The 72,089-nt window shown below is 34.2% G+C and overlaps 4 protein-coding genes and 1 pseudogene across 4 annotated transcripts; 2 read left to right on the forward strand and 3 right to left on the reverse strand.

The window, feature by feature from the left end:
- Positions 1-5,607: 5,607 nt before the first annotated feature.
- On the reverse strand, positions 5,608-8,349 carry LOC141676724 (mitochondrial ATP-independent inner membrane protease subunit 1a-like). The gene is made up of 5 exons (XM_074482428.1): positions 8,183-8,349; positions 7,862-8,086; positions 7,564-7,674; positions 6,848-6,917; positions 5,608-5,811 (listed from the first exon to the last, which is right to left on the reverse strand). The coding sequence occupies exons 1-4, from the start codon at positions 8,297-8,299 to the stop codon at positions 6,867-6,869; spliced, it is 504 nt and encodes a 167-aa protein (XP_074338529.1). The 5' UTR covers positions 8,300-8,349; the 3' UTR covers positions 5,608-5,811; positions 6,848-6,866.
- Positions 8,350-10,389: 2,040 nt separating this feature from the next.
- LOC141679635 (uncharacterized) lies at positions 10,390-16,174 on the reverse strand (annotated as a pseudogene).
- Positions 16,175-23,936: 7,762 nt separating this feature from the next.
- LOC141679637 (uncharacterized) lies at positions 23,937-24,683 on the reverse strand. The gene has a single exon (XM_074486084.1). The coding sequence runs from the start codon at positions 24,681-24,683 to the stop codon at positions 23,937-23,939; it is 747 nt and encodes a 248-aa protein (XP_074342185.1).
- A 523-nt stretch (positions 24,684-25,206) lies between these two features.
- LOC141677748 (putative starch synthase 4, chloroplastic/amyloplastic) lies at positions 25,207-27,135 on the forward strand. Its single transcript, XM_074483795.1, has 4 exons — positions 25,207-25,386; positions 25,503-25,564; positions 25,685-25,760; positions 26,482-27,135. The coding sequence occupies exons 1-4, from the start codon at positions 25,222-25,224 to the stop codon at positions 26,656-26,658; spliced, it is 480 nt and encodes a 159-aa protein (XP_074339896.1). The 5' UTR covers positions 25,207-25,221; the 3' UTR covers positions 26,659-27,135.
- Positions 27,136-28,140: 1,005 nt separating this feature from the next.
- LOC141678382 (chlorophyll a-b binding protein, chloroplastic-like) lies at positions 28,141-29,144 on the forward strand. Its single transcript, XM_074484681.1, has one exon. The coding sequence runs from the start codon at positions 28,209-28,211 to the stop codon at positions 29,001-29,003; it is 795 nt and encodes a 264-aa protein (XP_074340782.1). The 5' UTR covers positions 28,141-28,208; the 3' UTR covers positions 29,004-29,144.
- Positions 29,145-72,089: the final 42,945 nt, after the last annotated feature.

A 72,089-nucleotide genomic window follows, 5' to 3' on the forward strand; every position in this document is an offset into this window, starting at 1 on the left:
GTGCTACAAACTTATTATTACATAAGCTACTCACTCGATGGATAATAAGTTAATCATCCGTCGGGACTATAATGAGTTATCCGTCGGGACTATAATTCTTATCTGTCGAGTGCTACATAATTTCACCAAGTAAAATCTACTTAGATGTTTTGTTTATGAAATCATCAATTACACAACATATGCACAACAAATTATAAGTCATATATGAATGAAAAAAAAATAAAAATTATACACTTAAAGTTATAACATGAATCATAAAAAGTGAAACTGAAAGGTGGTGGTACCAAAAAATAAGTGAAACCAAGGTACCACTTAAAAAAAGGTTTCGATTATTAATAAAGGTTATTAAAGATATTCCAATTTTTTTTTAAGTGGATCTAAATTTTACATGTAAATAATATGTAACACCTTTCGTTCACATACATTTTAGGAATAATTATCATATTATCAATCATACATTCAAATAACTTTCGATAGCATATTTAATGTGCCATGAATATTGTACATTCACAGATCGTGATGAATGACTTGTTATGTGCCCTTAAGAGTTTGAATTTTGGTGCATTTAATATATATATATATATTGTTGGTTGTAATATCCCGTAATTTTTAAAATTAGATTAATAATAGAATAATAGAATAAAAAAGATTAAAATTTGATTAAGATTAGGATTTAAAATTAAATTAGACTAATGGGCCTAAAATTTGGATCAGATTCTAATATGGATAACTTGTAGTTTAAGACAGAGGATTTTGTTTCGTTATAAATACACCTTATTCGTCTTCTTCGTCTTTATTCATAAAATTAGTAGGGCTCTTCTCAGCATAAATCAGCAGTCTTGTAAAATTCATGGAAAATTCATCATAAGTCAGAATTCGCCGATTCTGGACTTTTCAGAAAGATATTTTCGTTCTCTACAATTTTTGTGTTTCGTGTTTTTCAAAGAAAAAACAACGTTTAGAGGGTCAAATGGACTAAATTCAGATCTGGTCAGAATTTGAGTTAAGTTTTCGATCGATCTTGCGAGTGTTTTCAAAATTGTGTGTTGTGCGTGTATATTTGATTATAAAAATTTGGGCCAAGTGATGATATATTTGAAAATATTATGTGTTAAAATATACGTATTGTTGTGCATGTGTGGTGTACCAACGATAATTTTAGATCTTTGATTTATGCCATGGTTTGTGAAAATATCGAATAAGAACTTGGGACCGTAGTCACCAGATTGTATTGAAAATTTTCTGAAAATTTAGGACCGTTATCACCGGGTTGTAGTGGTCGTGGCATGAGTTATTGATTTGAATTATTGTTGTTTATGTGGTATGTGTATTGTCTATATCGAATAAGAATAAGAATATGAAAGTTATCGAAAGTGTGTGCTTCGTATATCATATAGAATATCGTATTTTGTTATATGTGTATGTGTTAGTTGGCCTACTAGTTGGATCGATTATTTTCTTGCTGGGCTGTTTAGCTCATTACATACAATTTCAGGTTTCGTCGATTTCGAGTTGGATAGCATTGGAGTTCGAGAACCATAGGTTTGACGTAGATTGACTTTTGGACTTCCGATTTTAGCTGCGTTTTTGTAATAGACTTCTTTGTAATTGAATTTTGGATAAATAGATTGTATTTTGTATTTGTTTTGGTTTAGAATTTAATAGTCTGTAAGTGCGGACTATTACATTGGTGCTTTTAACAGGTATTTTGTGTCTTTAGATATATATTTTTCATTGTCTTGAAGAGGTATTTTTGTGCAATATATTATGTATTCAACAAGTATTTTTGTGCTTTCAAGTAAATGATTAGTGCCTTCAAGAGTCATGGTCTTTGAACAGGATGGTAGTTGGACTGGGTTCGAAGATCGAAGAATTGGATCAATCAACAAGTAGTTTGCTTAAGCATATATTTTAGATAAGTAATCGTATTTTTATTTTATATATTTGGGTGTTCTCTCTTCAGATCTTAAGACGTTATTTTCTAAGTTTCCGCGGCCATCATGCATGACTTTCAATTAGATGATAACTTTCTTTCTTATTTTGTATCTCGATATAATTTATGTTTGAGGGTGTATCTACTATTTACGTTATTATGTAATTTTGTAAAGTAAAATGTTCTAGGGTCCAAATATTGTTACAAAAATTTTTACCATTTTTTTTATAAATGATATTTTTTCTCATAATAATATGGGACCATTGTGCACAATAATTACATTTTGATACCCATGTTGCCACGTTATTTTGTAATTATTTTGTTACAAATTTTGGGTATATCAATCGAAACCAAGTCTTTACATCCACATATACATCTTCTTACCACTGCATCATATTGTTACTTGGGTTTTTTTATCATATTCATAATATGTGAGTGTCGTAAATAACGATAATTTTTTTAACTTTAAACATAATTACTAAAATATTTATAGAGTTAGTTTTAAGCAATTGAATTTGAAATATAAAGTTAAGTATAGTACATAAACGGATCATTACCTCATTTATTAAACAATTTTTTTTTTGAAAAAGTATGTCTCGTGTATTTTTAATATTTATTCTTTAATAAAAAGTCAAATTGTACATATAATTACTTTTTTAATATGTTTAAAATGAAAACATTTATATAAGTAATATATATGTGTACGACATTAGATATGTTAGAGTCATAAATAGTAAGTATATTTCGGTTTATTTCGAATTCGAAATAAGAACCTAATCCATTTTTTAAAAAATACTCAAAATATGACTACATGATCTCACCGATAATACAAAGTCACTATCTAGGTTTAAATTAAAGTACGAGTTCGACGAGAAAATTTTTAACAATAAGGAGAAGTTTTATGATATCTTATGTTTATAAAAATTGATATTTTTGAGATATTAATATGATCAAGTTAATTGATAATATGTATCAAAATTACTACCTTCGAAATTAGAACTTTACCCATTTGAAAAAAAATATTCAAATTTTGACTATATGACCCAACTGAAAAATACATTGTCATTGTCTAGGTTTAGTAAATTTAAGCTCGACGAGAATATCTTATCAATCATGATAAATTTTGTAATCTCTTATATTAATAAAAATTAATATTTTTGAGGTTTTTATACGATCAAGTTATTTGATATTATGTATCAAAATTACTAACTTACTGGTTATGCTTTATTGTTTTTAAGACTTGACCCAATATTTAAATATATTCGGAATTTGACGTGCGATGTCACAAGATCCGTTAAAACTACGAAAATATACTAAATCGATTTTATTAATGTTTCACTTTAAAAAAGGAATTAGTTTTATAATATTATTCAATGAAGGGGAATTTGTAAAGAGATGATTTCAAAGTCCTACTTTTTTCATTATCTTTAGAAATAATTAAACTATAACTATAAATTAAAATTTAAAATTTTCATTAATATGTTATTTAAAAATGGTAAGATATTTGATGCTTATTCATAAAAAAATATAGTTTATCTATTGTATTATTTAATTAAATATATAGTTATATTCAAATATTTGTGAAACAAATCTTAAATTTTAAATTGTTCAGTTTGATATGGCTATTATAAGTAATCATATACATGGAGTCCCTATTTTTTTTTTGAAGTACTGGAGTCCAAAATCCTAACTTTATATTACAGTCCAATTTAAATATCTAATGGTTCAGGTTTTATATTTTTAATAATTTAAATACTAAAATAATAAACTACTTGATATAAAGGTATTTGAATATGCATGTGTTCTATGAACACATATGTTCTACAAATTACTCATATTATATAAAATAATATGTTTTGTAATGTTTAACTTGTCAAATATATGAAATTTGCAAGATTTTCATTAAAATAGTGATGTTTGTAAAATATGATTCACATTATACTATGTTTTACAAAAAAAATCGTACTATTTTACTTGCAAAATAAATGTGAACTCCCGAACTCAATAAAAAATAAGGACTCAATAGACTTTAACTCACACATGCGCCCCCACACACATACATATATATATAAATTAAAAAGTTACATTAATTTAATCTTTTGAAAAAAATATTTAAGATGAATAATAACAGTTTTACAAAAATAATATTTAATGCTGAAAAATATTGTACAATTCTTTTTGAATTATTTAAAAAAAGATTAAAACTATAATGCATTGTACTCCCTCCGTCCCTCTCAATTCTTTATACTTGAGAAGGATAGTTTTGCACGCATTTTAAGACTGCTAGTAGTTCCATAATTTTTTATTTTTCCTAAAAAACCCGTCTGAATAAAAATTTAATATTTAAATTTTTATTGAGAAAACAAAAATTTTAAAAATAAGTTATGGAACCAGATTTTATATATGCCTTAAAATGTGTACCGAGTGAAAAACATGTAAAAAAATGAGTGGGACGGAGGTAATACCATTTAATTTAATCTATATTATGCTATCTAAAGAAGAAAAATTAATATTAATCGATAATTTAAAAGAATTATTAAGTTCAACTAATATTTTTAAAAACTATCGAATTAAAAAATATTTAATTTTAAAAAAATAATATACAATATTATCAAGTTATTATAAAAAGAAAGATTAAAATCATAAAAAAAAACTTGAAAATGATTTGAATGAAGATATTAGTACAAATTTATCTTCTGATTCTTGAAAAAAAACTTGTGGATATCAGTGATTAGTCTTTACGTATGATACTCTATTGAGTAAAAACAGATATTGATTAATTGTCAATGCTACTACGACTATAATAAATAAATGACTAAAATTTATTTTTAGATAATTACAATTTTGAATAATTTTAAATGCATATTATTTGAATAATTTTTTGGCTAACGATTAGTCATATACATAACTAAGATATCTAGCATATAAATAAACGAGACCATCATAATTTACTCGAAAATATAACAAATAATAATTTACATACATACACACATATGTGATTTTATCTTTATTAAACTATGTGTTTAACATATTAATTTTTAGTTTACTTTTTTTTATAAATATCTGACAACATTTGATGAATTAAGTTCAAATTTTTTCATTTTAATACATGACACAAAGAAGAAAATATATAATTTATTAATCAGATATATTAGAAATATTGTGTACGTTGTTAATGTCTTACACTCTTACATGAAAATCATACACATTTATAAACACTATTTACCTATAAGAAAAAGATCAATAATTTTACTAATATAATTGTATGGTGTAAAAAAATTTAGAATTATGCTAGTTTATAAATAATAAACAAACAAATTTGATAGTTTTGGCATTTCTTTTTTAAGATCTTATATTTTACCTAACAAAATAGCTTGTGTTTAAGTCCTGCAATCTCAATTTTTAGTGAATTTCTGACTCCGATCCAAATGTGCAGAAAGAATGAAATAATTGAAAACAAACTGGTGACCTGGTCGGGCATAACCACATACCTTCACTTGCATTGTGGAGACCAGTGATTCAAATTTAAACTACAAGTGATATATAGTAATTACTAGAATTGGTGACATTACACGAAACAAAGTTGATTTAAACTCGTATAACAAAAAATTTAAACAGGAATCTGTGTATCTGATATTACCAACTAGGGTAATAAACCAATCTACAACTGCAAAGAAAGAAGAATAAGCAATTGCTTTTTTCACTGAATGCACCCAATAGACTGTGACACTCTTGAACTTAATCAACTAATTGATCTTTAAGAAGTATATCTAAATAATGCTAAGTTACAAAATTGTTCCAAACTATAAAAGTCTAGAATATTAGTAAATTATAAGCTCCAAGTATTCCCGTTCCATCAGAGACCAGCATGCTAATCCCTGTTAATCCAGAGATCACAAATACAAGAAAATCAAAGTAATAAGAGTTACGGAAAAGTGTTTGTAGGCTTATTTTATAATAAAATGGTGTGGTCACGTGACATAGGTAATTGAATAAGAGAGATTGCTGAAATGAGCAGATAATAATTTAACTGAACATATTCAATGATTTTGGATGAGGTTAGCATCTAATGTACAATGGGGACTGCCTATTGCCAGCTCCAATAAGATAGAAGTATAAGATAGAAGTATACTGCTGGGACCCAAATTTTTACAACGTGATGCATCCTGGAATACTGGTGATTTAAAATGAGTGCACTGCAAGGTAATTTATAATATAACTGGAGTACAAACAAGCTTCACAGAATCTAGTCCTGCCGAACCTACACAATTTACACATTGTTATATGAAATGTGCATGACCCCTTGTAGCTTCCGAAGATCATTTGATATATATGAAATATTTGCAATTTACCTTTTAATTCTTTAACATTCTGATGATCTGACCTAATATAGCATGTGAATTTATCTCCAAGTGATGTGATTAACTGACTATGAAAATAGGATATATGAAAGAAAAGTTGCACATGGGAGCTAAAGGTTACTAGATAATGCAATATCCGACTTGCGGTTATATTTGAGTATAAATTAGTACACATCAAACGACATCCAGGTAGTTCATCAATAATAAAAATATTTGCATTTTGAAAAGGACTTCCCAATTCCTTATGCTTCCCGTGGTTTATCTCTTAAAACTTATCTTGCAATTTGTTGTCAGGGACAAACTTCCCAACAAATAAAATAATTCAAGAACAGTACAGTTGGTTCAATGTTGATGTTAAGATTATTTCACTAAACATGAAAGTACCTACAACAAAAATCCATCTTTCTATCTGTTCATATAAATTCTTACATTTAACCAAAAGAACAAATGAAATTAGAACATATGATTTTATTTCATGCTAATCCTCATTTTCCTGACAAGTGAAGTGATACAAGATCATTCATTTTAACACAGTGAAGTGCCATGGACGTACCTTGAAAGATTTAATGGCATCATACTATTCTCTTTTTTACTGCTGATCCAAAAGATTCAAAAGGCAATACCTGCGTTGAAAAGTTTAGTTTAGAGACAACGGATTGCAATCAAAAAACAGAAGATGAGAATTTACAAAGACCTATAGACCATGAATAATGTAAGAGAATCTGTACAAATAAGTGGCGCACAGAGCAAAAATACAAGTTATCAAATAAAGTGCAAGTCAAATCATTTTACAAAGTTAAGTTCATGGGTCACCCATGACTCAAGTGCTAAGCTTTACTTCAGCTGAACAGTTTAGGCACGACTGGCAGTACCGCGTCGATTGGGAGACACAACTACACAAAAAATTTATACCAAATGACAGTGTTTGCTTCAAATATTTCTTTTTTGCTCTTGACAAGCTTTCTGTTTAAAGAGCGAGTTAATATATATAGCAGGAGGCAATTCACTTAATTACAAAATTACAATTAGATCTTACCCAAAATTATCTTAGTATGATACCTAGACTATATCACTGCAGGATGAAGTATGAAAACTCTAGAAGGTTATACGCTTGCTTGACAAGCTCCTAATGAAAGATATGGCAGCAAACAAAAGTTCAAAGAAAGAGGAAAACACACAAAATATCCAAATATTTCAAAGATATAACCAACATCTAATGTCCGATACTACAAAATCAAAATACTTAAACCAACATAAAAAGAAACTCACTTTCCAAAAAATCCTCCCTACAATCATCCCATAAGGAACAGGGCCAAAGTCCTTTGAATCTCTGGACATATACTTGTTATCTCCCTCAATCCACACATGACCTTTAGGCACCTACACAAAAAAAACCAAGATTTCACAAATCAAAAAATAAAAAAATCGCATACACAAACATACACTATAAAACCCCAATAAACCCAAATCAAGAAACACAACCATAAACACAAAAACTCAGCAAAATCACAAAAATCCCACATACACTAAAAACCCGAAAATTAAGAAAAAAAAACACTGATCATACAACAACAGTCTTGAATGAATCATCACTCTCAGGATTGATGCTGTATGTAACATTATCACCTTCCATACCCACAATACGTTTAGTAACAATCTTTCTAGGATCTTCAGGTGATCTTATCAAAACGACGTCGTTTAGACACACTTTACCAAACCTAGGAGAGATTTTCTCAGCCAATACAAAATCACCACTGATATTGAAAGTGGGAAGCATACTAGGACCAAAAACCTACAATACCCACAAAAGGAATTTGAATAATAATAGATACATAAAGAATTGTATTCAAGAATTTGTGTAAAAGATGTAGATACAGAGTATACTTACATAAGCAGGGGTGAAAAGATAGGTGTTTGTTACATGAAGAGCACAGAAAAATTTGCCAACTAGTAATGTTTTGTCAAGTGCTTCCTTAACTATGTTGCTCCATAACTTGGTGTTCATGTTTGGTTTTGTGTGTTTCTTGCTAACATCAACATAGATATTTTCTTGCACAGTGTTTAAGGATGTTTTATAATTTTGTTAATCAATATTACTAATTTTTTTTTATATGATAATTTACTTAACTAATTTAATCATACAATAATTTTATAAAGTGTTCCGAAATAAAAAAAAATATAATGAAAATATTTGAAAGTAAATTTTTTTAAATTATTATCAAATAAAGAATAATAATTACAATGATATCATTGGAAATATTTGAATAGAAGTTTTGATACAACTAAAATCTGTAGGAATCTTAAGCATACCAGCTGCAGATGCATTTACATAGCTTGAAGCATTCGGCATATGAAAAGGGATTTGGAGAAATACGGTGCAATAGACTAGTACTAGGCCATGTACTTTAGTTTCTTTAATAATTTAATTACATAACCTACTATGGAGATTCTGAATTAATGTGGGAGTCAGTCGACGAAGATTAGACAACACCACCTCTCAGGAAAATCAAGATTAAGGTTGATGCCAGTATCAACGAAAATGAGCATCGTATGAAATTGATTGTGTTGCAGTCGACAATAGAGGATGTCATTTTGCTGGCTCTGAGTTGAGTAGATTGAGATTTCTGACTCCATCGCAAGCTGAAGCACTTGGTTTTGAGGAGGCCTCAAGTTGGGATGAAAACAATGTCTGGCACAATGTCACAACTGAGTATGCTTCCTTGCTACTCATTCAAACCATTCTGAACAAAAAAAAATTATGGTTTCTCCTGTAGGCTCAATAATATCAGATTGCAAAGTATTGCTTCACGAGCTACAGTTGCTGATTGTGCAGTTTGAGCATACAACTACAAAAATTACTCTGCAGTTGCCGGCCCTTAATAGGTTTTTCTAAAGAAAGAACCTTTTTGTGCAGGAATTTGAACCTGAAACTAGTTAAGATGATGTAGCGACATACAGGGGCGGACCCAAGATTATAATTTGACCGGGGCTAAATTTTTTTTTTTTTTTGTAACAATTACATTAATGGTAAAGTTATACCTATGAGGACACATCACACATTAGAGCATTAGGGGATAATACCCAGCTTGTTAAACCTAGACCTAGCCGGAGGGTGATCAAGGTATAATCTAGGCTTTTTTTATGGATTCAAAAAAATTAAGAACCAACAAATCCTTAACTGAAAGTTTAGTTTAATGAGTCCATGTTATGACAAGGGGTAATCATAATTTAGACAGAAAAATAGTAACAATATCATAATTTTTCTTGGCCGGGCTACTACCCACCCAAACCCCTACTGCTGTCCGCCCCTGGCGACATAATCAGACCTTTCTGTGCATTAGAATATAGAAGATTGAGACCAATTTACACCACACATACTAATTACAATTACTACAGTACAAGTGTAAAAAAGTTTTAATATACTATACTCTCACTTTCCGGGACAAAATTAGTGTCAAAGGCCCAGGCATTGTTGTTTACGGGATCTGCAAGGTGGTCAGCTAAGTTCTCTTTGGATTCTTTGTGCAAGCTATTGTCACAGGAAAGGGACCACTAGAGAACTTAGCTGACCACCTTGCAGACCCCGTAAACAACAATGCCTGGGCCTTTGCCACCAACTTTGTCCCTGGAAAGTGAGAGATGACCTTTATTCATTGGTAAAGTAGTTCTGAGTAGAGTTTGTGTTGTAAATCGATCTCAATTTTAATGCAAAATGTCTAAATGACAGGTGACTATTATATGTTGGACTATATGGTTTAGGTAATCTACCTTTAGAATATCTGTGCTAGTACTTTTTTGCTCATTTGTTTCTCTTGTTCTTTCCATTTCTTGTGTGAAGTGTTTTGACCGATGGCGATAGTACGTCAGTTTAGTTCAGATATGGTAATAGGATTCTAGACTGGAGTAACAGGTAAAAATTTGGTGCTCTGATATTATTCTGAAATATTATATACAGCTTATTTCGAGTTGAGTTCTGAAATGGTTATTTGTTTGGTTTCTATTAGGTTAGACATGTTTTGCTAATCATGTAATGGTTGCGTTATAAGTAAGTTTAGTTGTAAAGTTAATTATCAACTCAAGTTTAAGTTCTAAACACAATTATGTACCCTATAAAAAGACCAAGTCATTTCCCTGGCTGATCCTTTTATATAAGTTTAATTTTCCATAGTTTGCAACTTTAGTATTACTATAGTACCACCAGATTCTTAATACTTGAAATTATGAATCTTTCTTTTTTGGCAAATTCTGGCGACGTGAGGCTGTGAAAAAGCTGGCCCGAAATCATGCCATCTTGGGCAAGTTGTCTTTGTTAACACTGTTAACTTGACAACCTAAAGCTCCAAACTCTAAATATGTTCAGAGTACTTGAAACCATCTCTTTGTTACATATATTTACATTTTACCATAAAATTGAATATTTGTACCATTCCATATGTCCTCCATAATCTACTTGTTGATATGTTGAAATCTTCAGAAATATTACCCAACGTTGCTATAAATCTACATTTCTCTGTGAAGCTGACTGCAAGAGAAAAAATAACAAAAATACCTCTTTTTTTAGAGTTTGTGACAAGAATGCCTGTTTTGAAAATTTTGGCCAAGATCCCAATATTGAGGGACTCCAGCATCAGAAAATAGCTTCCCAGCAGCTGCTTCTAACCTGCACTTGTGGACCAAAAACCTATAAAAACTCGATTTAGCAACACTTCCCTCCCACATTTTGACACATTTGTTCACAACAGCTTCATCCTCATCCTCATCTACCACAACAGTAATGTCATCTGATATCACAGCACATCCACCAGTTTTCCTAGGCATTCACATCAACCTTAAAGCAGGCCTGGGAGTGTGAAAGATCATTTATTCTATAGACATACACTAGAGCCTCTAGTGTGTTAGGGTCATCAAAAAGTTTACTTATCTTCTTTTCACTGCATTCATCGGGGGTGAGCCTACATGCCATATTCCTATCAACACGAGCTTGTTTACGCTCAGCAGCATCAGCACTTGTGATTTCCATTTCAAGTCGAGTAGGATCTTGGGTTGCTTCTGAACCAGGCACTTTCCTCAGATTGCTTATTTCAACTTTTGGTTTTGGAGGTTCAATTAACCCCTGCCTGATCATCTCTTGCTTATCTTTTTCCCTAGCAAGCCATCTCCGCGTACGGAGCTTCTTCTGTTCTTTCTTTGTTAGTTTTAAGGGTTGAGGAGGTGGACGAGCAGCTTCAGCAGGTGGCTCAGTGGGCCGTGGATGTTCCACATAAATGGTAATTTTCTCCATCCTCCATTTATTTTCCGCTATTTTACCATCATATATATCATCGTAGTTACAAGCTAGCAAAAGAAGTGCATCCCACCACTCAACATCAGGAATTGGCTCCTTTGGTTTCTCTTTCACAATCACTCTCTCCGACACCTCAATCAGGATGGGATTGATATCCGGCTCTACTTTCGCCTTTGCAACCTGTGCTTGCTTGGCCTTCAACTCTTTCGCTCATGCTTTTCCAAATTGGCTCTTCAACTTAGTAATCTCTGCATCTCTAGACCATTTAACCTCCTCTACAAATCGAAAATTCATTCTCTTGGGCCTCAGAAGCTTATGCTTATCAATATCCATGTCCTGATCAAAATGAGGTTTTTTGGATCCACTCCTAATTTAGGCTTTAAAATTTTAAATGAATCTTTGGCATAGTGGTAACGTATTCTTGAAGTCTAGGAAAGCAATGTTTAACCTGTTCGGAGGTTCTACTACCAGCAAAGTATGCAGAATACACTTGCAGGTCAGAGATTCTATTTGCTCCTCCTTTTTTCCATTTACAGAACATATCTAATCAATTATAAATTCATCTTTGTAAATGCTGATGTGCTGACTGCTACTGATTTATACTGCTATTTGTTAGATTTATACTTCAAATATTGTTTAGTTTATTATATTTAATTATTAGATGTTTTACAAATTTAGTAATAGATTAACTATTTGAGAAAAGTATTATTCTAGAATCATTTAGTAGTGGGGTAGTGAAGTTCTGGAATAACTTATGAACACGTAATTTATCCACTAAATGGTGTTTAGTTTAGTGTGTTTTGTAAGGCCTGTTTATGGGCTATTTTGGCTACTTTCTTTATATATGATAGATATGAAAAAAGCACTACAAGTTCTTTAAAATGTAGGTGTTTACTTTTCTCTAATTTTTTCCAACACTATTACAAGTGAATTTGGTTGGACCAGAAAATATTATACATGTACTGTACATGTAAGTTGCATAATCTCTGATACATACAAGCTCGGTAGAACTTATCTGGCTGTTGACAGTGATATCTGTGAAGATTTTTAACAGAGAAATTTTAAAATCTATGAGCGTAATGGAAGGTTATAAATTTTCATAGATAATTTGATAGATGATGCAAAAAGGGAAAATGATTTTTTTCGTCACCCAACTTATCGTGTTTTTAGAAGTTTATCATTTAACTATTATTTTATTTTCTTATACTCATTAATGTTGGGTTCGTATTTGTTTTTAGTGACTAAAGTTAGGTTCGGATTTGATTATTAGCATTATGTCAATTTTTGGTAGTATTATTAAAATATAGTGGTAGTTGTAATATTTTAATGATTTGATATATATCTATATCTTTATATATAGTACTCCATATATCCCCAAGACGTTTACCTTGTTGACGAGAGTTTGACAAGTATTTTAAGGCTCCTAAAAGATGTAGTTTCATGAATTATTTTTAATTTTTTTCTAAACAATAATTTAACGTTTAAATTTTTATATACAAAAAAATCTTTAAAATAAGTTATAAAACTATGTTTGTAAGATAAATATCTTGTGAGAGTTGTTTGATTTAATATCAAATTCACATTATTATAGCATTATTATATTTTTGTGTTTATATATATACTTTTTTCACAATTCTATTAGAATGGATGAGTTTATAGTTTTGATTTTGGATCCATAAGAGTTTGTGACTGGTGATTTCATTGGGTTTTTGAAAGTGTCGTTTGGTAAAATATTGATATGTAATTTTTTATTTTTTTATAAGTACTTTATGATCAGTTTGCTAATTTGATTATATTAAATTTTTTATTTTTTTATTTCCCAATAATTTTAGTACGGATTGTGATGCCTCTGCCTAATAAGTTTGGTTTTGAGTTTAGTACCCCACCTAAAAAGTAATAGACGTATATGAACTGACTTTATGCGTCTGTTTACAATGTATATACATCTGTTCTGACCAAATGTTTAAAATAACAATATGCGTCTTTCCTATAACATATGTAAATAATTCAGACATTATACGACTCCTCAATATGCATCTAGCAAACTCAGACACATTTAAGCTTTCTTATAATACACATATGACACTTATTGTATTAGTTATCACTATATTTTAATAATGCTACAGAAAATTGACACAATACTAATAATCAAATCTGAACCTAACGTTAGTGACTAAAAAAAATCCGAACCTAACATAGTGAGTAAAACAAAAAAAATATAGTTGAGTGGTAAGTTTCTAAACACACAATAAGTTGGGTGACGAAAAAATTCATTTTCCCATGAAAAATGATCTTTCTACAATCACTAACAATTAAGAACTCATAATCATTGAAAAATTATCATAGAAAGTAGTTAAACTGTTGAAAAAATTGCGAGGAAACTAAAAACTTTAAGGCTGAAACCTTCAGGGAGTGGCTGATTCTTGGCCTTCAGCTCAGCAAAAGCTACTGCAAGGCCCGATGGAAATGGCGAAAAATGAGTTGCTTGTAACTAAGACATTGAAGCTAGTTTTTAGTCTCAGCTAGACTTGAAGGAAAAGAAAGATTAAGTGAAATAACAATTTTCATTCCTAACCCTTTGTTTCCAACATTCATCATCATATATTACAAATGCAAGGAAAATACTAGCAACAATCCTAACCTTACATCTGTCATAATGCTAGTAATAGTCTTAACCCTACATATGTCATAATGCTTGTAATAATCTCAATACATTCTTCCGAATTTACCCCTGTAGTAATCCTTCACCCAATTGGGTTCCCTGGTCTCCCTTCTAGATTTTCTAAGCTCATTCAATGTCAAAAGCTCATCCACTTCACGTTCATTTTCAGCAGCTTCTTAATCTAATTCAGAATTAACATCAGATATATGTTCTTCAGCTTGTTGATGTTCTGCATTTTTAATCGTAACAATACCTTCCTCTTCAACAGACACCTTGTCCTCAAGGTGCAAATTAGGGAGAAAAGAAGAAATATCTTTGTCACACCCATGTAGCTTCTTCTAGTGGAAGTCCTTCCCACTGGATTAGGGATTGTGGTACCCAAGAATGCTGAATCAATTTCATACGTGTTGATAAAATGGTGACAGGATGAAAAAGAGGTTAATTATTGTAGCTGTTGGATGGCAGAGAAGTCATGCATTCAGTCGACAAGCCATTAAATTCCTTTAGCAGAGAGATATGGAACACTGGATGTATTTTAGAGAATTCAGGGAGTTGGAGTTTATACGATACATTACCAATTTTTGAGAGGATTGGGAAAGGACCAAAATAACGTTTGCTTAACTTGTGGAAAGGCCGAGAAACTACACTGTTTTGACGATATGGCTGGAGTTTGACTAAAACTAAATCCCCGATACCAAAACTTTTATCAGTTTGATGTTTATCAGTTGTTGTCTTCATTTTTTGTTGTGCACTTTCAAGTTGCTTCTTTAAAATTTGGAGTTTAACATCTTTGGTGTGCAGAGAGACATCAACAACATCAATTTGAGATGTTCCCGGAATATATTGAGCTAATGCGGGTGGTGGTTTGCCATATACCACTTCAAATGGAGATTGCCCAATAGTAGAGTGAAAAGAAGTATTGTAACACCATTCTGCAAGCCCAAGAAACTTATGCCATGAATTAGTTTCCTCCGATACAAAACAACGCAAGTAATGTTGAAGACATTTATTCACTATCTCGGTCTGCCCATCTGTTTGAGGGTGGTACGAAGACGACATCTTTAAAGAAGTACCTTGAAGATTAAACAATTCTTGCCAGAATTTTGACAAAAATATAGCATCACGATCACTGACAATTGATTTAGGAATGCTATGTAGCTTTCCCACAATGTCCATAAACAACTGAGCTACCTTTGAAGCAGTATAATGTGCTGGTAGAGCTCCAAAATGGGCTGCTTTCGAGAACCGGTCAACTACAACAAAAATTGTAGTAAAACCTTGAGAAACGGGAAGATGGGTAATAAAATCCATACTAATATCCTCCCAAACATTTTTTGGTATCTCCAGAGGTTGTAAGAGACCATAAGGTGATGTATTGATAGCTTTAACTTGTTGACATATGACGCAAGATTTGACAAACGCAGCTACATCCTTCCGCAAGTTGTGCCAAAAAAAAATTTGCACTAGGTCTCATGTAAATTTTGTGTACACCGCCATGACCACCTACTGGAGATTGATGAAATTCTTGAAGAATGACTGATTTTAAGGATGATCCTTGAGGAATATAAATTTTACCTTTATAGAAAAATAGCCCATCAACTTTTGTCCATTCTATAGGAGGGATCGAATCTTTCAAAATTTGTAGTTCGGGTGCTACTGCCTGATCTCTCTTTATGTCTTCTACAATAATAAATTTCGAAACAGAAATGGCCATAAGAGAGCTAGAGGGCTGGTTATGATCAGGTTTTCGTGATAACCCATCTGCAGCTGCATTAGACCTACCCGGCTTGTACAATATCTCATAATTATAACCAAGCAATTTGGTTTAATAGTACTGTTGTTCAGGTGTTTGTATCACCTGTTGCATCAGATTTTTCAAGCTTTGCTGGTTGGTATAGATGTAGAATTTGGAACCTAATAGATAGTGCCTCCATTTCGCAATCGCAGATGTGATGGCAAAGAGTTCTCGAACATAAGTGGAGGCCTTTTGCATGCGTGGACAGAGTTTCTTGCTAAAATAAGAGATGGGGTGACCCTCTTGTAGCAATACAGCACCAACTGAAAATATTGATGCATCTGTCTCAATTGAAAATGGTTTTGAGAAATATGGTAATAACAATACAGGGATTCTAACTAAAGATTCTTTAAGCTGATTCAATGCACAATTCGCTTTTTCGTTCTTCGTTCCACTCAAAAGCATCTCTTTTAAGAAGATCAGTTAAAGGAGAAGCAATTGAAGCATAACCTTTAACGAACTTACGGTAATATCCAGATAATCCAAGAAAGCCTCTTAGTTGCTTCAAATTAGTTGGTGCATGCCATGACGTAACAGCTTCAATCTTAGAATGATCAGGATGTACTCCCTCTGGTGTAATAACATTTCCAAGATATTCCATGGTAGTAGCAGCAAATTTGCACTTAGAAAGTTTCGCAAATAAGGAATTGTTTTGCAAACAATCAAACACCATTATCAAATGTTGTTTATGAGACTCCCAATCCTTGCTGTAAATTAGTATGTCGTCAAAGAAAATGGTTACAAATTGTCTCGAGAATGGTCTGAATATTGTATGCATGGTGGCTTGAAATGTAGACGGAGCATTTGATAAACCAAACGGCAATACCAAATATTCAAAATGTCCACAATGGGTGCGAAAAGCAGTCTTGCTAATATCCTCTTCAACCATTCTGATTTGGTGAAAACCTGCACGTAGATCAATTTTACTAAAGTATACGGCTCCTCCCAACTCATCAAGCAACTCATCAACAGTGGGAATCGGAAATCTGTCTTTCAATGTTATCGCATTTAATGCCCTATAATCAGTACACAAATGCCATGTGCCATCTTTTTTTCTAACCAAAAGGATCGGAGAGCTATAAGGACTAATGCTTGGCCTTACTAACCCCAATTCAAGCATGTGTTGCACTTGCTTTTCAATTTCAGTTTTCTGAAAATGTGTGAACCTATTTGGGCGAACATTGACAGGTTTAGCATTTAGTTCTAAAGTTATGTGGTGATCAAATGGTCTCTTTGGTGGAAGGGTTTTTGGTTCATCAAATATACTGGAATATGATTCGAGTATTTTGGTTATATCGAGATGTGAATGTAAGGATGATACTGATGATACTGATGTGGATGAAAGTGAGGTATTTTCAGAATTAAGAGAATGCAAAGTGGATTGTGCAGTGGTAGTAGGCTGGGGTAAAAATTGTATCATGAAAAATTGAGATACCTCATTATTTTGAATTAACTTGGCGAGATTGGAAGCCGAAAGAGGTTCAATAAGACTACGAGAATGATTTCCTTGCAAACACACTTCCTTCCCATTCAATATAAATTTCAAATAAGACTTGTGAAAATTAATTCTAATTTCCCCAACGACTCTTGCCATGCCACTCCTAAAACAAGGTCAGCTCCGTGTAGATCAATCACATAGAAATCACTCTTAAATTGGTGCCCTTGGATGGTAAACTTCACATCTGCGCACTGACCAACACATTTCAAATTTTGCCCATTACCAACTATAACAAAAAGTTGAGTTGACGGTGTGATTGTGAGACCCATAAACTTTGCAACTCGAGTTTGTATAAAATTGTGACTACTCCCTCCATCCACCAGAATCTGTACAAACTTGTTATCAATTTTGCCATCCATTCTCAAACATTTAGACTTTGAATTCCCAATTAACGCATATAAACTGCCTTGTTCAGTTTCATTACCAATTTCATCAGCTAACTCATCAACATTATTAGCATCATTCAACGTGAGTATTTCTTCACAGCCTTCTGAAACGACCCCATCAAGTAATAATAACGACATCTGACTCTTGCATATGTGGCCTTTATGCCACTTCTCCTCACAATTATAACATTGACCCTTCTCATTTTTAGCTTGCCTCTCTACATAAGTCAGTCATTTAATTGGCAATTTGTTATAAGGCGGAGCAACACTCAGTGCATTTTGGGCCTTGTCAGAAAAAAATGGTGTGATATGATTTTGGAAAAATATTGAGATGGGTTTAGGGTTCTGTACATGTGAGGATTGAAAATTCTTTTGCTGGTTGTTAGATAATTTTCATAACTAAAATTTCCCTCATACAATTTAGAGAGACCTATAGCTTGCTGTAAATTGTAAGGTTGGCTAGCTATAACTTCACATTGAATATCATGTCTCAACCCACCAATATAACAACCTTTCAAAAATGACTCGGGCAACCCATGAATTCTATTTGTAAGGTACTGAAATTTTACCTTGTAATCAGTAATAGTTCCTGTCTGTTTCAATTTTTTAAGCTGTGTGTTAGGATCTTCATATGGTGAAGGTCCGAATTGAATACGAATTTGCATCTCAAATTCTGGCCAAGTATGCACAAGATGGTTAGTCTCCATCCACTGATACCATATAGAAGCAGCTCCATCAAGATGTAGAGTAGCCAAAGAAAGTTTATGAGTTTCCGGAGTTCGATGATACTCAAAAAACTTATTAACTTTATATAACCATTCTGTTGGCTCTCCACTTCCAAATCGAGGGAATGTTAACTTGGTTTTTGGGACAAATTCATTATATCTGTAATTGTGTTGCTCATCCCGACCTTGAAGGCCATTGACTTGATTCTGCCCTTGTTGAAGTTGATTGGTAAAGACTTCTGTAAATTAGGTGAGATTTTGGCCATGGTAGCCCTCTCAATGAAAACACCAGTGAAGCTAGTTTTTAGTCTCAGTTAAACTTAAAGGAAAAGAAAGATTAAGTGAAATAACAATTTTCATTCCTAACCCTTTGTTTCCAACATTCATCATCATATATTACAAACGCAAGGAAAATACTAGCAACAATCCTAACCTTACATCTGTCATAATGCTAGTAACAGTATTAACCCTACATATGTCATAATGTTTGTAATAATCTCAATGCTTTCTTCCGGATTTACCCCTGTAGTAATCCTTCAGCCAATTGGGTTCCCTGGTCTCCCTTCTAGACTTTCTAAGCTCATTCAATGTCAAAAGCTCATCCACTTCACGTTCATTTTTAGCAGCTTCTTCTTGTAATTCAGAATTAACATCAGATACATGTTCTTCAAGCTTGTTGATGTTCTGCATTTTTAATCGTAACCAGCATGCTTGACACTTCTGATCCTTACAGACCGTTAGATCATATCAATTGGTTTATGATCATATCAATCAGCTCGGCTCTGTTCGTTTGCAGCTCTATATTGGAGTGCCTAAAACCTGTTAGGGATGACTGGTTATTGTTGATAGATCAAAATATCCACTTCCATAAAATATCATTTAATTAAAGATGGTACCATAATAATTGTTAATTTAACCTCAATAATAAATGTTAGGAGAACAGGTCATAAGCATCATGATTGTTACTGCTTGGTTTGACCTGAAATTCTTACGAGTTTTTGCTTTTATTCTGTTTATTGTCAAATAATGATGATATGAATCCTGAAGGTTTTTGCATTTTGTCCATTGAACAGGGAGGAAAAGGCTTGCATTCAACTTTCAATTCACATTCTAAAAAGTTTGTTGGAATTCTGAATGGAATTGATACTGACACATGGAATCCAGCAACTGATATATATCTTAAAGTTCAGTACAGCGTCAATGATCTTCAGGGTAAACGCGATAATAAGGAAGCTTTAAGAAGACAACTTCACCTTTCCTCTGCTGATGTCTGCAGACCATTGGTAAATTTAGGCTGTTTTCTTGTTCAAGAACTACATTACTTATATTTTTCATTATATGCGATCTCTTTATATTGGGAATATAGTGTTGTGGTAAGCAAAAGTAATTATATCTTGTTCAATTGCAAGCTCTCATCACAGCTGCACTGAATTTCAAAATTGTTTACAGTGCTTAATTATTTGGTTAAATAGAAGTTCCAAATTTCTCTTGTTATCTTCTAAAAATTGCAAAACATGATAAACAATTTCATGGGATTCGATTGCCTAGTAAAATTAAATGAGTGTTGTGTTTATTTTGTTCGTTACTTGGAGAGTCGACGTTAACAAAGTTGTTAAGAATTTTGTCCTTGTGAAGACAACAAAATACATATCAGAACTTTGAGCAGAATTTTCACTAAATAGCTTACAGATTTAAATCGGAAATTTGTTGATTTGTTGCTGTCAGCGAGTTATTTATTTTACTCTGCGTGCAGACTTTTAATTAATGTAATCAATTTTTGCTGTGCAGGTTGGTTGTGTAACCAGATTGGTTCCCCAAAAGGGTGTGCATCTTATAAGACATGCAATTTATCGGACAGTGGAGCTGGGATGACAGTTTGTACTTCTTGGTTCAAGCCCAGTTCCTCATTGTTGGATATGGAATAAAATTACAGGCTAATGTGTAAGAGAAGTAAGATGTAGAAAGATGATAATTTTATTGATAACTAAGGCCTTATTTATACTACATAGCAGCAACATTATTGTAGCAAATTGTGCTAACAGTTACAATGAAATATGGTAATAACTTGATGCCTACTAATTAGCATAAAGAGATATTCATGTTTCTTAATTACATCAGGAAGAAATCAGCTCCTGATTATTAGCTTCAAGAGTCATTTCAGCTAACACTCCTCCTTGGCTCTGGAGCTGCAAACGCCAAGCTTGTGTCTCAATAACTCATATCTATTATTTGGAAGTGCTTTTGTTAGGATGTCGGCTCTTTGAACTTCTGAACTGCAATGAATTAGTTTCACTTCACCTTCCTTCTGGACTTCTCTAAGAAAATAAAACTTGATCTTGAAATGCTTGGTTTTATCATGAAACACTGGTTTGTCGGCAATTGCAATTGCAGCTTGGTTGTCCACAAATATTGGTGTGCCTTCTTGTTGTTCCATGTGCAGATCCATCATAATCTTTCTCAACCATAAGGCTTGATTTACTGCAGCAGTAGCGGCTACGAATTCTGCCTCAGCCGTGGATTGAGCAATTATTTCTTGTTTTTTTGAACTCCAAAAGAACATTCCCGAACCAAAGCTAAAACAATAACCTGTGGTGCTTTTCATATCATCTTCACATCCACCCAAATCGCTATCAGCATAACCATGGAGTTTAAAATTCTCAACTTTACTGAACTTTACTCCATAATCAGTTGTACCTTTAACATATCGCAAAATTCTTTTTCCTGCTTGAAAATGAATTTGACTAGCACAATGCATATACCTTGAAAGGATACTTACCGCATTCATGATATCCGGCCTAGTTGTGGTTAGATACATCAAGCATCCAATTAAACTTCTGTAGAGTTCTTCATCAACTTTAGGAGCACCATCTTTTTCGCAAAACTTCTCTTTGTTATTCATTGGGGTTGAAGTAACCTTGCACTCCTCCATGTGAAACTTCATGAGAATTTCTTTGGCATATTTCTTCTGACAAATGAATATCTCATTATTATTTTGCTGCACCTCCATGCCAAGAAAGAAAGTCATTTGTCCAAGATCAGTCATCCCAAACACATTTTTCATTTCATCTTTAAACTTCTCAATCGGGTTCAAGCTGCTACCTGTTACAAGTAAATCATCAACGTATAATGACACAATGAGAATTTCACCATCAGCCTTTTTGACATAAAGTGTGGCTTCACTTAGACTTTTTGTAAAGCCTAAGTTTAACATATGAGTATCAATCCTGCTGTACCAGGTCCTTGGCGCTTGTCTACAGCCATACAAAGCTTTTATTAGCCGGTATACCTTATCCTCTTGTCCTTAACAAACAAAACCTTCAGGCTGTTCGACAAAGATTTCCTCCTCCAGAAAACCATTCAAAAATGCTGATTTGACGTCCATTTGATGTAATATCCAGCCATTTTGCGCAACAAGAGCCAGCAACATTCTTATAGTTTCCATCCTCACAACTGGTGCAAAAGTTTCAGAAAAATCTACCCCATATATCTGAGCATACCCTTTGACAACAAGTCTTGCCTTATACTTGTTTACTGTACCATCAGGATTCAACTTGGTTCTATAAATCCACTTGACTCCTATAGCTTTCTTGTGTTTAGGCTTGTCCACCAACTCCCATGTCTGATTTTTTTCGATCATTTTGATCTCCTCCTGCATTGCAACTATCCACTTCTGATCCTTTGCAGCTTCTTCATACCCAGTTGGTTCCAATAAAGCCACATTGCATTTTTCATAAATCTCGGAGAGTGGTCTGGTTCCTCTAACAGGTCGTCATCTACATCATCATTTTTCTCTTGACTCATATCCTGCTCGTCTTTTTCCCAATTCCATTTTTCAGCCTCAAGGAAATGAACATCTCCGCTAATTATGATTTTGTTGTTTTGTGGTTGGTAGATCCGATAGGCATTTGAGGTGTAGCCTATAAAAATTGTTGATTCTGATTTCTTATCCAATTTGTCTCTCTTGACCTGAGGGATATGAGAGAAACAAATACAACCAAATGTTTTCAAATTATTCAACTTGGGTTTGTATTCATACCACACTTCAAATGGAGTCACCCTTCTTAAAGCTTTTGTTGGCAGTCTGTTCAGTAAGAAGACAACCGTATTTGCAGCCTCGGCCCAAAATTTCTTTGGCAGCCCTTTGTCATGGAGTAAATACCTCGCCATCTCCATAATTGTCCGATTTTTTCTCTCCACAACACCGTTCTGTTGAGGAGTGTATGGTGCTGTCAACTGATGCTCAATGCCTGCATCTCTACAAAACTTGTTAAATTTTTCAGATGTGTATTCAGTGTTGTTATCAGATTTGATCATCATGATTTTGCACTTGCTTTGATTCTCAACCAAAGTTTTAAAAGCACCAAAAATTTCAGCAACTTCAGATTTCTGTTTCATAAAATAAATCCAGCACATTCTTGAATAATCATCAATAAATGCAAGATAGTACTTACTGCCATTTAATGATAGTGTGCTCATGGGTCCAACAACATCAGTATGCACCAACTGTAACTTTTCTTTGGCCCTCCGAGCATTATTTTATTGGAAAGGAAGTCTATTTTGCTTTCCATACCGACAAGCAACACAATTTGGTGGCTCCTTCTCTAACACAGGCAACCCTCTCACCATATCGTTCTTCTCCATAAAAAGTATAACAGCATGATGGAAGTGCCCTAACCTTTTATGCCATAACATTGTGTCAGCGTCTTCTTTGTGTATAGCAGCTTGCTCTTCTTTCATCAGATCTAAGGCAAAACTTTTGCCTCTCATTTGAACTTTGAAAATATCTTCATCTTTTGAATTTTTAATGACGCAATGGTTATCTTCAAACAACACTTTGTAGCCTTTTTTTATCAACTGAGAAACACTCAAAAGGTTTTGATTGATTTCGGGAACGTACAAGACATTGGAAATAAATTTTGAACCTGTATGAGAGTGGATTTCTACTGTTCCTTTGCCTTTTGCTGCGATATATGCTCCATTTCCAACTCTGACTTTAGAAACAACAGCCTCATCAAGATCTCTAAAGAGTTCACGATCATATGTCATGTGGTTTGTACAACCACTATCTATAAGCCAACTTTCTGCTGAGCTGTTGGTGGAAAAACATGATGCTACAAACAATTGTTCTTCATCTTCATACTGATTTTCAGCGGCTTTGACTTCTTGCTGAGACTTGCATATTCTTTCCATATGTCCAAGCTAACCACATTTGTGACACTTTACATCTGGTCTCCACCAACACTTATTTGGAGGATGATTAGTTTTTTTGCAGTAGGAGCAGGGTGGAAAGACTCAAGTGTCATTGTTTTTGTTGCTCTCAAATTCTCCAGGCTTGTTATTTTTGTTCTGCCACATTCTGTTTTTTCCTCCATTGTTGCTCTGAAATTTAGCTTGGTAGGCACCTTCCACTGATCCTTCTTTCCTCATGAGTCTCCTTTGTTCCTGTGCCTTCAGTGCATTTAACAATTCTGCCAAGGTAATGCTTGACAAATCTTTGGAGTTTTCCAGCGATGAAATCGTAATTTCAAATTTCTCAGGAAGTGTAACAAGTAATTTTTGAACAATTCTAGAATCTGGAAAATCAGTTCCAAGGAGTTTAACTTTGTTAGCAATTCCAAGAAGTCTATCAAAATATACCTTAATTGTTTCGGTTTCTTTCATTCTTTGCATCTCAAATTCTCTGACTAGATTCAACCCCTGCATTCCTTTGATTCTATCATCTCCTTCGTACTCGCTTTTGAGGAAATTCCAGATTTCAAATGCAGTCTTCATGGTCATAATTCTTGTGAATATATCTGATGAGACAGCGGCAAACAGGGTAGCTTTTGCCTTTACCTTTTTGGTCTTCCTTTCCTTATGATGTCTAATCTGAGCCATGGTTGGATTATTTGGTAAGGCAGGAAGTTCGTAATCCTCTTCAACCGGTTCCCATAGATCATTTGCCTCCAGGTAAGCTTCCATTCTCGCTGCCCAAATATGGAAGTTTTCACCATCGAAAGCAGGAGGTGCAATGCTGGTGAATGTATGATCCGAATCCATTTTGAATCAAAGATTTTTGGTTTTTGTGTTTGTGTGTGTCTGTTTGTGTGTTGTGTATTTGGAGGTGTGTTTGAGTGTTTTTGTGTTTCTATTTGTATTTTTGTGGTGTGTGTTTGTGTTTAGGATGTGTGTCTGAGGTTTTTCTTACATCTCACAAGTCCATTAAGACTAGAGCTCTGATACCAATATGTTGGATATGGAATAAAATTACAGGCTAATGTGTAAGAGAAGTAAGATGTAGAAAGCTGGAGATGATAATTTTATTGATAACTAAGGCCTTACTTATACTGCATAGCAGCAACATTATTGCAACAAATTGTGCTAACAGTTACAATGAAATATGGTAATAACTTGATGCCTACTAATTAGCATAAAGAGATATTCATGTTCCTTAATTATATCATAAAGAAATCAGCTCTTGATTATCAGCTTCAAGAGTCATTTCAGCTAACACTCATATTCAGGTAATTGTCAGTTCGCTGTTGTATCAACACTTGAGTTTTAGTTCACTTTGTACTGATTGTTTTTTTTAATTAAAATGCAATATTTGCAGAAAGAATTTGAGGAGATTGCAAATCATTTTCAAAGTCACGAACATGTGAGGTTGTTATTAAAGTATGATGAGTCTCTTTCCCATATAATATATGCGGCATCAGATATGCTAATTATTCCGTCTATCTTTGAGCCTTGCGGCCTTACACAGGTAATTATTGGGTAAAATGTCCTCAGTGGCTTGAGAAGCAACATTTTGAGTCATGGCCAATGTATTATGGTTCTTTTGTTGATAGATTTCTGAGAAGAGTTACAATATGTTTTCAGATGATAGCAATGAAATATGGTTCAGTTCCGGTAGCTAGAAAAACTGGAGGTCTAAATGACAGGTGAGTTAATGCTGCTTCACCATATATATTGGAGTTGGACTACTTTTTTCTGGTAATCAACTTTGAGAATATCTGTGCTAATATTTTGTTTCACAAATTTTCCCCTCTATTCGCGTGAAGTGTTTTTGACATCGACGACGATAGTATTCCAGTTCAATTCAGAAATGGTTATACTTTTTTTACAGCTGATGAACAGGTAAATATTTGGTGACCTAGTACTATTCTGAAATATCAGTTACAAAGTATTCTATATTTATTTTCCAAATCCTGTAATTTGAATTTATACATGTTTTTTGCTAATCATATCAACACTGAACTTCTAGTTGTCCTATGAGTAAGTTGTGTTGTAAAGTCAAATCATCACCTGAACTGTAAGTTTTACACACAAATATGAACCTGATGAAACAAGCTATGTCATTTTCTAGGTTGATCCCTTCATAGAACCATTACATTTTTAGTGCCTGAACAGGACTAAAACATACTAACAGTTCTGTCAGTTCATCTGAATTTTTGAATATTTCTTTTATGAAAATTTGACGAGGTGAGGCTGTGAAGAAGCTTGTACAAAATCATACCTTTGTTCGTAAGTTGTCTTTGTTGATGCTGATAACTTGACAACCTTAAGCTCCAAACTCTAAATAAATTTACAGAACTTGATGATATCTCTTTGTTTTAAATATTAGTCTATTATGTTGACTGCTTGTAAATATGTCCTCCACATGTACTTATTCATGAGTTCAAATCTTGACATTGCTGAACACAGGTTTAAATATTCTGTATCACTTTAGCTAATAGAAATCCGCGGAGCTGTTGATTTTACTCACCATCCATCGACTCTAAGGAAAATTACCTAATTCTAAAGTAAAAACAATTTTTTGTTTTATTTTGATAAGGGTTCTTGTATCTATTTTTTGTAGGGATTTAATAGTGCTTTAGACCGAGCTATTTACCACTACAAGAATGATAGAGACAGTTGGCAACAACTTGTGCAAAAAAACATGAACATAGATTTTAGTTGGGACTCATCAGCATTACAGTACGAGGAATTATATCTCAAGTCTGTAGCCAGGGCAAAAGCAGCAAATCGTTCCTGAGATATGTTATTGTTTAATTCCTCGGTATTTTGCTTGAGATTCATGCCAGCAATTCATACTGTCCAAAGCCAGTTTTCGAGAGCTTTGCATATATAACTGACTAGAATGGGTTTCCATATGAACTGATGTCCTGTTTGATCTGTACGCGATTCATATTTGAGAGGAAACTGGCGTACTGGCGACATTCTTTAAGGCTAGGGCGCGTTGAAGCTGTTTGGAGGTAATGCTACCGGCAAAATATGCAAAGTATACTTGCAGCCTAGGAAAAAGGATCGTAGTTGGAGCTGGTCAGAGATTCTATTTGCTAATCATTTATTTATTTATCTTGGTATATATGTATATGCTAAAATAATGGCTGCTAGTGATGTATAGTGCTTTTACAAGTGAATTTGGTTGGACCAAAAAGTACTATACAGGGACTGTACATGTAAAAAGATGCGTGACCTTTGATATATACGAGATTAATCTCATTTAATATGGGCTCACAAGATTATGAAAATCAATTTGTAAGTTCTCAAAAGATAGTGTGATAGATTATGTAGAACTAAACTTCTGGTTAACGTTCACTTATTGTCATGATTTATAATTTCCCAGGCAGTGTTTTATTGATCTATATTTATACTTTTATGTTTCTTTTTGCAATCACTACCAAAAAGATCACACACGCCGAAACAATATTGGATACTGTTTAACCTCGAGGATATTGGATACTGTTTAACCTCGTGGACAGTTAGATCATATTTACTGGTTTATGATATTGTGTGTACTTTGCAACACTCAATAGTCAACACCACATAATAACTTTAGACTCATTAGGTGTCCCCCTGTAAGAAAAATAATCTAACAGGTGGTTCGTATGAACCAATTATCAATCGCCACATCAGAACCCGCATAATCTTCATGAAGCAATGTATCATAGCTTGCCTCATGCATACAAGAGTGGCCTAGACTAACCAGGACCACGTTGTTGTTTGCTTGACCACGTTGTTGTTTTACAATTTCAATGAAACTACCTATTTCTCGAGTTGCTTTTCCAGTTCTCCTTGGCCTGGCATTTCAATGGTAATATATTGTTCCGGGAACAGAACTAACCAAGAACATATAAGTTTGAAGTTATGTTTGTTTAAAACCTGAAAAACTAATAATACTTTATGTTGCAAGATGATCTACTAACATTATGTAAGAGATTAACTTCTTTCAGTAATCCTCTTGATCACAACTAAGAACTTCTGTTGAGGATGATGACCCTACATCAACATCATTATTGGGATTTTGTGATAGTGTTTAAAACTAGTGGATGTTGCAGATGATAACCCTACTTGATTATTAACATCTTGTGGTAAAATCTCAAACTAGTGGATATCAGAGAAGGGAAACTTGGATAAAATCTTGAAAACCAATGAAAATATAGATAATGATGTTACAAGATAACTAGTAGGCTGTCCCTGGGCTCATATAAGTAGCAACAGACTCTCACCATTCTTCCATCACCAAAACTACTTACAGTCATAAACAGAGTTTCCTCATCTTCATACTTCATTTACACTATCATGGCTACTTCAACAATGGCCCTCTCTTCCCCAGCTTTGGCTGGAGAGGCAGTCAAAGTAGCTCCATCTTCATCTGAGCTCTTTGGAAATGGAAGAGTTTCCATGAGAAAGACTGTCAAAGCACCAGTGTCTAACAACCCATGGTACGGTCCAGACCGCGTCAAGTACTTGGGCCCATTCTCAGGTGAAGCCCCATCATACCTCACTGGTGAATTTCCCGGTGACTATGGATGGGACACTGCTGGGCTTTCAGCTGATCCCGAGACTTTCTCCAAGAACCGTGAGCTTGAAGTGATCCACTCCAGATGGGCAATGCTTGGAGCTCTTGGGTGTGTCTTCCCAGAGCTCTTGGCTCGTAATGGTGTTAAGTTTGGTGAGGCCGTGTGGTTCAAGGCTGGATCACAAATCTTCAGCGAGGGGGGACTTGACTACTTGGGCAACCCAAGCTTGGTACATGCTCAGAGCATCTTGGCCATTTGGGCTACCCAAGTTATCTTGATGGGTGCCGTTGAGGGTTACCGTGTTGCTGGTGGACCTCTTGGTGAAATTGTTGACCCACTCTACCCCGGAGGAAGCTTCGACCCATTAGGCCTTGCTGAAGACCCAGAGGCATTCGCTGAGCTGAAGGTGAAGGAGCTGAAGAATGGAAGACTAGCCATGTTCTCAATGTTTGGATTCTTTGTGCAAGCTATCGTGACAGGAAAGGGACCACTAGAGAACTTAGCTGACCACCTTGCAGACCCTGTTAACAACAATTCCTGGGCTTTTGCCACTAACTTTGTCCCCGGAAAGTGAGAGTCGATGTTTTTCAGTTTAATTGCTAATGTAGCTTGAGAAGTGTGGGTGGTGTAAATTGGTGTGATATCTAAATGGAAAAACTGTATTTTTAGTATGCTTCTAAGTTGTACTGCTGCAGTATGCAGTTCATTTTTATGATTTCCTGTTGCTTCTGCTGCCTTAAAAGTTTAAATTTTCCAATTATTATTTGACTTGTTTAATCAGCAAGAGGAGGAAATTGGAGATAAAACGAAATATAAAGTGTTTGTAAATTTGTGCAAAATTTGAGTATTTCTTCTGTATAATTTCCAAGTTTTAAGGCTACACCATGTGGTGTATAGGGCCTGATGTCTTAGGTGAATATTTGTGAGTGTTTGGTTTGTAGCCGAGATTTACTAACTTCATGGTGTAGACAGAGATCATAAAGTCAAAGAAGAAAAAATTAGACAATGGTTAGAACTTACAGCGAAGGCATGTTGACTGCTTTACGATAATCCCAACCTCATAATTTTCAAGGTGTAATCCATTGAATGTTGTTCTCCTGGTTTTCTATGTCATTACACATTGGATTTCATATCATTCATCTAGTTGTGGCATTTTTATGTAATAGTAGCATACATGATCAAATAATTTCCGGTGCAAAAGTATGCATTCGGGAGTGAAGGACCTTTTTGGAGGAGTGGCCGCCATAGATTGAACTTACTGGAAGCACGACCAATTGAATAAAGGCTGGGGGCATGAAATGTTCACTTGGCCATAACCAATGCTATGTTCAGCAGATATTGGTAGATGCCTTTCAGCCTTTTGGCCAAGTTAAGCACAAGTTTACCTGTGAACAACTTGGTTGATAGTTATCCCGTTAATTTAAGATTGTAGGGATTTAACGATTCAAACGTAGAGAAGGTTAAACAATAAGAGCAGTAACTACTAGAAAGGCACAAGGCAAAGGAAAAGTAGTATGCACCAAGAATTTGATCCACAAATTCCCCCAAACTACTATATGGAAAAATTCACAGAAATAGCCCTTTTCTCAACCATTCATACAAATATAGCCCATTCTCAAAAGTTGGCCAATTATGGCCGGTCTAATACCCACCTCGCTTTTGCGTATTCATGCTATGCAATCAGAAAATGCGTAATTAGTTCTAAAATAATTATTTAATAAACAAGTCACTAAAGATTGCGTATTGAAACCAATTTTTTAAATTAAGGACATGACTTAATGGTATATTTTAATTTATTATCTTGAACCCTAATTTAATAGATTTTAACTTTTTAGGATTCAATAGCCCCTTTTGGGTTTTAAAAATATTTAAAAATAAATCAATAAACGATACAACTATTTAGGGTTTAGGGTTTAGGGTTCAGGCCCTAAATCCTAGAGCCTAAACCCTAATTTAATTTAGGGTTTAGGGCCCTAAACCCTAGGAATCAAACGAAAAATTTATTATCTTGAACCCTAATTTAATAGATTTTAACTTTTTAGGGTTAAATAAGCCCTTTTGGGTTTTAGAAATATTTAAAAATAAATCAATAACCCCATTTTTAGTTTTTTTTTTAAATTATGAACTGATTAGATTTTAAATAAAGTAAGTTAGTTCTTCCTATCTCAAGATACCGCGATCAATTTTGCGTATTCCTGCAATACACACTCTTTACGAAATAATAATAAAATTTTATTTACCACACCCTTAAATGCGTAACCACTTTACTTATAAACAATATACTCCTTTACATGTTGCGTATCCAGTTTTACAATATTTGTTTTAATAAAAAAAGTTTGGTTACATTGCTGCAGAATGCGTATACAATATACTCTTTTGCTGATTGCGTAACTGACCGGCCAAAATTGGCCAAATTGTCGAGACAGGCTATTTTAGTTAATCTGACTTGAAAACCGTCCATTTCTGTACTTCACCCGACCGTGGACACTTGTAGACTCTGTAATTCTGCAAATCACTGAAAACACAATGGAGAGTTAAAAAATGTACTAATATGTGAAGTACAGAATGCCGAGTTCAAAAATTCTGAGCCGGACTTTGTTTTATTTACACATAAGGGGTCTGACACATTTTACACTAAATTCAATTTTCCTGGTTGTAGGAATCATAAAATTTGCTATACTATCCCCTAATTTTTAGAATTAGATTAATAATAGAATAAAAAAAAAATTAAAATTAGACAAGGAATAAGGATTTAAAACTGAATTAGACTAATGAGCCCAAAATTTAGATCAGATTGTAATATGGATAACTTATAGGTTAAGATACAGAGGTTTGTATCGTTATAAATAAATCATATTCATATTCCTCATTTTAATTCATAAAATTCGTAGGGCTCTTCTCAACAAAAATCAGCAGTCTTGTAAAATTTGTAGAAAATTTATCGTGAGTTGAAATTCAGTGATCCTGGACTTTTCGGAAAACTCTTGTCGTTCTCTACAACTTTCGTGTTTCATGTTTTTCAAGATAACGTCATTTAGAGGGTCAAAAAGGGTAAATTCAGATCTGGTCAATTTTTGAGATAAGTTTTCGATCGATCTTACTAGTATTTTCAAAATTGTGTGATACATGTATATTTGATTATCAAAACATGAGCTAAGTTATGATATTTTTGAAAGTATTATGTGTTACAAGTATATGTATTATTGTATCTCTGTGGTGTTTAGACGATAATTTTGGATCTCTGATTTGTGCTATGATTTGTGAAAATATCGAATAAGAACTTAGGACCGCAGTCACCGGATTGTAGTGACAGTTTTGTGAAAATTTAGGACCGTTATCACCGGGTTGTAGTGGTCGTAGAATGAATTATGGATTTCGAATTATTGTTGTTTATGTGTTATGTGTATTGTGTGTATCGAATACGAATAAGAATATGAAAGTTTATCGAAAGTGTGTGTTTCGTATATCGTATAGCTTATCGTATTTTGTTATATGTGTATGTGTTACTTGGCCTACTAGTTGGATCGATTATTTTCTTGCTGGGTTGTATAGCTCATTCTTACAATTTCAGGTTTCGCCTAAAATTCGAGTTGGATAACATTCAAGTTCGATGAATCAAAATTGGAGTAGATTGACTTTTGGATTTCCATTAGCTGCGCTTTTGTAATAGACACCTTTGTAATAGAAATTTGGATTAATTATTGTATTGTATTTTAGTTTTGATTTTAGAATTAATGGTCCGGAAGTGCGGGCTATTACACTTGCACACCTCTTGATTTTGTTATGATAATTACTAAAAATAGATATTTTCTACCCTTGCTCCGTTTTCATTTATGTTCTAATTATTTTCTGCTCCACCGTATGTGTATTTATTGTATTTGATAGTAATATATCACAACTATTGTTCTCTGGTTCTTTGTATGTTTTCTAAAAGCATAATAAGTAATTATTGAGAAAATACTGCAACATCCTCATTCCAGAATGGACTACGCTCCATCTGTTTTTCCTAGTGTCTGTGTTCTTGTTAGGTTAGGCCATAACAGGCCGGTCAATTTACGTGGCTCCGTCCCATTTTTGACACATTTAGACGAAAAAATCATTTTTTTGACACACCTGGTCAAAGTTTGACAAAAATGGCACTGCCACGGACACCCACAAGAAGTGGCGTTTTGGGGCATTTTATATATAGTTTTTATTTTTTTCTCTCCCTCCCCTTTGTTGCCTTGTCTTGTGCAGATTTGCAAGGGTAAAAATTACGTGAAAGCATGTTTTGTAACACTCATATTTAATTTCCAAAAAATTGTTTTGATTTAATTTTTTTTTGTTGAGTAGTGATGTAAACCTATTTGTAGTATGCATTTTTTTATTTTTATTTTTATGTTTTTGTATGGTTTTAGTTGCTTGAAAAAGGGTATCATGGGGAATATATTTTTTCTTGATGATGCCTCATAATCAAGAATTTTAGAAGTATAGTTCTACATAATTTATAAAAATATTATTTGTTTGATGTAGACGTACATTTAGTGTGTTGTGAGCATTAAAAATTAAATTATTTTTAAAAAATATAGAAAACATAGTAATTTGTACCGTCTGAAAATGGTACTGCAAGTGTGTGAAATAGTACATCCATAAATTGAAAATGAAACTATGAAATGGGAAGGAAATTCATGAAACTGGTGAACGTAGTAATACAACATAAAAAGGAAAAAATTTAAGTCATATCTGTTCATCGGACATGTAATCATCGGAAATGTAATCCTCATTTTGTAATAGTTTGTGTTGTTCCGCTTCCGTAAACTCTCTACCAGAAGCACGAACTGAATACTGTGCTAGTTGAAACATATAATAACGACTCCTACGTAACAATATTCGGTTATTTTCCCTCCGAATACGAGTCACATCTTTAACCACTTTTCGCCTAAATTCAGACCAATGAAGAGTTTCCTCAGGGCGAGGATATATAGATAGGGAACGACGAAGCGGAAACCTTACACGCATCCCAATCAGATCATGTGTAATACTTTCAGATTCTTCACATCTAAATGCCCATTCTCGGTATACGCCAGCAAAGTACTCTGCTGGATCGTTTACCCTAAGACTACGATAATCGTCATCTCTTTCTCGTAGCAACCACTTGTGATTTGTGGACGATGACATCCTAGTAATGTTTGGATGAAATATGTGTAAGGGTGTAAAATTTATATATTGTAAGTAGTTGGGTGATAATGAAAAGTTAATAAAATTTTGATAAGCCTAACAGTTGTGGATGAGAAAAGTACTGAAGATGTACATGTTGTTAATTTTGTTGATGTACGTGTCATTATTGCCAATCATGTGAAATATGACAAATAATTTAATTTATTGAAAGCGGTATGAAAATAATTCACAGACCCTTATCAGCAAATGAGTTAGGTATCCTGTGAGTACACAGTAGAAACCACATGCAAGCAATTTCAATAATTTTGAGATAAACACTGAAAATATTCAAATGGAAGGAAACATGAAAAACAATAATGACAAGTCAAATCATATAAATGAAATACAGAGGAAAATATAACTATTTGATAAAAGTTTTCACTTTTTGGAGATGAAATGAAATAAAGTCATTGCATTTACTTGTATCAATGTCAAGTCATTTCGTGTTTTTATGATATACAGATGAAAGCCTGAAATTAGGCCAGAAGTCACATGTAAACTTATCCCATTAATATCTTCAATCTCCTATTACAACCACATGTTTGGCTTATAAATATATGATTCTATGTAACCCAAAACCCCAACAATCTCTCATATTAAAGTAAAATCTTAGAAATGGATAAGGGGAAAAGAATTGGAACCTCGACAACACTGTTCTCCGGTACGCGCCCAAAAAAGCAAAATGAAGTTTCTAAAAAGAAATTGATTGAAGAAAAAAAGACTAAGAAGCGAGCCGTGTATGACCAAGAGCAGTTTATGAGAAGGATGTGAAGGATGAAGGCTAGAGAAAAGAGAAAGGGTAAAGACTGGGTCCCAAATGCTGTACCAGTTAATAGGGAGTTGAACTTCGCTGCTCTGGAATGCCTACCCATATACCATCACCATTTCTGGATGAAAAATGAACCTTGATACTGATACCGGCGAGACCTGGCTGACCGATGTAGATTTAGGGTTAACAATACACCTCTTGTGTGGACACGAAGTATTGATGACCCATGATCATGGTGATGTTGAACCTGGATCGTAACATGTTGACGAGAATCATTGTGTTTTAATTTTACCGCCTGTATTTTTCCATTTCGTATTTTGTATCTACATTATTTTTCCATTACGTATTTTCATTTTGCATTTATGCATTCTAGATCTATATTAGTTGTATCTTTTTTTATTGTAATGTTATTATCATTAATAGTAGTGTGCTAATTTCAATTTTGTGTCCAATTACTGTTTTGTATTAGTTCTTTCTTAGTTTATCATGAATTTATACTACCATTTTTGGGTAGTCAAAATTCATAAATGTTCAATTTATTTACTTTTTAAAATATAAAGTAATCAAAGTACTACAAAAAGTACTACTATATGGAATTTTTTTTTACAAAAAATAAATTTGCAACTATATTTGAAAAACCCGTGAAAATGTGTCTTCATCAAAAAATGCGCACTCGACTCCTATGACACCCTTTTTGAAGTTACGAAAGTCATATATATACAACTTTTTATTTAAAATAAAAAATATGTACTAAAAATAGGTTATATCACTAACAAAAAAAAATTAGACCAACATAATTTTTCTTTAATTCAATATAAGAGTTCAAAATATGCCCTTGACCATGATGTTTTACCTTATAAAAAACCACACATAAGGCACAAACGGGGAAGGGAAGGGAAAAAAATAAAATAATAAAATAAAATACCCCAGAACGCCACTTCTTGTGGGTGTCTGTGGCAGAACCCAAAAAAAGTGGCGTTATGTGCTATTTTTGTCAAATTTTGAACATGTATGCCATAAAAATGAATTTTTCGTCCAAATGTGTCAAAAAAGGGACGAAGCCAATTTATGTTCATGGTGATCCTGTCCTTTTTGGTGGGTTCATCTGCATAATGTTTTATTTATTTGTTCTTTAGGTCAATCATTTTGTTTAGTCCTTGATTTTGTATGGATTCTCGAAATCAGGAGATATTCATTATGAATTTTAAATAATTCTTTTAAATTTGTAGGTATTCAATTGAAATGAAAAACAATCTCTCAAAATTTGTAGGTATTCAATAGAAATTTTAAAAAATCAAACAAAATAATTAGGTTTTCAAATTTTAGTGAATTTGTAAAAATTATGGATTTTAAAGTATTTGTTATAGATTTTATATGTAAAATCAACAACCCGAAATTTTATCATGCTAGTCAAGATTTTGATAAATTTATAAATTACAATAAACTTTTCAGGAGAAAACAAAATATTAAGCAAACATATATACTGCACCAATATTTTTATAAGATTAACATCTTCCATCCTTCATTATTCTTGGCCAAGTCTACATCAATCTTCATGATCATAGGAAAGGAAAGGACGAACTGCCTTTTTATATTTTTTAATTGGACATTGTTTTTTTATTAAAATTTATACAAATATGATTCCAGCCACATTATAAGGGCAAGGGGTGCCAAATAAAGTGTTATTTATATATCAAACTTAAGAAGACATGAAGTAGGTTGCATAAATAAAGAAAACTGAGCCACATTCAAGGAGTGCAAAATAAAAGTGTGCCAAATTTAAGATGACATAAAACAAATTGCATAAATAAAAAAAACTTAGCCACATTCAAGGGTGGCAACTAAAGTGTTGTTAATGTGCTAAATTTAAGACGGCCTGAAGTAGGTCCATAGTGCGGTAAATAACACATAATAAAACAACCACCATTTATGCTAAACACAAACTATGTAGTCTTTCTATCATCTTAGACATTTTCCCCTATAAATTAAGGGCAATAAATGAAGAAGATGATGAAAATAGTAAAAAAAATAATGAATAATGAATGATGAGTTAAACTTGTGTTAGGAAATAATGAATAATGAATGATGAGTTAAACTTGGCTTATTGAGATCTCTAATACTCCATAGTAAATTTGACTTGTAGAGATCTCTGAGTTCTCTATAAGAGAATTTGGCTTGTAGAGATCTCTACTCTTCATATCTTCACTTTGACTTATCGATATCTCTGAGTTCTCTAGTGGCTTATTGACTTATCGATAACTCAGAGTTCTCTAGTCAAATTTGTCTTGTCGACAACTCAGGGTTCTCTAGTGAATTTTGTCTTATCGATATCTCTGAGTTCTCTAGTGAAATTTGACTTATCGATAACTCGGAGTTCTCTAATGAATGTTGACTTGTCGTTAACTCTGAGTTCTCTAGTGAAGAAATGACTTGTCAATATCTCTAATCTCCATGTCTTCAATTTGGCTTGTCGATATCTCTGTGAGTTCTCTAGTACCTTTCCTGACTTCTCGATATGTCATTTGGAGTTCTCGAGTGACTTCTCTATAACACTAAATCTGTGACTTGTAGAGATCTTGACTAGAATATTTTCCCTAAAACAAATTTATTCAACTCCAAGATTCTTCATAATTCTTCTGAGGCATGATCTTCTTGATCTTCTTCCAGATAGAATTCTTAGGCTTGACACTGTTTATAGAAAAAGACTCCAGTCTGCTCCTTTGACATTTTTACAGACTTTAAGTGTTACAAGTACAAAAAAAATATTAAGATAACAATACAACTTACTTAGGGTTGACAAATTGTCTTAAGCTTGTTAAAGTACAGGCATGTCTTGCATAACAATCTCCCTCAATTTGTGAGAATATTGCTTAACACAAATTCATGCATGAAAACAAGACTAACCCCAAGTTTAAAATGATGGAAAATAAAATGAATACACAAAGCTTGATAGAATTACAACTTTTGTACAACATAAGATTTATAAAGTTCAATGGTTACAAGTATCAAGTAAAGACAGTTTTTACATCTATTTTTCCTTAAGAACATCCTTCAAGTGATTAAGAATTTCCAATTCTTCTATAATAGGTGTTCCACTTAGAGCTTCTACAAGTTTTTTTCTTGCTACCTTGGGATAACCACTGTCTAGCAAATCTATTCTAAATCTTGAGAATCCACCAGCTTTGATGTTTAGAAATTTCCCATCCTTAGAGATTCTGCTCATTCCTTTTGCCTTAAGCTCTTCTGATATTTTTATAAACATCTCAATTTTTTCATCATACTTCCTCCTTCTTTCTTCAGCTTCAACTTCATTCCTTTTTCTTGTTTCTTCCCTTTCAATCAACCACTCATCTATAACTGATCTCCATGCCCTTGTGGCAGTATCCTTGTCCTTTAGCAAACTTATGATTCTCTTAATTTCTGTGGGAGAGAGAGAATCCATTAGATCACTGCCAAGAAAGGTGAAAAAACCATCTTCATAGAAAATTCTAACTTTCCTAAGAGATACAATCCCAGACACTGACTATTTCCTCAGCAAGTTGTTGAAAATGATTTTCATCTGAGATACACCAATTTAAAGGTAAGAAGTCAAATTGTTTGAAATAGTTCCAGATGGCCCTTTCAGTGACTTCAACTTTTTCAGAAGACTTGACTTTCTTAGTTTTTCTTCCAACAGATTTAAGATTGACTTTTAGTTAAGGCTTGGTTAAAGGTAGGGTTGAGATTTTCTTGGGACTTGTTTGGCTTGTGGTGATTAGAATTTTTAGGAAGGATTCACTGTTTGTTTTTACAAAAATTTTGGCTTTGAGGTTTGAGGTGGTTTGATGTTTGAGATAATTGATGTTATAGGTTGAGTTGAGGTTTGAGCTAGTTGTCTTTGGATTTTTAGGGTTTGGTGTGGTTCTGAACCATCATGACTTCACTTACTTTTCCTTTCACTAGTTCTCTTCTTCTCATCATTCTTCGTATCAACCTCCTTCTTCTTCTCACCACCCTTGCTGCCAGATGGCTTAGTGGACTGACTTGGATTTGAGCCAGAAGGATTTTGATCATCTTTCTTCTGCTTATCATCATCCAAATCATCCTTGTTGATTTGAGTTTTGGGCAAGTTGGCTTCTGCATCACTCAAGTATCTTCTCAACAACTTTATCATCTCCTCATCTTCAACAGTTTTGTTCCTTTTTGTTTTCAGCTCAGTTTCAAAAGTCATGATAAGCTTCATATTGGCAATGACACATGGCTTAGGAACTTGGAAGTGTTTGAAGTGTTTGGTTGTAGGACAGATGCATGCCTCTCCCTTGCTAGGTTGTAGATAAGCTTCTGGGAAAGCATCCACTTGTGCATTCTTCAATTCTGTTAGCAAGAGAGTATCTTCATGATACACTACTCTAACTTTGTTTATCAGAATGTCTAACTCATATTCCCTCCTAGAGATAAGACAGTTGAGGGACACCTGTATATATCTGTCTACCCCTGAGTCATTGATGTTGACCACTATCCTTCTTTCCTTGAAGATGTCTCTTGTCACCAAGATCACCTTTATTGAGTTTATTGTCTTGTCCAAGGCTTTCTTGTAGGTGAAGAAATTATCATTGAGAGAAGCCCTGAGTGCCTTAAGCAATTCATCAAATTTCTTGCTTAGACTGGGACCCTCAGCTACTTTAAAAAGTCTCTCCATTTCATTATCAGTTTCTTGACTTAAGCTCTTTTCAGCACCTTGGACATGTTGAGTAGATGATCTTGATTGTGCTAGCCTAGCCTCTATCTCCCCCTTAGTCTTACTGGCAGGCATGATGAGGGGAGTAGGAATTTCAGGCCTTACCTGTTCAGGTAGAGAAGGCATAGGTATGTTGAGTTTGCCCATGATTGCTCCCAAAGCTATAGAATTCTGCATTTGAAGATGCTTATGAGAGTCCACCAGGGTCTGGATGTCTATTTGTTGGCTCTTGACAAGAGATGTCAAGGCTTGAACTTGTGCAATGAGATAAGAGTTGGAGTCTTGTAGTACTGAGACTTGGCCTTGTAAAGATTGAATTTGTAGGCTTGTGGAGATGGACCCAGGCTGAAAAGAGCTAGTAGATGTGCCGAATGTTTCATCTACAGCCTGTTTGATTCCTTCCATAAGCAAAGCTGATGGCTCATATCTGATCTGGTGAAGTTGGTCCAGCTTGACCTTAGTGTCATTTGAGTGAGTGATTTGTTGTTGGATAAGTGTATTGAAATTGATGAAAGATTTTTTGAGATTTGTGACTTCTTTCTCAATAGAAGTAAGATCCATTCTTGACATTTGCTCAGCAAAATGCTTGAATTTGGTAGTGATCTGTTCTTGAGATGGTATAATCTTATCCATCTTCTCATTCACCAATTTTCTGATTCTGTCTTCATGACCAGTGTGCTTAATTTCAAGAGATTTACCAAACAGATGAAATGCTTTGAGCTGAGCTTTGTACACTTCTGTAATGGCATCATAAACATCTTGTGAAGTCAAGGCCTTTGCATTGCTGCTCATAATAGTGATGTATTCTTCTCTAAATCTGGCGAAGACTTGATCCATTTCCAAGAAAAAGTCATCAAATAGCCATGCATCCACATTTCCATCTTGCTCTGCATCATCTATAATTTTATCTTTCTGCTTCTCAACTTCTTCTTGTATGTAAGCATGATAGCTTGATAATCTTGATTGCTCATGTTGGAAGTCAAAAGATGTTGTGAGATGTTTGCCAGTCCAGAGATCTGCTCTACTAGTAGATCATCTACAGAAGTTGGTTGAGAGTCAGATTCTTGCAGTCACTGAGTGAGAATGTGAGGTTGTTGAGGTTGTGAGGTGGATGGTTCAGAAACACCTGTGACTGAAGTCACAGTTTTACTCACAGATTGCTCTGTGGTTATGGCTAGTTGTTGTTCCTTTCTAGGTGTGGGAACCTCTAATTGAATTGGAAGGGATTTGACTGGGTTACTGCCATGTGCACCAGTCTCAAACCCTTGTGTGTCTTACACCACACTGTCACCTGAATGTGTTATACTTGCCTCCCCTATGACAGGATCATTGGTAATTGTAATCCTAGCATGAACTGCCAAATCAATTTCTTCTAGGGTTTTGAGGAGAGTTGCTCCTACATGAGGAACCTCCAATTGAATTGGAGAGGATTTAGATAGCCCCCCCTCAGAAGTACTACCCTCAAACCTTTCAGTCTGTGAAGACTATTTTGCACATGAAGGTGCATTAGAAACATCCACCGGGTCTTCAGTTAAAACTGATGAATCCCCCATGGTTTCGATGGTGTCATCAAGGTCTACCCCAGAATGTAGCCTCTCACCATCTAAATTGAGTGTCTGGGTGGTGAGAAAAGCTTCTTGAGCTAAGTCACTTGAGTGAGCTTGCACTTGAGAATTGAATTCAAGTGCAGTTGGTGAGGAAGAAATTTAAGATTTGAGAGAGTGTTGCTCAGATAAGAGTGTTGGCAGCTCCCCCTGAGTAGATGAGGGAGCTTCAAGAGATGTGCTCTCACAGTGTGTGCCATCCTTATTTCTCCTACCATACATTTAAATTGCTTCAAGTGCAGGATGTGTAGACTCAATACTGGGTGCTTTTATAACTGCATCATGTTGGGAGGATACAGAGGTGACTTGAGTGGTCAGCTCATATTTCTTACTTCTTTTGGATCTCTTGACCAAAGATGACTCAGTTACAGCTTGATCCTCACCACTCTCAGTTAGAATTGTTAGGGTTACCTCATTTCTATTCCTTTTACTCACCTCATCCTTTTGAGAAGATGAGGTGGTTGGTTTTCTAGCTACTAAGGGTTTTGAAGAAATGGTTGTAGCTTGGGAAGATCCCTGTTGGTGTTCCTGTGTTTTTACTTCCACAGGTTCAGGGATCATAGTTGTGTTAGATTGAACATTTGACCTCATGTCAGACATAGGGTAAGGGTAAGTCCTAAACCTCTCCAACATGAATGGAGTGATTTTCAGACTTACATTTACCTTATTCTTTGTAGTGAGTTAACCAAATATTCTTTTGGACACTTGCTTACAATTGCCTATTTTTATGCTATCTATGCCATTTAACAAATGTATGTCTCCTACCTTATGATTTAAAGTGGACATGATAAATATAGAAAAGAAAATTTCCTTACCTCTAGCTGACAGGGGCATTGATAGCCTGGTTTCTAGCTCTTCCAGGATTAATAGACCAACATTCAAGTGTTTGTTGTGGGCAATTGAATACACCAACTTTTGCACCATACTTGAAATGTTGTCATATCCTGCCTTTCTACATGTGAAGGCCCTCACCACAGAATCAAAAATGAATGACCACTCCTTCCTTAAATTAGTTTTATTCAGGCTTGACAAGTTGATTCTTCTACCATAGTTGATGAAGTCCAGAAACTCAGTCAGCTCATCAGGAGTTGGCACCTCTACTAGATTTGTAGTGGGAAATCCCAAAGCTAGGTTCACATATTGCTCATTAAACTCAATTTATTGTCCTCCAACTGAGCAAGTCACCACCATAGATACAGAATTGTCATTCATCACAGTCCTCACCACAGCTGTAGTCCAAAACTTATGCAACACATCCAGGTACAATGCTGGATTAGCAGTCAAGGCTCCTACAATGTAAGATTCAGACATAAATTTCACAAACCCCTTGAAACTATCAGGGGCTTGGTTAGCATCAGTAAAATCCAAATAGTTTGTTCCTTTCTCTGGGATAGTTGCTCTAACATTGTTTTGTGCCATTGTAGTTTAGTGAGTGAGAATGGGTAAGAAGAATTTTTGAGAAAGGAGTAAAAATGAGAAAGAAATCGGTTTTTGCTTCAAAGGCTAGGTCACTTGAGATCTCGAAAATTATAAGTATGTATATGTATCGAGAAGTCTGGGTATTTATATTAAAAGCAAATGACTTGTCGAGAACTCAAAAATAGACATTTGGAATTTGTCTATCGAGAAGTCATTTTAGGAAATGAAAGACATATCGAGAAGTCATTTTAAATTACTCTAATAGAGAACTAAAAATTGACTTATCGAGATGTCAAATAAATACCTAGTTTGTCCAAAAATGGACTGAATTAATTCCAACTTTTATTTGAATAAATTCAAAATAAAATTAGAATAAATTTTTCAAAAGTATTTTACTAAAATAATTTATTAAACTAAATTATTTCAGTTTTGAGTTATTGATAAGTCAAAAATTGTACTTGTAGAGAACTTTGTGAATGAACACTACTAGAGAACTCTACAAGGACTTATCGATAAGTCATATTTAAGCCTATCGAGAAGTCACTCGAGAAGTCAGTAAATTGACTTGTCGAGAACTCACTTGAGAAGTCCTAAAATGACTTGTCGAGAACTCACTTGAGAAGTCCTAAAATGACTTGTCGAGAAGTCAATTAGACTTATCGAGAACTCAGTTCTCTATATACTTTTGACCAGTGTAATTCTACCTTGTGTTAATTTTGTATATTAAGGATGTAGATTAACAAATAAGCAGTTTACTTAGAATTTGAAAAATTTCAAGTTGAATTTTGAATTTTGAAAAATAAATATGCAGAGATTTCTGAAATATTTATAATTCAATTTCAGTTAATTTCCAATTTAAATCAAATAAAGATTGATTCATTAGAAATTAATCTGTTGCAAACCATTAGCCGAGTTCTTGCCTTAGGATGAAGAATTAAGCATTCCAATTTCACCAACAAGTCTAGTGAAAGTTGCTTCATCCAAAGGTTTAGTAAAAATTTCAGCTAATTGTTTTTCTGTTGGAACAAAAATGAGCTCAATGGTACCATTTGTAGCATGTTCTCTAATAAAATGGTATCTTACATCAATGTGCTTTGTTCTAGAATGATTAACTGGATTAGCTACTATAAATATAGCACTAGTATTGTCACACATGATAGGAATTTTGTGTAACACTAGGCCATAATCCATTAGCTAATTTTTAATCCAAAATACTTGAGCCCAACAACTTCTTGCAGCTATGTATTCAGCCTCAGCTGTATAATTTGATACAGATTGTTATTTCTTACTATATCAGGATACAAGTTTTTGTCCAAGAAATTGACAGCTTCCACTAATACTCTTCCTGTCAACCCTGCATCCAGCAAAATCTGCATATGTGTAACCAACAGCTTCAAAACCAGTTCCCTTAGGATACCATAATCCCAAGTTTGGAGTTCCCTTCAAATATTTGAAAATCCTCTTTACAGCCATCAAATGTCATTCTTTTGGATTGGCTTGAAATCTTGCACATAGACATGTAGTAAACATGATGTCTGGTCTACTTGTAGTTAAGTAAAGCAATGATCCAATCATCCCTCTATAGCTTGAAATATCTACGCTCTTGCCCTTTTTATCTTCATCCAGCTTTATTGCAGTAGACATAAGTGTAGATGCAAGTGAACAATCAACCATACCAAACTTTTTTAATAACTCTTTGACATATTTAGTTTGGCTGATGAAGATCCCATCACTTCTTTGACTGTCTTGAAGTCCAAGAAAGTAACTCAGTTCCCCCATCATATTCATTTCATATTCACTTTGCATAAGCTTAGAGAATCTTTGGAAAAGCTTCTCATTTATAGAACCAAAGATGATATAATCCACATAGATCTGAACTAGGATCATATCCTCACCATGTTTCTTGTAGAATAGAGTTTTGTCTATGGTACCTCTAGTAAAACCATGCTTCAGTAGGAATTATGACAGTGTGTCATACCAAGCTCCAGGTGCCTATTTTAGTCTATATAGAGCCTTGAGTAACTTGTACACAAAATTTGGAAATTCTGGATATTCAAATCAAGGTGGTTGTTGCACATATACTTCTTCTTCTAGCTCACCATTCAGGAAGGCACTCTTGACATCCATTTGATACACTTTAAAATTTGAGTGTGCAACAAATGCTAGAAAAATCCTTATTGCTTCAAGTCTTGCAACTGGAGCAAAAGTTTCATTATAATCAATTCTTTCTTCTTGCGAGTAGCCTTTTATAACCAACCTTGCTTTGTTTCTGGTAACTATACCATTTTCCTCCATCTTGTTCCTGAACACCCATTTTGTTCCAATAATGCTCCTACTCTTTGGTGCCGGAACCAATTTCCAAACTTTGTTTCTTTCAAACTGATTCAGCTCTTCCTGAATGACAGATATCCAATCAGTCATCAATTTTCTTAGGATCTACTTGAGACAGAAAACATGCATATATGCACTCATTAGCAGTTGCACTTCTAGTCCTCAAACCAACAATAGGATCACCAATTTTTTCTTCTATAGTGTGACTTCTATCCCACTTTCTTGTATGAGTTTGTTGACTTGTGCCTTCATCATTTTCTTCATTATTGGTATGACTGCTAGATCCTTCTTCTCTTTCTTCCCCTGAGTTTGTGGTATCAAATTCAGGTGTTTAAGATGAGCTTCCATTTCCATGATTTCCTTATCCAGTAGACTCTTCATTTGTCTTCTGTTGTGCATCAACATCATCTTTCCCATCAGAATCACTATCAATATTGAGGTTTTAAAATACAAGGGCTTCAGCTTCACTTTCATCAAGGCATTCCAAGCCTGGACACTTGTCATCATCAAAAGTCACATCTGTTCTTTCCATAATCTTCTTTTGATCTATCAAATAAACTTTGTAGGCTGTTCTTTCCAATAAATATCCCATAAAAATTGCTTCAAAGAATTTTGAGTTAAATTTTCCTACATATTCAGAGTTGTGTTTCAAAATGTAACACTTGCTTCCAAACACATGAAGATTCTTTAAAATAGGCTTTCCTTTAGACATAATTGAGTAAGGTGATTTGCCATGTACCTTGTTAATGAGATATCTTTTCTGAGTGTAACATACAATATTAACAGCCTCTTCCCAGAAACTTGTTGGTAACTTGGCATCTTGCAGCATTGTTCTAGCAGCTTCAACTAATGTTCTATCCTTTCTTTCAACTACTCCATTTTGTTGAGGTGTTCTAGCAGCTGAGAATTCTTGAACAATGCCTTTACTTTTGCAGAATTCACTCAATGTTGCATTTCTGAATTCTGTTCCATTATCACTTCTCAATCTTTTTACACAATTTTGATCTTCATCCTGTTTTTCTATCTTCTTGATGTGCTCAATTATGATGTGTGGAGTTTCATCTTTAGAGTGCATGAACTCTACCCAAGTGTATCTTGAGAAATCATCCACCATCACAAGTGCATATTTATTTCTTGAAATTGATAAGACATTTACAGGCCCAAACAAGTCCATATGAATAAGTTGCAATGGTGCACTTATAGAATTCACAGTTATTGACTTGTGACTTGATCTTTTCATTTTTCCTTTCTGATAAGCTTCACAAACTTCAACTTGAGCAAACTCCAGTTTAGGCATATCTCTTACTAACTTCTTTTTGACCAAGGTGTTAATTGTCTTGAAATTCAAGTGAGACAATTTCTTATGCCATAGCTTGCTTTTTTCTTCTCATGCCTTAGTGTAGAAGCAACAAATTTCATCCTTATTTGTTGAGTCTAACTCTGCAATAAACAAGCTTCCTTTCCTTGCTCCTTTCAGAGCAACTTCACCAATTTTCTTGATGATAAAAGTGGATTTTTCTTTGTTGAATAAAACTTCAAAGCCTTTGCCTGCAAATTGGCTAATACTGAGAAGATTCACTTCAAGACCAGCTACCAGTGCTACATCATCAATGATAACATTTTCAGAAATAATCTTGCCATATCCCATTATGAATCCTTTGCTGTTATCTCCAAAGGTCACCAAAGGGCCAACTTTCTCCTCAAATTGTGATAGGAGGGCTTTATCACTTGTCATATGCCTGGAACATCCACTGTCTATGATCCAGATGACTTTCTTCAATTTGCCTACACACAATGAGTTTTAAGTATGTTTAGCAACCAAACAGTGTTGGGTACTTTCTTTTTGTTAACTGATTTAGCAGAAGTAGAATGAGTAGTTTCAGATAAAATAGAGTTCATTGACTGTTGAGCATTTTCCCTTTCTGTTATAGACCCAATTATTATTTCTTTGAGGTCTACTCTCATTTTTTGAAAACTTTTCATCAATTTCAAGTTGCAAGGAATGCAGTCAAACTTGTCACATAAGGAGTAGGGATCATTTGCATTTTTTTCATTATATTTGCAGGCTCCTTCAGTTGGCTTGCTAACTGTCTTTTTATAAAGGTGAGTTAGGTGATTCACAGAGCCACATTTTTCACATTTCTTTCTTGGAGCATCTGTAACATAAGCAAAATTGTTGCTTTTGTTTATACTTATTTTCCCATTTCTATTTTTCTTTTTCTTTCTTGCATCTTCAGTTTTGGTTTCTTTAACAGGTGTCTTGGGACTTTGTTTGTCCATGAGCTTCTCTTCAGTATTGGAAGACAGAGTTAATTCTGCAGTTTTCTTCTTTTTGTCCTCATCAGCAATTTCTTGCTTGATAATCAATTATTCTTCAATGAAGTTGACTTCACATGCCTTGAACATAGGTGAGGCAATCTTTTTCAGCATTGTTGGAACATTTACACTTTCTGTTGTTTTTCCCTTGTCACCTATGTCTTTCTTTTTGCTGTTCAAGGCATCATAGTCAAGACCAATAGCAATGTTCGCACATGGTTTATTTTTCTCATGATACTGTTCAATTAACTCAGATGCATTCTTTAAGGATTTTAACTTAACTTCATTTTTTTCCAGCTTCTCCCTTAGCACTGCTTTAATTTCATTTGCACACTTGAGCTTGTTCTTGAGATAAGCATTTTCTTATTTTATAGCTTCAAGCTCCACCAACAACAATTCAGTTTCTTGCTTTTCATTCTCAAACTTCTCATTTATCTTTGTCAGTCTGCTAACTTCTTCATTAGCAGCAACCATGCTTATGTGAATGTGAAACATTTCTGTGTTCATCTTCTCTGCAGTTTCCTTATATTGACTCACATTTAAATCAATGGTGGTAAGAGTTGGTACCTGTGATTTAGATGAGGATGATTCTCCTTGCTCCAAGGCCATGAGTGCATAATTTCCAAATTCTTCATCTTCATCATTTTCAGAGTCATCCCAACTTTTTCCCTCTGCAATATAAGCTTTGCTTTGCTGTTTCTTCAGAAGAGCTTCATACTTTACTTTTAGTTCAAGATAAGCTTTGTCTTTATTTGCTTTCTTGGGTTTCCTGCATTCTGTAGCAAAATGACCTACTTCATCACAGTTGAAGCACCTTATCTTAGATCTGTCAACAGATCCAATTTTGTAACCATTCTTGCTGTCAGAAGTGTACCTCCCTTTTCCTTTCCAGCTACTGTCTTTGTTGAAAGAGTGTCCTTTACCCTTGAAGTATCTTGGCTTCTTTACTCTAATGTTAGAGAATTTTCTAGCCAAATAGGCCATTGACTGATCTAGCTCATCCAGTTCATCAAGAGTGTAGGACTCATCTTCTTCCAATTCCAGAATGACTTGTTTCTGTGAATCATTTGTTATTTGCTCACTTGTTGAGGTAACTGGAGTTTGAGATCTTGGCTCATCATTTGATGTTTGGCTTTCATTGAAAATTAAAGCATTTGAGCCATCTATAACATGTCCTTGACCAAATCTCAATGATTTCCTTTGAATCATTTCTAGTTTATATGTTTTGAGAATTCCATATATAACTTCCAGTGTTATTCTGCTCAAATTTCTCCCTTCCCTGATTGTTGAGATTTTCTGTTCCAAATGATCAGGGATTTATCATGGAGCTGCAAGTCATTTATCAGCTTGTTAAACCTTTCAAACACATCTGTTATACTTTCCTTTGGCTTGGCCATAAAACCCTCATACTGTGAAATCAATATCCTTCTTTTTGATTTTATCTAACTTCCTCAGTTCCCTCACAGAGTATTTCAATCTTTTCCCATATTTGCTTGGCAGTGTCACAGTTGACAATGTTTTTATACATCACATTGTCAAGTGACTCAATCAATATCAATTGCAAGCCACTATCCAGGGAAACTTTCTCCTTTTCAGGCTCAGAATACTCAGAAGGATCTTTTGGAGCATAATGAGCTGGAATAACCATGCCACCATCTGTTGATTCTTCAACTCTAACCATATGAGTGAATGGCCCATTTTTTAGAATCTGAATATAGAGTGGATTGGTCATCCTGATAAACAACAACATTTTCTTTTTCCAAAGAGTGTAGTTAGCTTTGTCAAAGGTAGGAATTTTGATGCTACTGATTTTCTGTGTATTCATTCTTCCAAGATCTTGAATCTGTTTACTTTCAGATTTTGCTCTAATGCCACTTGTTAGGAAATGAATAAACACAGGGGGGGGTGAATGTGTTTTACTATTTTTAAGCTTTTCTTGAATCTTTATGGTTGAATAAAGTAAATTAAATCTTGTAGTGAAAGTGTGTTCATGCAGAAATTAAACTCGCAATAATAAGGAACACAGATCTTCAAAACTCACTTAATTTTATATTAAAATTAAGAATGTTTTACTACAAAATTTGTAGGCTCTTTGTTGATAAAGAGCTTAGCTTCTTCTTGAGAGTGTTACAAGATTTTCTATCTAAATTTTTACAACTGACTTAAGGACCAGTGTTAACTTTATAACTCAGACTAGTTTACACAGTGTACAATAAGACATGCTATTAACCTTTACTAAACTATCACTTGTCATTTCTATTTTAGGAAAAGTGAAACTTCTATTTCTGGCTTAACATATCTTTAGCATCCTGTGATTATCTTGATCTTCCTTTGTCAGTTAATTTTCACCATTGATCTTGTACATCCTTCAAGTTGCTTTTTGTAGACTTGTCAATCCATCTGTTTGGATTGTTTGTTGATTGTTAATCTTGGATATTGAACTGATCTGCAATTTTGTACTTTGAGATTTTACCTCGAGATCGCCATTTGGTATGTAGAGAACTTGGCATCTCGATAAGTATATTGGCTTATTGAGATCTCTAATACTCCATAGTAAATTTGACTTGTAGAGGTCTCTGAGTTCTCCATAAGAGAATTTGGCTTGTAGAGATCTCTAGTTTTCATATCTTCACTTTGATTTACCAACATCTCTGAGTTCTTTAGTGGCTTATTGACTTATCGATAAATCAGAGTTCTCTAGTCAAATTTGTCTTGTCGACAACTCAGAGTTCTCTAGTGAATTTTGGCTTATCGATATCTCTGAGTTCTCTAGTGGAATTTGACTTATCGATAACTCAGAGTTCTGTAATGAATGTTGACTTGTCGATAACTCTGAGTTCTCTAGTGAATAAATGACTTGTCGATATCTCCAATCTCCATGTCTTCAATTTGGCTTGTCGATATCTCTGTGAGTTCTCTAGTACCTTTCCTGACTTCTCGATAAGTCATTTGGAGTTCTCGAGTGAATTCTCTATAACAATGAATCTGTGACTTATAGAGATCTTGACTTAGAATATTTTTCCTAAAACAAATTTATTCAACTCCAAGATTCTTTATAATTCTTCTGAGGCATGATCTTCTTGATCATCTTCCAGATAGAATACTTAGGCTTGACACTGTTTATAGAAAAAGACTCCAGTCTGCTCCTTTGACATTTTTACAGACTTTAAGTGTTACAAGTACAAAATACAAAATAAGATAACAATACAACTTACTTAGGGTTGACAAATTGTCTTAGTCTTGTTAAAGTACAGGCATGTCTTGCACAACAATTTTTTATTTTTTGAAGTATAATATTGCTATTAGTTGATACCAGTATATGATATTGTGAAATAAAAAATATTAATAAATCAATCCAATAAAATCCATGAGATTTTGTTTGGTCCACCAAAAGTTTTATAAATCAATTCTTTAAAATCCTTAAAAATCTGTGTATATTTAAAAATTCAATACCCAAACCTTTGTGAAATTTTAAAAATTCATAAATTTACAAATTCCAATAAAATTCATGAATTATTATCAATACTTTAAAATATAAAATAATACACCCCTCTTAGTTTGTCTCTATCTCATCTAATGGTGGTTTTAAAAAAGGGAGAAATTAACGGGTGGGGGTCAGAGTTCTCATTAGTCTCTATGTATGTTGTGATGATGTAGTCTAGTTGATCATGTATGACGCTTCTGTGTTCACTGCAGAGTACAGACTTGGACTGCCTAGCTGTTTGGTTAACTGGAAATCCTGCTAAGATCTGGTGCAATATTTAAAATTTATAACTGAGAGCAGGGCCTTGTAGGTACATCTGTTGAAATATATATAAACAATTACTTCCACATGTTATTTCAACATATGTTCTTAGTCTCGATCCTTACATTACTTTCTCAACATTCTTGAAACACAATTGATAATTAAGGTAAAGTTTTTGACCAACTGGTTGCAGAAAAAGCAACTTGAAGAGCAATCTATAATAGACCTGCCTGGAAAGATATGTTTAATATGGTTAGAGTTTTAGAGATTCTCTTTTTTCGTCCAATAACCCAAAAGCAACACAAGAGACGAGTGGTAAGCTTTTCACATATTTGCATTCTCTTTATTATAATGAGAGTGTAGAGTTATTCTTGTTCTTATATCATCAATTTTTGTTTTTTTGTTTTTTTTGTTGTGCATCATAAAGAAAATTTGGATACAACATTGTGATATTGTTATGATCAAGATGGAAGTAGCTTTTAATGAACAGTTTCGCAGTTTCTTCAGTTTCAAGTTTCCTGTATGTCTCCAAATTGTTAATTAAGTAATCCATCTGATGTCAACAGTTCTACGACTTCCACCACACTGGTATCCTAAATTATAAACCTAATAATATGCTTAGCACTTGTAAAAGTGAAACTATCCTCTGTTATTATGATATATGATGTGTAAAATAACTGCAAGTGCACATCGGTTAATTATAGCAAATACAGGTCGATCCACAGAGATTATGAATTTTCACAATCCTAACAATTTAAATCAGGCGAACTAGAAAATAAGATTTGAGATGATTTTAAATTAACCTAATTAGCAACTAGATCAAATAATATGGAAAACCTAGGAATCTGAATCCGTTAATCAATCACAATTAATATCAGCTTGCCCTAAAATCAATTCTCTTTTCTTCACAAATAAATTTTAATTAACGAGACAAGCATATACTATGAAACTTGTTATCTAACAATAACCCATCAAAACTTTATGGAGTAAGCATAGGCAATGAAAAATAAATCTGGTAACAATAATATATCAAAATCACTTTGTCAATTAAACAATTAAGCACCAAAAAAATTATGAGAATCAAATAATAGGAATGAGAAGATATCAAAGCAATTAAATTAACTTCATCTTCATCCTAGGGAAAAAATTTAGCTACACATGATAAAAAAATGACAAAAAAATAACTAATTGGGTGTCTTGGGTGTGTTGGGGTGTCTTGGGTGTTGGGATGTGTAAAATACAAGAGGGGAGACCCATATATATGTTGGATTTTAAACGCAGCGGGGTCATGGTAAAACACTTTTACACATACAAAATCAAAATAAAAGCATATAAATCATGAATAAAAATTCGAGGGATCGAATCTAACCTTTTAAAATAATTCGGAGACAACGATCAGAGATCCTTAGCAGTTGCTCCTCAAGTGTGAAGCACTCCACCGGTATCCACCAAGAAAACGATGTTAAGGAGGAGGGAGGTGGAGAGAATTGGGTTTTCCAAACTTTTTGGGTTTTGTGTTTTGATCATAAAAATAGGGTCTATAATAGTATATTTATAGGCAAACTTTTCAGCTGAAATTTTCCCATAAATAATATTATTATTATCTCATTTATTATTCTCATTAATAATTAAAACACCTTTTAATTATTAATCCTTTTTCTAAACACTTTAGAAATAATTCTCTCTCTTGATTTAATTTCCAAAAATTAAATCCTTAATTAGTAATATTAAGAACTTTTCTTAGTAAATTTATAATAAATTAAATCTCATTTAATCAATTATTAAATTTGCCAATTAATTATTTATTTCATAAATAAATAATTATTAGCCATTATTAATTAATTCCTCCACCATTAAATCATTCTCTTTTTATGGTGTGACCCTGTAGGTTCAATATTAAGCCGGTAGTAGAAATAAATAATAATAAAACTATTTTATCATTATTTATATAAATTCTCTAATTTATTAAATATGATTAATTAATCAATCACATTTATTCTACATCGTGAGGGATACTTCTCAGCATATCGCGACTATCCGGATAATATGAATTCACTGCTTAGAATACCAAGAACCTATTTAGTGAATAGTTACCGTACAATAAACTCCTTCTACCCTACAATGTCCCGATTAAATACAAGGCATGGATCTCGTGTCAAGCCTATCTAATTTAATCACTTGCTTTCCATTTACTATGCTTAGTTCTATGCAAATTAGAAACTCCTTTCTAATTTCATTCACTCTGGCCAGAGATTCCTGAACTAGCATAAGTGGATCAGCCTTGAACATTCGCTTCCTTCACTGGAAGGGGTAGATCCTTTATTGATCATACACTATCTTCGTGTACAAATTCCTATACCCAGAAGAGCCCTAATAATTGTCCCTGGAGACTAAGAACTAAACCAAAGCATAGTTCAGTGTACACAAGATGACTATGATGACCTCAAGTCTAAGGATACTTGTACAACTATCACTATGTGAACAACTGCTGACACGTGAGTGAACTCCATCAGTTGTTCAGCTGTGCGAGTCATGTTCAGTGAACTTATTCCATAATAAGCACCTACATACTAACTATAGTGTCACCACACAAATGTCTATGAGAACAGACATCCTTCATAATGAAGCAAGCATAGTATGTACCGATCTCTGCGGATTATTAATTACCAGTTAGTAATCCTGCGACCAGGAACTATTTAAGTTTAGAGTTATCATCTTTTTAGGTCTCACTATTATGATCTCATCATAATCCATAAAAAGCTATACTCTAAACTATGGTATATCTTATTTAAACACTTAAATAGATAGAGCCCGTAATAAAAACAAAACAAGTCTTTTATTAAAATCAATGAAATCAAAACAGATTATATAAAAAGTTATTCCTAAATCCTAATACATGATTGGACTTAGGACATATTCCTTTCAATCTCCCACTTGTACTAAAGCCAATCACTCTGGTATCTAATACCCATCTTGTCTTTATGACGATCAAAGTGACTTTCAGAAAGTAGCTTTGTGAGTGGGTCTGCTATGTTGTTATGTGTGTCAACTCTATTTCAATACAATACAAGAAATGTTACCGCGCTCTCACTAACCTTTTGTAGACACATGGTCCATCTACGTCTTTGATAAAACCAAACTCTTTGATTGTCTCATCAAAACGGATGTTCCATCTACGAGAAGCTTGCTTTAAACCACATATGGTTCGCAGCAGCTTACACACTAGGTTTTCATTTCCCTTGGAAAGAGAACCATCTGGCTAATTGCCAGATCTCATAGTCGTAGTAAGCAGCAATCGCAAGCAAAATCCGAACTGATTTTAACAGGGCTACAGGTAAAAAGTTTCATCAAAGTCAATCCATTGCCTTTGTTTGAATCCTTTTGCCACAAGCCTGGCCTTATAGGTCTCCACCTGGCCATCTTCTATAATCTATCTTTTGTATACCGTATACATAGATTCCATTCTGGATTTCATGGCACTATGCCATTTCTCTGAGTCAACACTACTCATAGCCTCATTATAGGTCACAGGGTCGTCATCATCAATGATCGATAACTCATTGTCATTCTCAATGACAAGGCCATAATACCTCTCAGGTTGGCGAGACACTCTCCCTGATCTATAAATGGGCTGTTCCACAAAAGGTTGTTCAGTCAGAACAGGTGTTTCCACTTGATCCGTAGTAGTTTGTGCTTCTTGAACTTCATCAAGTTCAATTTTGCTCCCACTGTTTCCTTCAAGGATAAACTCCTTTTCCAAGAAGGTAGCATGTCTGGAGACAAACACCCGATGATCGGTGTAAAAGTAATACCCTAAAGTCTCTTTAGGATATCCCACAAAACTACATTTTACGGATCGATATTCCAGCTTATCTGGGTCAACTTTCTTGACATAAGCTAGACATCCCCAAATCTTAACGTGTTTAAGACTCGGTTTCCTTACTTTCCATATCTCATACGGAGTTTGAGGAACAGATTTGGAAGGCACCTTATTCAGTAAATATGCTGAGGTTTCCAATGCATAACCCCATAGGAATACTGGAAGATTTGCATAGCTCATCATGGACCGAACTATGTCTAACAAAGTTCGATTTCTCCTTTCAGATACCAATCTGGAGGAGTCCACTGGGAGACTACACCATTTATTTTGAGATAATCTAGAAACACTCCATTAAAGTATTCACCACCTCGATCTGATCGAAGAGTTATAATACTATGTTTGGTTGTTTCTCCACTTCATACTTATATTCTTTGAACTTTTCAAAGGCCTCAGACTTGTGTTTCATCAAACACATATCCGAATCCAGATCTATCATCTATGAAAGTAATGAAGTATGAAAATCCACCCATGGCTTGTGTAGACATTGGTCCACATACATTTGTGTGTACCATTCCTAGCAAATTTGCAGCCCTCTCTCCATGTCTACTAAATGGAGACTGCAATGCCACTATAAAGTGAGATTTTCATCATCCCTTTTCTTTTATTAGTTTGTTCAATCTGAAGTAAATTATGTCACATATATACAGACCATTATTTAAAGTACCACGTCCATAAAGAATATTATCTCTAAGAATAGAACATTCATTATTCTCAATAATAAATGAAAATCCAGCCAAGTCTTACATGGGAATAATATTCCTCACAATCGAGGGAACAAAATAACAATTATTTAAAACAATAGTCTTGCCCGTAGGCATATGTAAATGAAATGATTCTACATCTTCAGCAACAACTCTTGCTCCATTTCCCATCAGTAGAATCACCTCCTCTTCTTCAAGAGTCCTACTTCTCCTTGGTCCCTGCAACAATTGCAGATATGAGAACCACAGGCGGTATCGAATACCCAAGTAGAAATTTGATTTAATGACATATTCACTTCTATCATGAACATACCTGAATCAGAAGTCGTAGTCTCACTACCCTTCTTCTTCTTCAATTCTGCAAGGTAAACCTTGCAGTTCCTCTTCCAGTGCCCCACCTTGTTACAGTGAAAGCAAACAACTTTGCTCTTGGGGTCTTCAGCTTTTGGTGGAACCAGCATTTTCTCACCTACTTTCTTCTTCTTGGAAGAGTTCCTCTTCCTTTTCTTAGGATTGGAACCTTCACCAATTAGAAGAACAGAACTCTTCTTAGGGGGAAAATTCGATTCCGCAGTCTTCAACATGTTGTGGAGTTCAGCCAGGCTGACATCCAACTTATTCATGTGAAAGTTCACAACAAACTGCGAGAACGAACTCGGAAGCGATTGCAAGACCAAGTCTTGGCTCAGCTCCCCATCCATGGCAAAACCAAGTTGTCCAAGACGTTCAATCAAATTGATCATCTTAAGTACATGGTCATTCACAGATGGTCCCTCAGACATCCTACAACCGAACAACTCCTTCAATATCTCATATCGAGCTGTCCTCCCCGCCACATCATACAACTCTTGTAGATGTATGAGGATAGTGTGAGCATCCATATGCTCATGTTGCTTCTGTAGCTCAATGTTCATGGAAGCTAGCATGATGCATTGAGAAACATTTGCATCATCTATCCACTTACGATACACAACATGTTCATCCTTATGTGCATCAATAGTAGGTTCAGTAGGCTTAGGTGAGTCAATCACGTATTTCAGCTTCTCAATCCTGAGAACAATTCTCAAGTTTCGAAGCCAGTCAGCATAATTAGGACCAGTCAATTTGTGAGCATCTAGTATGCTCCTGAGTGATAGTGCAGAAGACATAACGTACAAACTAAAACTGTAAATGATAAATACATAACAACATTTAGCAAATATTCGATTTCATTTTAAAACACTATATGAATCGGGTCTTTATTCGTAAGTGGCTCCCACTAGTTTATCTAATTTATTCAACCCCCTACGTGAAAAATTAAGCATTCATAATGCTAGTGGGAATAGGGATCCTACATTCCATTACACAACCCCGGCTGTGGCACGAAACGCCATGTAATGTTCAATAGGCAGACAACTCTTGTCAATTACATCTAATGTTATTCCCTAATAAAACTTTAGCCACTTGAATAATTGAGTAACGGCTGTGGCACGACAAACTCAATATTCTAAGTCAAGTCTAACCCAACATTTCGTACAATTGAATCAGTCCCCAAAAGCCCACGGCTGTGGCACGTAACGACCTTTAGATTCTTATTCAATGTACGCATCTCTATGTAATAGACAAGTATTTCTTATTTCGAAATCAAAGCCCTCGGCTGTGGCACAAAACGACAATGATTCAAAAATAAGAACTACTTTTCTATCATGTTGGAAGGCTATGACCGACACAAGCCCGTTGTATCATTGGCCAATTACTACTTGATATTATTTAATTTTAGAGGGATTATATTACGTTACAATCATAATCATATTATAAAGAGATTCTTCCTTTTAAATTAAATATTTCAAATCAATAATCAATAATCAGATGATTCCCAGATCGGGTGGAGCATTGTCAAGAGGCGTCACTTAATAACCCTTTCTTACAGATAGAAATATGTTGACAGAATCATCCTTTCTCTCATATCGAAAATTCATATTCAATTACGTGTTTCATAAACACAAGAATCTCATGATTGTATTCATAATATTATTATTAAGGTTATGAAATAATTTCACTATACTAGGTTGTCTAACAAACGCCTTATGTTTATTTAAGTTCACCTAAATCTATCATCGCATGATAAAATAAGCATATATCACATATATCAACATGAATAAACATCAAGGTAGGCATGTTACATCATCTAGCACATTAGTCTAAGCATTATACATCTCTATGTATCACATGAAGCATTTAAAAGCAAATAAAAATAGTCAAAAACAGCTTTAAAACACTTCATGGAATATAAACAGTTCAAAACTTTTATATAAACTAAAATTGATCACTCCATTAGATCCGTCTCGGAAAAACGAATCCAACGGTATATTGCACGCCCAAAATGGAGTTACGAAACTCCCAAAAAATCAAATTTAATGTGGACAGTCGGGCTGTAACGCATTACAGGAACGCGTTATAAGCCCTGTAACGCATTCCGGTGATGCGTTACAAAGGTGTAACGCATTCCGTGAATGCGCCACAGGGGTGTAACGCATTCACGGAATGCGCGACACCCTTAAACTTTTTTTTTTCAGCAGCCGCCGCCGCCCATGGAATTCCGTGCCGCCAGACCTGTTCCCTCTGTCTTTTTCCCGTGCAGCACAGACAGCAACAACAGAAGTATAGCAGATTTATATATATACTTACTAACAATTAATATATATATATATATATGATTATTTAATTACGAATTTAATTGTAAGAACTTCAAAAATTCATAATAAAAAATCTATACATCATAAAATTATGAAAAAAATACCCAGACGATCTACAACACTTGTAGAACCCAGATCAACATTCAAAATTATTTTGAGAAACGATTTCTCATCAGACAAAATTAATCCATGATATAACTTGTAATTAATTCATACAAGCACATAAAATTCTGAAATTTTTACCACAGATCTATATGCATACAACCTATGCTCTGATACCATTGTTGGATTTTAAACGCAGCGGGGTCATGGTAAAACACTTTTACACATACAAAATCCAAATAAAAGCATATAAATCGTGAATAAAAATTCGAGGGATCGAATCTAACCTTTTAAAATAATTCGGAGACAACGATCAGAGATCCTTAGCAGTTGCTCCTCAAGTGTGAAGCACTCCACCGGTATCCACCAAGAATACGATGTTAAGGAGGAGGAAGGAGGTGGAGAGAATTGGGTTTTCCAAATTTTTTGGGTTTTGTGTTTTGATCATAAAAATAGGGTCTATAATAGTATATTTATAGGCAAAATTTTCAGCTGAAATTTTCCCATAAATAATATTATTATTATCCCATTTATTATTCTCATTAATAATTAAAACACCTTTTAATTATTAATCCTTTTTCTAAACACTTTAGAAATAATTCTCTCTCTTAATTTAATTTCCAAAAATTAAATCCTTAATTAATAATATTAAGAACTTTTCTTAATAAATTTATAATCAATTAAATCTCATTTAATCAATTATTAAATTTGCCAATTAATTATTTATTTCACAAATAAATAATTATTAGCCATTATTAATTAATTCCTCCACCATTAAATCATTCTCTTTTTATGGTGTGACCCTGTAGGTTCAATATTAAGCCGATAGTAGAAATAAATAATAATAAAACTATTTTATCATTATTTATATAAATTCTCTAATTTATTAAATATGATTAATTAATCAATCACATTTATTCTACATCGTGAGGGATACTTCTCAGCGTATCGCGACTATCCGGATAATATGAATTCACTGCTTAGAATACCAAGAACCTATTCAGTGAATAGTTACCGTACAATAAACTCCTTCTACCCTACAATGTCCCGATTAAATACAAGGCATGGATCTCGTGTCAAGCCTATCTAATTTAATCACTTGCTTTCCATTTACTATGCTTAGTTCTATGCAAATTAGAAACTCCTTTCTAATTTCATTCACTCTGGCCAGAGATTCCTGAACTAGCATAAGTGGATCAGCCTTGAACATTCGCTTCCTTCACTGGAAGGGGTAGATCCTTTATTGATCATACACTATCTTCGTGTACAAATTCCTATACCCAGAAGAGCCCTAATAATTATCCCTGGAGACTAAGAACTAAACCAAAGCATAGTTCAGTGTACACAAGATGACTATGATGACCTCAAGTCTAAGGATACTTGTACAACTATCACTATGTGAACAACTGCTGACACGTGAGTGAACTCCATCAGTTGTTCAGCTGTGCGAGTCATGTTCAGTAAACTTATTCCATAATAAGCACCTACATACTAGCTATAGTGTCACCACACAAATGTCTATGAGAACAGACATCCTTCATAATGAAGCAAGCATAGTATGTACCGATCTCTGCGGATTATTAATTACCAGTTAGTAATCCTGCGACCAGGAACTATTTAAGTTTAGAGTTATCATCTTTTTAGGTCTCACTATTATGATATCATCATAATCCATAAAAAGCTTTACTCTAAACTATGGTATATCTTATTTAAACACTTAAATAGATAGAGCCCGTAATAAAAACAAAACAAGTCTTTTATTAAAATCAATGAAATCAAAACAGATTATATAAAAAGTTATTCCTAAATCCTAATACATGATTGGACTTAGGATATATTCCTTTCAATATATTGGGAAAATATGAGGGTTTGGGTCTTGGAACAAGTAGGATTCTTAAAGTAAATTCTCCTTTTTCTCCAATAAGTATTCTATTTATCTTCCAATTCCCCTGAATTCCAGAATAGTCCACCTCCTTCCTTATTTGCACATTTTCCAACTCAAATTCAGATTTTATTTATTTTCCTACAAAATAAAGTAAAATAATTTGTTTATTAATAAAATTACGAAAACAGACATAAAATAGGTATTAATAATATATAATAATATGGATCTATCAAATGCCCAATACCTATCATTTGCTCGTCCTCGAGAAAAATCAAATAGAAAAATACTAAGAAAAGTTCTATGCTCCTTTTCGTAGGCGTGACGAGAAATTTTAGGTTCACCTAAACCCAAGGCTTTATAGACAGATAATGGATGAAGATTCACACTAGCTCCTAAATCGAGTAAAGCTTTATCAATGAAGGTATTACCTATGATGCAAGAGATGGTAGGACAACCAGGATCCTTATACTTTACAGGGATTTGCTTTGATAATATAGAACTAACATGAGAGGTTAGAAAAGATTTCTTAGGAACATGAGTGGTTCTTTTATGAGTACACAAATCTTTTAGACACTTAGCATAAGAGGGAATTTATTGAATTGCATCTAAAAGAGGAATGTTGACCTTGACTTGCTTAAATACTTCCAAAATCTTATCTAATTGAGCAGATTGTTTGTTTGAGATAAGTCTTTGAGGAAACAGAGATTTCGGCTTAAAGACTATTTCACTAGACACATCAGAATGAGGTTTTGAAGGTGGTTTATTGGATGGTGATGACTCATTAGATTGAGAAGTTTCAGGATTTGGATTGGGAGGTTGTTGAAGACTAGGATTCAAGAGTAGAGGATTTGGTTCAGATGTTAGTTTATCTTCCTGATGAGTATTAATGGCAACATGATTGTTGAATTGATTTCCAGACCTTAGAGAGATGACATAGTTCACATTTTCATGAGACTTTTGGTTTTGATGAAATTTAGGATTAGCCTCGGGTTGACTATGGAAACGATTTTTATCTCTCTCACTGATTGTGTTTTCCAGTTGACTAACTTGAACCTCTAGCTTAGATATGGCTTGTGTGTTTGAATTTGGAAACTGCCTATGTTGGGTCACGGCTTGCATGAAAGATTGTTGAGATTTAGTAATGCCTCCATACTATTTTCAATGGAATTTAATTTCTTATCAGATTCACTACAACCAGGAGGATTCAAGGGGGCTGAATTAGGATTATGATCTAGGTTTTGAGGAAGATTGTTAGCAATAAAACACACAAGAAAATACACGCAAGCGTACGCGATTACAAGTAGTATAAGATTTAAGTCAAGTTCATTCCCACAAAGACTGGTTTAGGTTAAGTTCAGATTATGCACTTATGCAACAATGTATGATTATCGTTCACAGCTAAGACAAGTAACAAATTTGAGTCGATTAACTACTTAAGAGATTATACTAGCATGCATTAACTAAGAGATTAAAAGTGAATTACTTATATGATAATAAAACATGGGATTCTAACATCATTAAATACTACATTCAAGGTTTATGTCTTTATCAATAGTATGCGATGGTGATGATAACTAATCAGATAACACGAAATTAGTATACGCTATCTTTGGATATACGTATACCCTACTACTAAGCATCCAAAATCAATATAGAAGCCAAATAGACACCAATTATGCTTAGATCCTATATGTCTATAGAATTTGAAAACATAGCGGTTTAAGAACAAGTTATTTATTGTGATTACATAGGGTGTGTAAGATGGTTAAAATTACTCCACTAATCATGTATGATAAACATACATAAACCTATGCTAGCATGGCAAGTTCTAAACCTCTATATTCATTGTCGCTTCAATAGAGATTAACAAATAATCTTAGATGTTAGATACGCATCAAAGACGAATAAGCACAACCAAACTAGGAAATCATAAATCACCACACACTAAAGTTTTAAACAATCAACTATTGAAATCCATAAATAAATCCGCTAGAACCCCATGACAACAATTAGTTCATGATCGAATGCGTCGTGACCATGGGTTCCAATGAAAACATGATAATAAATAAGTTTAGAATACTACGAGATAATATAAAAATACTAGGGTTTAGAACAAGCATCCAAAAGTATCGCCTAAATCGAAGAATATAAAAGAATGAACTAATTCTTCTTCTCCTTAGCCATCTCATGTGCTTTCAGTCTTCTTTATGCTCTCCCTGGCTTCCTTGTTATTAAAAACGTGTTATTTTCATTATATATAAGCCCCCAATTGACCTGGACTCTTCAAATCACCCAATCAGACTTAAATCAGGATTCTGCAGCGAGTGTCAGGCCTAGGCGCGCTTGGTTGGGCGCGGGCACGCTCCTTTACTAACTGGCGCGGGCGCGCTCTATAGGGTGCAGGCACGCCTGCTCTTTGTAGAAATTCTGCAGTTTCTTGTTGTGTGCTCTGATCTTCGTGCAAACTTCCGCAACTCCATTCCCTGATCTCTTATCAACATAAAATCATTTGAAAGCTCAATTCCACGTCCGACGAGTGCCCTGCAACAACTTAACACAAAACACATCAAAAATACCAAATACTTGATTCCAAAACATCAACTTAAGCCGATATGAAGCGTTTAAAGTGGATATAAATTCCACTTATCACACCCCTAACTTAACTCGATGCTTGTCCTCAAGCATAAACAGACTCAACAATAAAAACACAACGAATGCATGAATGTAACTAATATGAATATGCAACGATCCCCTCAGAATAACCATAACTAATCAATAAGCAAATGTCGCTAAGAATACAATTACTCGAAACAGAGTTCAACTAAATCCCAAAAACCAATTTACAAACCAGAAACGTGCGTGTGTGTGATTCTTAACAGATATACTCTCAATACTAGATCAATAACCATATCTTATTCTTCACCAAAATAATCATTAGTTTATAAATAAAATAGACGTTAAACACATAATGACTCACAACAACTCATTTTTACTAGAGTTAGACAAGGATTCATGCTATAATACTGAAACACATCAAACACAAATGCTTATATGACCGTACAATGAACGAGGTCCCAAAAAACTTATATAATAATACCCATGTAGCGAGCATTAGGTTAGCGGATCCCAGACTATACAAGCCTTAGGTCATTAGGCACAAAGTCCCCTAGAACTTAATAACTCGAGTATTAAAGAGCTCACTCTTGGTCAATTCTATATATACTAACACAAATATTTTTTCCTTTTCTTTTTTTCTTTCTTTTTTCTCTTTTTTTTCTTTCTTTTTTCAATGATTCTGAATGAGTGCATTTCGCTCCATCTTATTCAACCCTAGACTACTCATAAAAAAATGAGTCGGCTACTAGCTATTTATAGCCTAGCTTTATTCACATCAAGCAATAAAATCCATGATTTCCCCCTAGTTTAAATATCAGTGTTCTTGCGTCATTATGAGAATAACAAAAATTCTAAATATAACCAAGTGATTAAATTCTAACAAACAAAAAAGTATGATCATGATCTCGTTCAAAACCAACCTATAAGACTTGTAAAAAAAATTTATTTTTGGGCATGCAAATCAATTCATTAGGACTGAATCATCCCTCTATTTGACATCACTACACTCCAATTAACACCAACCTACCAATCATAAACAGCTCATCCTACATGATCATGTTATATGCATGCACATGCAGCTAAACGGACTCATATACAAACACGAACAAATATGAAAAACAAAAATACAAGCAACTATTTGAACAATCATGCAAAAATATGAATGAACTAAACTAATCATGTAAAATGAATCTATATGGACACAACACACACTAATCCTTACATTATCACCCCCAAACTTAAAAAAATTCAATGTCCTCATTGAAGGTAATAATAAGGATATAAGGCATACCTAGTCATCAGTAGGATCACCCTCCTCGGGTGGAGTATCAGGTGGCGGGTACACGAAATTTGCTCCAATACAGGCCAATCGACCTCAACACCAGTGGCCCGAAAAGCAGTACCCAAAGCCTGTGTCAAATCCGCAACAAAATGACTGTAAATGTCATGCATCACATCCATGCGCCTAGTCAATCGCTTGTACTGCGCATCTCCAAGTCCTGAACTATCCCATGTCTGCTGAGCACGAGAAGATCTAGCGGCTCCATAAAAGGATCTAGTAGTTGCCTGGCATGCTTGAGAGGAACCCCCCACATAAGTCTGATCAGATGGCTGGTCACCCGATAGATGATCATATGTATAACCCAAGCCCTTCTCATCGGGTTTACCGCCATACCACTCCTTCAGCTGCTGAATCGTTGAGCTATCAATGGGAGCACTTGGCATCTATAGCTGCTCATGCTCGGGCCACCTAACACCCACCGCAGTGCACAACCTCGTAATAATGGAGGCATGAGGAATCACCCCCGTGGTCCCTCCTCGCAGAAACCACACCATACTCTGATGAATCACATAGCCGAGATCCACATATTCTTCATTCAAAATCCCCCACGGTAAAATAGCACGATCCATAGTAACCTCGTGAGAATGCGAAGATGGCATGATATTAGCACACACAAACAGGTTCCAAGCCCTAGCATCCCTGTTCATACGCGAAGCAGGAAAAGTAAGCAGCTCATTCGTGCCCGCCTTGTACTTCCACTTTGTGCCATAAACTCATAACTATGCCACAATATAATCCAATTCCGAATCCTCCCTAGTCATGCTCACTCAATCCCCAGCAAGCGGCTTTCTCGCGGGTTGATTTATGGCCCGGCGAATAGCAGCGGGATGATAATCCACCGTCAACCCACGAACAACAGAAAACCCATTCTTATCCACCTTAGCATTCACGTAAAATTCATGCACAATGCTCATCGAGACCGCAACGGGTGCCTCACAGAAAGTCTGCCAACCCATCTCAACAATCATCTCCAAAAGCTTCATATCCTTAGTCGTGGGTAAGAAACACCTCTCTTTAACAATCGGCTTAGACATCAACCTAGTAAACTCTGCCTGAGCCTCCAGGGAAGAAAATCTGTTAGCCGTTCCTCCCACACTTTAATCCTCGGTAGACGAGGGATTAGTGCTACTACTACCCGCGGTTCGTGCTCTTTTGGGTGGCATAACAAACAAGTGATAGAGAATTGGGTGTTTGTATTGTGTAGGAGAGGCTAAGATTTTGTAATTATATGAGATAATTGTGTATATAAGAAGAGATGTATATATACAAGAGGTAAAGGGATGGGTGTGGGTGTGTTTAAATTGTAGAATTAGGGTAAAAATAGGATAGAATTCGGGTTTGGGTTTGAATAAACTGATTTTCTAATATATTTTTTTCACTTTTTTTTCTTTTCCAAGGAGTCAGCGCGACCGCCCTGCTTCCGTCGCGGGCGCGCCGTGCTTCTGGAAAAAGTTTCAGAATTTTGATTTTTTTTTTGTTTTTTTTCCGAAGCTACCATACAACAAAGCATGGGTTGCCTCCCACGAAGCACTTGGTTTATGTCGCTAGCTTGACGTGAAACTTCGAAATCAAGTTGTCGCAAGAACGGCGCTCACCACCTCACGGTTCACCGTATCATCATAATAATGCTTCAACCTCTGTCCATTTACTTTGAACACTTGGTCCGGATGCTTATAAAAAATATCTACTGCTCCATGGGGAAACACAGTTTTAATAATGAACGGACTTGACCACCTTGACTTAAGATTTCCTGAAAAATGTCGGAGACGAGAGTTGAACAATAAAACTTACTAACCAGGAACAAATAACTTGTGCACTAACCTCCTATCATGCCATCTCTTGATCTTCTCCTTGTATATCTTATTGTTCTCATAAGCCTGTAGTCGGAACTCATCGAGTTCATTAAGTTGAAGCATTATCTTCTTTCCAGCAGCTGCCATGTCAAGATTCAGCTTCTTCAAAGCCCAATATGCTTTATGTTCTAGCTCTGCAGGCAAATGACACGCCTTACCATACACCAACTGGAAAGGAGACATGCCTAGAGGAGTCTTGAATGCTGTTCTGTAGGCCCAATCAGCTTCATCTAGCTTTAAAGACCAATCTTTCCTTGAGGGTCTCACAACCTTCTCCAAGATTCGCTTGATCTCTCGATTAGAGACTTCAGCTTGCCCATTAGTTTGAGGATGGTAGGCTGTGGCCATACGATGATTCACATGATATCTTTCCATTAATGCAATAAATTTGCAATTACAGAAATGCGATCCTTCATCACTGATTATGACCCTTGGAGTACTAAAACATGTGAATATCTGCTTATGAAGAAAATTGATCACCACTTTAGCATCGTTGGTTGGTAAAGCTTTAACCTCAACCAATTTAGACACATAATCCACCGCCAACAGAATATATTAATTATTGCATGACGAGAAAAATGGCCCCATGAAGTCGATTCCCCAAAATAAAAAATCTCAACTTCGAGAAGCACATTAAGAGGCATCTCGTCTCTCTTGGACATATTTCCAACTCTTTGGCAGCGATCACATCTTAACACGAACTGGTGAGCATCCTTAAACAAGGTAGGCCAGAAAAATCCTGCTTAAAGGATACGGGCAAATATTTTCTCGCCACCATAATGACCACCATACATAGTAGAGTGACAGTCTCGCAGAATACCCTCTGTTTTACTATACGGAATGCACCTCCTGATAATCTGATCTACCCCTGTCTAAACCAGAACGGCTCATCCCATCGATACCACTTCACCTCATGTAGAAACTTCTTCCTTTGAGCGTAAGAGAGTTCTGGGGAATATCTGCAAACCATGGTTCTTCTTCTTGCACCCCAAAAAGTTGCTCATCCGGAAAAGATTCATTGATTAACATCTTATCTTGTGAAGCCTTACCTTAATCTTCCAGTCATGAGAGATGATCCACTACCTGATTTTCTGTACCTTTTATGTCCTTGATTTCCAGCTCAAATTCCTGAAGCAATAGAATTCATCAAATCAAGCGAGGTTTTGAATCTTTCTTAGAGACCAGATATCGAATAGCAGCATGATCAGTGAAAAATGTCACTTTTGTCCCATAATATTATTTTTTCAGCCAACTCCTCAAAAAATTTCCAAGCTTCTACATCATTTTTATCCATAAACTTACCTTGGCACATAGAATCTAACAAAGCAGTGGTTTGACTGTCTCAGGCTTCATAAAGAATTTTACAAAGTCTCCATTTTTCTATACTATGTTGAGGACACTTGGACAAAATCTTTTTAAATCTATCCAAATATTTCCAAAAAGACTCATTTTGATTTTGTTAAAATTGGTTGATTTCATTATTAAGTTTGTTTTCCTTATGGTTTGGAAAATATTTTTTAAGAAAGATAGACATAAACCCCCCCCACGTGGAAATAGAATGAACGGGTAGACTATACAACCACTGTTTAGCCTCTTCTTTTAAAGCAAAGTTATTAAGTCGGAGTCAAATGGAGTCTTTACTAAGTTGTTGGAGTTTTTGTAAAGCACACACTTCCTCAAGTTCTCGAATGAAAAGATATGGATCCTCCCCCTCTACCCCAGCAAACTTAGGTAACATGTTAATATTGTGATGTTTGATTTCAAAATTACTCGCGGTTACTTCAGATAGGACTATGCATGAGGTTTCAGCGGAACGCGCAGGGTAATAACGGTCTTTAAGTGAGACATACATGACTCCAGGTGGAATTTCTACTTCTTCTATTGACTCAGTTTTAGTTGGAGAAGAGAACTCGAGTTGCCTTACTACTTTAGGAGATGAAAGGTTAAAGTGTCTTATTAATCTAGATGAATGGTCTCGAACTCAATTACTATGCATATAAGACAAGTAATCACGTAGCAGACAAGAGCTATAAGTAAACACCCAACAAAATTGGAAAATCAAAAAGAAAAAAAACTTAGATCTAGGGGTAATCCTAAAAAAAATCTAGACAGCTCCTAACTTTTGAACCACCAAAAAGTCTGTAAATCTAGATTTTTCAAACTGATTGACCAGGTAAGCGGTGCACTTCCTTGTAAACAAGGCGCTGAATTAGAGAACCGCTTGCCTAGTCACAAATCCAAATTGGCCAGGTAAGTGATACACTTGCCTTGTCACCAAAAGTTCAAATAATTCTAAATTTACTTCCTCTTTTAGGTACCTTCCTAATTGAGCTCAAAATCCTAGGGGCTAATGTCTACTTAATTTTATTAAGGTAGGTGAATGCAAGATGAAGGAATTAGTGATTTGTGGGCCAAGGAAAGGGTGATGAAATCCCTCACCTTATCTTGTAATATGATGGCCCCCTTAAGATTGATTAGATGATACAACACACAAAGAACAAGATAATAAACACTTATGGATGCACTACACTACGTGTATTATTCTAAATTGTATGTACCTCTTTCCTCCAACAATCACCACAATTGTATAAGATGGAAAGTAATAAATACAAAAAGAAAATCTAGATGATGTGATCCTACGTGAAAGAATGAATGATGCAACAAATTGGTTTTAACAATTAATTAACTACTATTTTTGGGTTTTTAAAATATTTATTTTTTTGGATTTTTCAATAATAAAAGTGAGAAAGAAAAAATAGAGAGGTGATACGGAATACCGAAAAGCGCTTTCAAAAATTTCAAAAGAGACGGTGAGGCCTTCTAGTGATCTTCTTGTCCAAGCTTTCCCCCGCTTCAAGATTCCCTAAAAAACAAAGAGAAAATAAAAAAAACTAGTCCGAAGAATTAAAAATCAAGGAGTGAAAATTAACAATAATCCCCGGCAACGGCGCCAAAAACTTGATGTGTAAAATAACTGCAAGTGCACAACGGTTAATTATAGCAAATACGGGTCGATCCACAGAGACTATGAATTTTCAAAATCCTAACAATTTAAATCAGGCGAACTAGACAATAAGATTTGAGAGGATTTTGAATTAACCTAATTAGCAATTAGATCAAATAATATGGAAAACCTAGGAATCCGAATCCGTTAATCAATCACAATTAATATCAACTCACCCTAAAATCAAATCTCTTTTCTTCACAAATAAATTTTAATTAACGAGACAAGCACATACAATGAAACTTGTTACCTAACAATAACCCATCAAAACTTCATGGAGTAAGCATAGACTATGAAAAATAAATCAGGTAACAATAATATATCAAAATCACTTTGTCAATTAAACAATTAAGCACCAAGAAAAAATCATGAGAATCAAATAATAGGAACGAGAAGATATCAAAGCAATTAAATTAACTTCATCTTCATCCTAGGGAACAAATTTAGCTACACATGATAAAAAGATGAATAAAACAAATAACTAATTGGTGTCTTGGGTGTGTTGGGGTGTCTTGGTGTTGGGATGTATAAAATACAAGAGGGGAGACCCATATATAGGGAAAATATGAGGTTTTGGGTCTTGGAATACAAGTAGGATTTTTAAAGTAAATCCTTCTTCTTCTCCAATAAGTATTCTATTTATCTTCCAATTCCCATGACTTCTAAAATAGTCCACCTCCTTCCTTATTTGCACATTTTCAACACAAATTCTGATTTTATTTATTTTTCTACAAAACGAAGTAAAAGAATTTATTTATTAATAAAATTACGAAAACATACATAAAATAGGTATTAATAATACTAGCCTAAAACCCTGCGATGCACGAGCTAGTTAGTCAATTTTAAAATTTAATTTAAGATTTAGTATATTTTTAAAAATTAAATATTTAATTTTAATTAACTATCAATTTCAATTTTTATGTTAAAACCTAGTATAGTTTTAAAATTAATAACTGTAATAGTAACAAAAATTTTGTTTTGACATTTGATTTGTAATACATGTTAAATGATTATAATATTGTAGAAATAAGTTACATAAAAGTGTAAATCTGTTATAGAGAAATTTAAAAGAGCGGCATTGTCGATGCCTTAGAAGGAAGGACACATGTGCATGTGAAGGAAAAGCTATCAATAGAGTGAGACATAAAACCCATATAAATTTTGATAATCATTAGAATTTAAAATTGTACAACTCGATATTTGAAAAGGTAAAACAAAAATATAAGGATTCGCTATCAACAGAGTGACACAATAATATCTGGGACATACACATCTAAATACATGTATTGTAATCAAGCAATCATTTGCTATGGATAAAAACATGAGTATTAAAGATTAACTGGAGTTAGTAATGGAACTATGTAATACTAATAAAAATTCCTGTAAATGTACTTATAGCTTGACCACAGGTCCACAAGTACGAAATCAGCTGGTCTTAAAAACCTGTGTCTCTTATCTAGATTCTGAAGCAAGTGATCAGCATAATCAAACCACAAAGGTTGTAGGTTGGGCATAATTTGACATGCCTAAGTTACCATCACAAGAATTGGTTCGACATTGATTTCCTTCTGTGCATTTTCCTCCAATAAAGCCCTAATCTTCCAAAAAATCATAATATGGTAAACTAAAAGAAGGGAACAATCGAGAAAATATAGATAGTAATAATGTCTATTTGCACAGGTAATGTGATTAAATATTTGAATCATTGTGACAGATAATTTTATTTTAAAGGTGTCATTGAAAGTTCTTATTCTACTACACCTGCCGGTCTATGTACTATTGTAAGCTAGTCGAATTATTGTGATAGATAATTTGTATTTTACCTTAAAAGTACTTTTGATCAAGTTTGTTGGGAATGTAAAAAATAAATAAGTCAAGTTGATGGAAAATTAAGCATGGTCGCATCCTAACATCTGCCTAAAATTCTTTACATAACCAAAATACTTGCTTTTATTCCATACAATCTAATAATACAATAGTTCCTATTCTACTATGAATGGGTAAGGTACTATAGTAACTACTTGAATCTTTCAATAAGTTAATAGGCATGCTTTATAACAATATTCTGATTTAGATCACAAATGTAAATAATAATCAAGTACTGAATATAAAACTTGTCATGTCACTATTAATATATATATATATATAATGGACCAGGAAAACATGACGCGATTTGTGCCATTTATCGTAAGCTTTAGATTGTTATCGTGACAAATCTGAGATGATACTCGGTGGTGAAAAAATGAAGCCCTTCACTAAGGCATTTAATTGTTCATCCTGAACTATCTTCCTCAATAAAAATTAATTCATTTGATGAACAATTTCGTGGTAATGATAAAGCTATATCAGAATAGAATGTAAAATGAAATAGTTAGTTGACTAAACATAATCCAGTAAATATTAGAAAGGGAGGAAGATTTAATAAATTGAATAATAGAGGACTACTATTGATATTCCTACACTTACATAAACATAATGCATTTATAATGTTAAGCTCAATCTTTTTGGTATTCAAGATATCGTTAAAATTGCTTGTTTGAACTACCAATCCACCGGCCTGACTCGAAGCCATGTCCTAGGTACATAGCCCAACACTTTCAGAGATGGAATGATTAATGTATTAGAAAAGAGTAAAGATAAAACTATCGGTCCACGGTCCTGGCTTATTAAAAGGTGTTTCTGGTACTGGGTCTTCTTTGAAGCTATGTTCTGGAAACAAAGGTAAACAGTTTTACAAATATAATGCATTAATGTTTTACTAACTAAAAAAATTATAAAGCATTATTGCATTATTAGGCAGTTGAGGTGTGTAACTAAAACAAATATCAACAAATACGAACCAAAAGGTAGCTTCCTTTTTCTGTAGTCTTCACGTAATTGTGTATCACGCTTTATTCTACGCTTGTCCGCTATAATTTCAGATAAATTTTTCTCCGGAACAATCTCCAATAATTTGTAAAATATTTTAAAACTATTATTTAAGATGTGAGGGAATTTGAATTATCTACAATGAAAGTGCATCGTGCAATACCTCATTTTTATATATTTCCCATAATTTACTATAACGTTCCAAGTAACTTTTCAAATGCTTTCCATTAACAAAACTTCCTTTCTCATTGATATCTGGTCCAAAATTATTTGGAATCCTTATAATAATGTAACCATGTCAAGCATGTATTAAATCAAATATTAGTTGTATAGATATATTACTAAAGCAAATTTCCTAGAAAATGTTATAATATAAGGATAAACAGTGAACCCAAACATAGTTCTCAAAAAGCGATGTGAGGGTTTTTAAATTATCTACAATGAAAGTCAATCATGCAATACCTCGTTTTCATATATTTCCCATAATTTACTGTTACATTCCAAGTAACTTTTCAAGTGATTTCCATTAACAAAACTTCCTTCCTCATCGATATCTGGTCCAAAATTATTTAGAATCCTCATAATAATGTAACCATGTCAAGCATGTATTAAATCAAATATTAGTTGTATAGATATA

This window comes from Apium graveolens, chromosome 8, assembly GCF_009905375.1.
Source record: "Apium graveolens cultivar Ventura chromosome 8, ASM990537v1, whole genome shotgun sequence".
In the NCBI taxonomy this organism is placed as follows: domain Eukaryota; kingdom Viridiplantae; phylum Streptophyta; class Magnoliopsida; order Apiales; family Apiaceae; genus Apium; species Apium graveolens.

Bases quoted from the DNA above. Each gene is read 5' to 3' on its own strand.
- LOC141676724 (XM_074482428.1), bottom strand. From the start codon at position 8,299: ATGAACACCAAGTTATGGAGCAACATAGTTAAGGAAGCACTTGACAAA. The intron at 8,087-8,182 runs GTAAGTATACTC...TGGGTATTGTAG, and splicing joins ATCTTTTCACCCCTGCTTAT to GTTTTTGGTCCTAGTATGCT. The intron at 7,675-7,861 runs GTATGATCAGTG...TTTTTTGTGTAG, and splicing joins ATTCATTCAAGACTGTTGTT to GTGCCTAAAGGTCATGTGTG.
- LOC141679637 (XM_074486084.1), bottom strand. From the start codon at position 24,683: ATGGATTCGGATCATACATTCACCAGCATTGCACCTCCTGCTTTCGAT.
- LOC141677748 (XM_074483795.1), top strand. From the start codon at position 25,222: ATGCAATATTTGCAGAAAGAATTTGAGGAGATTGCAAATCATTTTCAA. The intron at 25,565-25,684 runs GTGAGTTAATGC...ATTCGCGTGAAG, and splicing joins ACTGGAGGTCTAAATGACAG to TGTTTTTGACATCGACGACG. The intron at 25,761-26,481 runs GTAAATATTTGG...TATTTTTTGTAG, and splicing joins TTTTTACAGCTGATGAACAG to GGATTTAATAGTGCTTTAGA.
- LOC141678382 (XM_074484681.1), top strand. From the start codon at position 28,209: ATGGCTACTTCAACAATGGCCCTCTCTTCCCCAGCTTTGGCTGGAGAG.